This window comes from Micropterus salmoides, unplaced genomic scaffold (assembly GCF_014851395.1).
Source record: "Micropterus salmoides isolate LMB-PRFRI ecotype aquatic unplaced genomic scaffold, ASM1485139v1 Ms_hic_scaffold_14, whole genome shotgun sequence".
Classification (NCBI taxonomy): domain Eukaryota; kingdom Metazoa; phylum Chordata; class Actinopteri; order Centrarchiformes; family Centrarchidae; genus Micropterus; species Micropterus salmoides.
In genome coordinates, this window is record NW_024040485.1 from 23,382,641 (window position 1) to 23,454,729 (window position 72,089).

The window sequence follows — 72,089 nt, forward strand, 5'->3', positions numbered from 1 at the left end:
AGGAGTGGACCAGCATTTCACAGGCCACAATCAACAACCTGATCAACTCTATGCGAAGGAAATGTGTTGCACTGCGTGAGGCAAATGGTGGTCACACCAGATACTGACTGGTTTTCGGCCCCCCCCAGTACAGTGAAACTACACATTTTTGAGTGGCCTTTTATTGTGGCCAGCCTAAGGCACACTTGTGCAATACCCATGCTGTCTGATCAGCATCTTGATATGCCATACCTGTGAGGTGGATGGATTATCTCAGCAAAGGAGAAGTAATCACTGACACAGATTTTGACAGATTAGTGAACAATATTTGAGAGAAATATTGTGAATGGGGGCAAAAACAAAAATGTTGCGTTTATAATTTTGTTAAATGTATCTGGTCTGGTTGTTTTTTAAGCAAATTGGCAAAATATAACTTGATAAACTACACAAATGCCTCCAAACAAATACTGTCTCCAGCTTCATCATGATTTGGTGAAAACATTTCAGATCAAAATGACACTCTTGGTCACTGTTACGAACCTGAAGCGGAAGGATATGTATTATAGTAGGCCTATATAATAAAGCTAGCACAAAATTGAGAACTTTATTGAGAATGACATGAACATTTATTAAAAGATAACAAAATTATTTTACAAATACTGAATGTTAATCTGCTTTATGAATATATTTCTGTTGCCATAATATATATTATTCACAATAATATATATATAAGATTTTTATGATGCAAAAACACAGTGACTACCAAGCCTTGCAATGACCTCAGTACAATGCATATGTTTTATTTAATTCACTTGCTCTTGCATCAGCACAGTCCTGTAAACAGCAGTGTATCTCTGTCTGTGTCCTCTTTAGCTGCTGCCATGGCTGGCCCTGCCCAGTCTGATATCATAGGTGACCATGTGGAAGTTGTCCCAAGCGTACAGCTTCCTCTGGGCGTGGTTGTAGTCCACCATGCTGTTGTAACGGTACTTGTTCTTAAAGGGCACAGCAACAGCCTGCCCCACACTGGTGGCCGTGTCAAACACATAGTTAATGGTAGTGTTGGGTGCAGTGTAGCTGGCCACTGTGTACAGACGTCCACACACCATGAAAGCATTGGCCACTGTATTCTTCCTGACATTGGTCTCCCAGCTCTTCCTCACCGCCAGGCTCTCGGGATCCAGCTGGGAAATCACGATTGCACCCTTTGCCTTGTTTGTGCTGTAGATAGCCCACAGGCCCTGTTCGTCTGCCGCCAGGTCGATGTCAGTGTAGCCACCCCAGGAGTAAGGATGCTGGCCATGGAAGGCAGCTTGAGGCAGGTCCAGGCGTGCTGCCAGGCTCTCAGAAGCCAGGTCGTAGCGGATCAGGGTACGGCTGCGTCTGCGCTGGTAGTAGAGGGAGCCGCGGTACAAGGTTGCCCCTGTGCTCTCCACAGGCTCTGGCAGGACCAAGACCTTCATAGGGAATCCTCGAGAGAATTGTTCCATGTCTTCATATGCAAAGAGCTGACGGACATCATTACCCACTGTGTCGATACGCCACACAGTCTTGTTGGTGTAATTAGGACCCTGAGGCTCGGGATCCTGCAGCCACACTCCATACTTCCCTGTGATACTGTCAGCCTTCCTGTACAACACAGGGTCTCCCACTGACTGCAGCTCTCCACAACCTGGAGAAAAAAAGTGAACTTCATAGTATTTGTTATATATTTTCAATGCGTTTGAAGGCATTGAATTGCATCAACACCCCACCACTAGGCCGATTTGAACAGTCACATCAACTTCAGTAAAAAACAAACTTTACCTCTCAAGTTGTGATTTCCTTCTGGAATGAGGTGGGATGCTGGAACCTCTGTTACCTCAGCCTTCATCTCCTGGTATGCACCATTCCCAAAATCAGATGCAGGGTCTGGCAGAAATGTGCGCATCAAAAGCAAAATATTACACAAAAGTAGAAAGTGGGAAGGTACTATAAGTAGAAAGTGAAAATAACAGATACAGATAAGCTATAGTCAGTCCCAATGCACAGACAACATCTAAGTGTCTCATTTATTTGCCTCCGATCACAGCAGGTTCCCCCTATAACCCTGCCATTGCTCTCCTGAAAATAATCACAGGCAAATAAACAGACATGCAAAAGTGACAAAGCCATAAAAGAAGAGTCCGTGTTGTAAATTCCAATCCCCTTACTCAATCTGGAACAGCTTACTGCAGCCTGACCTGTTGCCCCGGGTGTCATAGCCACAAATAAATTTATCAAAACAGTAAAAATACAGAAGAGCAGCTATCACTAGCAAAATCTGCAGAAAAATATCAGCTTCACCAAGAGAATTTATAGAATGCTACAACATATTTTTAGTGGTTAAGAATTGTTAAGGGTCAAAATGTGCTCTTTTGGGCTGACACATCTTGCAATCAAAGCAGTTAAGGTTTTGATTTGTGCGTTTTCCCTTCACACACTGATGTATGTACCACTGGCAGGTCTGTTTTCACGCTGAGTCCCCCCTGAGGTGTGTGTCTGCTGGCAGGGTTTCTGCCTGAGGCTCTCTGCCTCCTGAGTCAGCTCGGCCAGCCTCCTCTGCAGATCCTGGACCTGCCTGTTCAGACGCCCCTTGTGCTGCTGCAGCTGGTTTCTTTCCCTTGTAACCTGGGAGTAAGCCTCCTGGAGACCCTCTTCACCGTTGGTCGCGACCACAGTCCCGGCGCCTCCATTCACTCCTGCAATGAGCTGGCTTACCAAAGCCTCCAGCAGAGTGACCCGGGACAGGACACCATCCATCTCTGGTTTCATGCTGCTTCCAGAACAGCTGGACTCCTCTGGACTGGCCACCGTAAAGGTGTAGTGGCAGCGTCCAGTGTGGTTGAGTGGTGGGGTGAGGTTTGCTCAGAGCGACAAACAATGTGAAAATCACACAGTATTGATGAAAAAATACACAATTTGATGTTTGTTTGTTCCTGTTAATAATCCTTTCATTGTGTCTCAGTAGTTGGTATGTCTGCAGGTTGTTTTGACTGGACAACATCTCTTTATGTGTCTACTGGCTGTCATCTGCAGTGCTGTTTACCTCCTCCATAATTGAGAGTTTTACTGTTGAACCACCGTGTGATTAACCGTAAACTCAGTTTATGACCTGGGTATGGGGTGAAATATTGGCTTGAGGGTGTAGGAATCTGGAATCTCAGGCCAACGTTTGCCAACAAGTCTCAACAGCAAGGTAACATGGTCCTTCAGAGGACCTGAACGCACACTCGTACTCTTCTTCCGTCTCCACAGCTGGGCAGGATTGCCCAGACCGCCAGCCTATCCTAATCGCCCACGGGACGCTGCCACTGCACCTTTACGGTGGCGGTCTGGATAGGAATACAGACATGGTGTAGGTACTCTGCCTTTCTTCCTACCAGACCTACATAAACCACACATGCCGACTCGGGGAATATTTACAATATAATGCACTATGTTTGCGCGCCCCCCATTTTATTTGAGTGAGCTCTCAGTGTGAAAATATATCCACTATATAATGCCTTCAAGAATTCAACAATAGAACGAAAAAACTTGCTTCCGTGGCATGTACAATACTTCAGTCTCAATGCAATCAAATGAATGTGCGTCACATATTATCCATAAGTGTCCGAAAGTGCTGACTATAGAGTAAACTATTGAGTCTCTTTATAGGGAGTAGGAAATGATTCAAAGACAGTGATTTCAGACACAGCCGAGAGTCTACAGACATGCTGCAGGCACAGTTACTAACATTAGTACTTTGAGGTAAATGCTAACACTAGCATGTCAACATGCTTACAGTGACAATGCTAACGTGCTGATGCTAAGCAGGTATAATGTTTGTGTTTAGTGCTAGTTAGCAAATGTTAGCATGCTAACATACTGAGTAAAGATGCTGAACCTGGTAAATTACAGCTGAGGGGATTCTTTTTGGAGCTATATATTCAGAAACCAAAATATTTGACATAAGAAAAAAGTTTTTACAATTTATCCTGAGGTGAAAATGAAGATGGACCAAATGTCATGGCAATCCATCCAGCTTTTCACTCACAAACACAAATGTCATGGCAATCCATCCAGCTTTTCACTCACAAACACAAATGTCAAACTCAAGTTCTCTATCAAGAGTGATTACCAAAGTCATTAGGATCATCTGAACACAATGGATATCTGTACCAAATGGCAACCTACTTCATCCAGTAAATTTCAGTCTGGATCTAAGTGGTGAACTGATTGACTGACCGACCGACATTGCTAACCACCTAGAGCCATGCTGCCAAAACAACTTAAAACATGGCTTAACAAGCTAAACATAAAAAACCATGGATTTTTATTTGACTGGACATAGTGGAATCTAACCCTTTTTATTATCAGAATAAATCCCTCTGGCCTTTCTCTCCTCTCTTTACAAGAGGCATGTGGCCCACCTATGTTCCAAATGTCTCCATGTGATACGTCTGGGACTCTGTCTGGTTTTGTGCTGAACAGTGAGGGAAAAAAACAAAATCATCACTGGAGTCCAATACAAGTGTACCCATTGTAAGTGTTATTCTGGTCTCTGAGGGGGTAAAAGCCATTAGTCGCTGCTAGCACTTCTTCTCCATTGTCCTTTTCCATTGTCTTTTTTCTTAATTAGTATGCTGTGACTGCCCTCCTCGACAAAATATTTTATAACTTTGCCAGCAACAATGAACCAGTTTACCCTGAAAAGCAGCTTGCAGCGCACATCTGTTTGGTTCCATAAGAGCAGTCTGCTGCCTAGTTAACATGTCCATTTTACAGCCCATGGAAAGTCACCAGTATTGCAATGTTTTTACCACGGAGGTGTGTTTTTCTTATGTAACGTAACGACTTATGTAAGACAACCTGTAAAAAGAGAGCAGAGGATCACAACATGCACACAACCTCTTCCATTCTCTAGCATTCTCTCCATATGCTCAAGTTGCTCTACTGGGAGCCAGGACCCAGCATGCATGTCTTGAACTAGGAATATAACATGTTGTAATGATGATGGTTCTTACGGTAATTTTCTTAGGTTTCTGAGAGACTGGGCTTCCATGTTTAGTTGATACATTCATACACAGCACAACGTCATATATGATCCGTTGCTTAACTTTTATTTTTGTCCTAACCTTTAACCAAGCCATTGGATGTTTACACTGAATAAAATATTCAATTCAAATATGCAATTTTTTCAATCAATCCATCAAAAGAAACTATTCTACACCCCTTGTAGTCTACATCATTTTATCACGTTTACCCAAACTCGGGTAAGACATAAATTATATCTTTGAAAATTTCAGCATCTTCACCACAATTTATAATAAAGTTCTGTAGCTTGGAAAGAATGTTCGGCAATGTAAACACTCCCACGGTGCTTCAAGCTCCCAATCCGTCAGCTGCACGGCTAATTGAGCTAACTGAGCTAACTAGCTAATGGTAGCTACAGTTAGTGGTTACTTTAGCAACAAGTAAAGCTTCTTTTTGTTTATTACTCTATTATTAACTGTTTATTACTCTGTTATTATTATTACTCTAAGTTATTTCTTTATAAAATATAATACAGTTTGACCAAAATCAGTCAAAAAAATTGTGTTTTTGTAAAGTGGCCTGGCTCCCAGAAACATTCCACTCCAGCATTTAGAATTTTTTCCAACCTATTTCTTATTTGTGGTCTGACAAAAAATTAATTCTTCAATTTAAACAAAACTGTCATGTATCAAGGGACCTGTGTTAGGGTGAAGAGGATTGGGAAAACGATAGATGCCTACTTAATATACTGGGCTAGCTTCTTCTTAGCTAAAGCCTCACAGTTGGTGGTGTGTGACGTAGTGCCCAAAAGTGTTACGTACTTTTTGAGGTAGATCGCTCGACCCGTTCACTCAAGTTACGTAATGCAAGAACAGGCATTCAGGGTACAGAATGGCAAAGAAAGAGGAACCTGGCTGTTATTTTGAGGGAAAATATTTGCATAATGTTGCTTTAAATCTCCAACAACCAGAAATTAAGTTGGGGACACAATATTAATATATCATAACTTTTTAAGTTGGTGAACATTTTAGCAAACTTATTCAAACAACCAGTAGTTACAGAGCAACATAGCCTTTATTTGTAGTGGTGGTTCTGGCCACTTGATGAATGTAAGTCCAATTTTCACTCCGTTTTAGCTCTGTTTTTATTCTCAACAAGTGTCAATTGTTTAACTTTAATTGTTTAAAGATTTTTAAAGGCCCAAAAGGTATCCAGTGTTTCATGAGAAAAAAGCAAAAATTAAGTAACAAAAAACAAACATACAGTAACAGAAATATAAATTTTCTTTCTCATCTCTCAAGTCTTGCTTGCGACCCTTCAGATTTATCTTTGCACTGTTCCTGGCCCACAGGTTGGGAACCACCGTCTTAGGGCAAAATAGATACCTAATAGTTCTCACAGACATCATCTACAGTGTAGCATGTATGCAGTTCTCAGAAAAAAAACATAGTTTCAGCTTTGAGGTAATAAAAGTATGAATAAATAAATAACAAATAATGAATTATACAGGCAAATGGAGAAAGGAGTGAAAAATTGCAGACATTATTATTTTGGCAGTTATTTCAAAACCCTTTCAAAGTACAATCCCAGAATTCTTGGCAGTGTAGGATTTCCACTGTTTAATTCTGAAGGGACAGTTTGCTGCTGCATTTTTTTGAATATGAATTATATAATATTATGCAACAGGAAACAGAGAGAGGGCTGTTAGGGACATTGGCCTCACAGAAGAAAAACAAAACAGATGAGAGAAACAGTGTGATTGCTGAATCAGGCCAGACATGTGGAAACTGAATGCTCACCATCAGAGTTGTTTTGACAGCAGCTATTAATTAATTATCAGGCATAAAGGGTGTTATAGAGCAGGAAATTGGGCTTGGTAGCGATTTAGCTGATGTGTTAGTTCTCTCAAACTGAGCCTTTAAGACAATGACAACATAGTTTTCCAGTGGCCAATGAATAGCACGCGATGTGTATTTACAGGTGTGAAGTGTTGCATAACTTGCATTACATGAGTACCATGTCTGGCTTTTTGATGTACAATGCAATGCAGACATGAAGCATTTCCTTACAGCAGGAGTGTTGAGCACATTTTAACACACTTGAACACATCCTCCCACCTCAATGTGTAGGTGACATTTCAACAACATGCCGCAATGCAAGTTTATGAGACAGAGGGAGATAGAAAGTCATGACACTTTGCTTGTGCTGTGATGTAAGCTGCCAAACCTCAAATGTGTCATTGCATTAGATTCATAATGAGCAATTGATGGCGTAGAGAATGACTGTTTATGATTACAGGGGCCGAAAGGGAGTCAGTGTGATGTGTGTCTGAAAAAAGCATTAAAGCAATATTATGTAAGATTTGGTGTAGTTTGGTGCCACTAACGAGTGTAATCCACCACTGTCATAAATATGGACAGCTCTACATGTGTATTTGTTATGATTACATTACTTATGAACAAAAACTAACAAGTCGACAACTTTGCTAACAGCCAAACATCAAGCAAGTGTGACAACATGAGACATAACAATATGACTTACTATAGTCCAACTGTGTACACAGAAAAAATGCCAGCTCAGCTTCTGTCTTGCAGCCTTTTATTTCACAAAGCAATCCCCAACGTCCACCAGCATCTTGCTTGGTCACTCTCTTTTTCTCTTCTTAGCTTCTTTCGTCATCGTCCTCTTCGGTCTCTTCACTCCTGCATTAGCTAACGTTGACCCCTCGCCCGGCTCAGGCACGACACGTGCACCGTATAATGTTGCTTGAAACTTGGGAGGCAAGCTAGCCAACAAAGCTAAACAGCAACCTACGCATGACCACTTACAGTAATGTTACTGATGTCCTAGTGTGTTCTTTAGAAAGTTTGCTAACATCAACTCGAAATTTATAGCTAGCAGCCAAACCTCTGTTCGATATTTATGATTCTCTGATCTCTTACTCATCACTCTCTCTTTTTGTCTTCATCACTTCCTCTGACAACATCTTCTTCAGTCTCTTCGCAGCCTCTGCCATGTTATCCATACTGAGAAAGAACTTACAAAGAACTTACATTGTACCTTATATACATTTTGCTTCTTCTTATTTAGCTTGCTGAAGAGTTTTGTTAGTGTGATGTGGTGCAAAATCATTACATGCCTGTAGGCCCGGAGTGGCAATGACAGAGATGCCATTCATCCTATTATACGTCAGTGTACCATCAAAATAATTCTGAAGCTGTTATTTCAAGAAAGAATTACTACATAATGTTGCTGCCTGCTGTGGCTGTGAGGGTATAATCACAGTGAATCATATACCTACACACACGAAACCTCACAGTCTCACAGCAGCACCATAGATGTTGTTTGGTCTTTAACAGCTCAGTACAGGTGTTACACCAGAGGTTCTTATGACTGATAGAGACATAGCACCAGAGTGTCATTTGTGAAAACACAGACACTCGCCCATACAAACAGATGAGATGCAACTGACATAGCACAGTAGTGACACAACCTATTTAACACTTAGTGTCTACTATAGGTATTTCCAAGGAGTCCTCTGCCTCACAGGAAGTGATGTGGTTCTTAAAGGACTCATTAAATGGTATCATTACTTCCTTAATCTGATTTATTTCCAGGATGTTGATGTGGGGTCAAGTCTTGAGCATAAAGAAATTAATTAGCTGTGGAGTGGAAATCAGCTTGATTTAATAGGATGTGCAGAAGGACAGGATTTTAAAGGAACAGTTTGAGATTTTGGGAGATACACTTTCTTGGCAAGATTTAGATGATAAAATTGATACTACTCTCGTCTTTGAATCTTCAACTGTGAGACAGCATAGCTTTGCATAAAGACTGTAAATGGAGAAACAGCTGGCTCTGTCCAAAGTTAACAAAATCTGAATACCAGCACCTCTTAAGCTCACTACTTTAGATGTTATAACTTTACAAAAACCAGCACATTACCCCTTTAAAATTGTAACCTGTCATTTTTACCCTTTAGTTTTTACATGGATTGAACAAACAAGATATAACATGTTCATTTTGATTTTTGTTTTTGGTTGGAGCTTCCAGTTACGTCTGTAGCGCAGCATGAGAGCACTAGTGAAGATTCACTGTCTTCCAGGATGTAGCAGTTTTAAGTGTGCATTATATTGCGGATTATATAAATATGTAAATAGCTAAACTTGCTGGTTTAGTAGTGATAAACAAATGACAAATAAATCAACATCAACCACAGAATCTTCATCCACACAGAAAAATCAAGTAAGAAAAAGTCACGGCACTTATTACAGTGTTTGACAGGTAATTTGCATTGTAACAAAACAAAGACTCTATAGCTGCTCTGAGAGTCTGTACTGAGGTAGGCTAACACATGCTATCTTGCTCACAATGACAAAACCCACATGCTGATGTTTAGCAGGTATAAATAGGCCATGTTCAGATCTTACTTTAGCATGTTAGCATGCTAACATGAGCTAATTAGCACTAAACACAAATGTAGCTGAGGCTGATGGGATCATGTCATGTCAATGTTTTTGGTCATAAACCAACATTTTTACTTGATGGTAGTGTGAAATGAAAAGTCAGCAGATCACCGAAGTTATTGCGATTCTTGAGGGATACCAATTTTTATGACAATCCATTAAATAGTTGTTGAGATATTTCATTCTGGACCAAAGGGGTGGACCAACAGGCTGACATCGCCATTTAGATCGCTATGCTGCCATCATGACTAGCAGAAATATGTTTTAATATTCAAAACATGACAAACATAATTTATGTTCAGCTGAGAAAAATATTTTATATATCTATGCTCTCTGAGTTTTACCCTTAAAATTGTCCACATCTAATATTTGTGTCTCTGTCTGCTTCTGCTTATGTCATCTAAATACATAGCATAAAAATAATTGAATCCCTGCTCTTTATAATTCCAGTAATATCTTTTAGAGCATCACCCTCCAGGCATGTTGTTTTTATAAGTATGGGTTTACAGGATTCCAGTGGTTCTAATACGCACATTCAACAGTTTGAGTAAATTGCTCTCTTGCTCCGTCTGTGTGTGTTGTGCAATATATGACCCGGCTGTTTAAAGGTGTGTGTTACGTAATGGGGCCACTGTTTCCCCACTGTTGGTGACAGTTTAACAAGAGGGCCTTTCCACTGTGGTGTAAGTCAGGCGTTTGGGTCCTCTCTGTCCAACTCATAACATCTAAGGCTGTATCAAATTCAACTGCTGCACCTGCAGGACTGTCTGTGACTTTGTCTTGGGCTCTGCAGAAAAGAAAAAACTTGCAATATTGAATTCAATTAATGTTTTTATTAATATAGCACCAATTCATAACAGAAGTTATCTCATTTCAACATTCCCACCACAAGCAAGAACTTGGTGACAAAGGGAACCTTTTAGCAGTTGGAAACCTTGAGACAGGTGGGCAGCCATCTGCCTTGACCAGTTGGGTGTGGACCGGACACAGTAAGGTCATTTAGTGGGCTCAAACATGGTGAGTGGACAGCGCCATCCTGTCCAAACCCAGTGCTGCGATGAAGCTTGGGTAATGGATGATTCAGGGCGATGATGGATGGCGCATGGAGACCAACATGTTAATTACTCTCCACCCTTTGACCTGAAGCCAATAACTTGTTTTCCATCAGCACTCCACCATCTGTCTCTTAGTGAAAACACACATACTGTACATTGACCAACAAATGCACACACACACACACACACACACACACACTCTCAAACATCATGGTATAGACTTAAACTCTACTACATGCCATTGGGAAGCAATTGAAACATTAGAAAATATTAAAAACAGACTGTAATGCTAGTAGTGGTGTACTGGTGGAAAGTAACTATGCACACGTACACATGTTCCCCCGTACTGTACTTAAAAACATTTTTGAAGTACTTGTCTTATAAAGTATCTCCTCATAGAATATGATGCATTGTTACAGATTAAACTATCCAACAGTCAAAAGTAGTTTTATAGTAATTAGTTGTACCTCGACCAGATGACCCACATATTCATTAAAATGCTGCTTATACAGTAATGCACTGAATAACACTGAAACGGACCATTTTGCTGCATAACAAGTACCTTTATTTTTGATACTTTAAGTACTTTTCTCTGAAAATACTTCTGTATTTTTACAGTTAGTAAGATTTTCAATGCAATACTTATGGATGTAATGGAGTATTTTCCCATTCTTGTATTGATACATTTACTTAAGTAAAACATTTGAATACTTCTTCCACCACCACCACTATGTTGTGGTGTTTTACATAATAGATATATTATCTGGACCAAATTATTAGATAATATAATACCAATATGATACAAAATTGTATTGCTTTATTTACTGTATTACGTGTAGTGCATTATTTCTATATTTTCTGTATATAACATAGGATGCAATGCCATTCTACTATTCTGTTATATTATCTGTACTTCTGTCAGCTACCAAACTAGAGTGAGCCTTCTCTGTATCAAATGTAAATAACTGCTTGAATGCAGATACTTTCAGGTAGATGTGCAGGTGGCAGGGGCATCCCTGGAATATTTACCCCCCTGAAAATGTCTCAGCAACACTTTAGACACAATAAATAATAATAATTACTGGAATGACCTGGGGATCCTGTCCAGCTCGGAGGCCCGTGAATCTTCCAGGGCCTCGTTTTAAATGGCGTCCCTGCTATAGGTCTAAAAACAGGCCCACCTATATTTTTAAGCCTTAAATACCGACCTGGAGACCAACTCTCGTGTCACCGCATACCTCAGGAAACAGGATCTTTGGCAAGAGATGAAAGGGATGGTTCAAAGACTGAGAAAGAGAGAGGTGTTGGATTGATGTTAATGTTACTAGATACTACTGCTCACACATCCTTTCGCAGCCAGGTAAGGTCACAGGGGTTGAGCCAGAGATAAACCACAGTGGTCCAGTCAGACAGTTTTTATATCAATATAACTCTTCATAATATCCTAACAACAGATTCAATTACTTCCACTCCTGTTTTCTAAAAACAGCAGAAATACAAAGACCACCAGACACTTCTGAGCAGAATTTACATAGGTCGAGCTACTTGATTTTTCCCTAATGATTGTGACTTTTTTTAAACTTAAAAGTATGTTATGTTTTGTAATGATTCAGCTCTGGTGTCATACCCGAAATGCATGTTCGTCCTTAAATAAGGGCACATATCATCTGGGCCCAAACACAGAGCCGCAGAGGTTATGTCGTTACTGCCACCTAGTGATATCCCAGTTTACTGCAACATGATGTGCCAACTAGACCTATCTTCAGAGGCCTGGCCAGAATGAAAAGGGCAAATACTGATTCAATCGATAAGATTCTACTGTAACAGGCAGATGGAGAGGGCCGCACTGAGCCGTGCCTGTTATGTCCTCGATGCATCAGACCTCCTTTAAAACCTCTTAGCAGAGATGCTTGGAGAGTAAATTAGACCTCTCCTAATTGCTCATTTGATGATATGCGACGTTCATGTCCAGTGGAGGAGAGACACTTGTTATCTTGCACATAAGTTGTCCTGCGAGAAGTTAAGGCGGAATGGCAGTGTCCTTTCCGCATGACCGCCTCCACCAGCGTCTGCCTGCAGCGACAATCTGGGACCAACCATCACCCTTTTTTTTTGTCCAGTTAAAGCAAACCCTTTATGTTTTTAAACGTGGACCGATAATGTCAATGTCATTGGCATAAAGTAGTCTATGCTGCTCATCACCGCAGTGTTTTAACATGCACAAAGCAAAGGCGACATACAATGACTGCCATGGCCTGTACCATGTAGTGTAGCTATGTAATTTACGACAGCTGGTTTCTGCTCCTACTGCAGGGATCTGAAGGAGCGCAACCACCTCTTCTCTTGCAGCGATGCGCAGCCGTGCCGCATGACTCACAACGGCAGAAATGGCACGGATGTAAACAGGGGGCGGGCTCAGGTAGGCCTAACCTGTACCTGTCCAGCCAATGGGACGCCGCGTTTCTCTGCCTTCCTCTCCAATCCCGCGGTTTTCATTGGTCCTCCGTCGCGTCGATATGGTGTAGGAACGAGGCGCAGCTTCGCAATTACACCGTGGAACGAGGAGAGGGCGAAAAAATGATTAATCTGTCATCGAATTTGTGTTCGGGATGAGACCACTCTGACATTCAGCCGACCGTAACGAAACCCACAGGCGAACACAATTAATGCACAGGAATTTGAGATAAAGCCGATGCACCGCCATAGCAGGTGGTGCTTGTATAATCGTCCAGGGTCTTGTCGCTTGTCTTTGCTGCCTGATCTGCGCGTCGTTTCAGCACTGGACAGCGACCGGGACCATCGGACACCGAAAACACCGAGGGAATCCTGAGGCGGGGTAGGCTCACAACAGTACAGTAGTAAAATGTGTTATTAATTTATCACTGTGATGTGTTTTCTGCGGACACTCTTTTCTATTGCACATATCAACGCGTATCTGCATGCAGCGAGCGATGCCTTGTTTTGCCTTTATTCAGCATGATTCGTGTGTGCTTTATGGTTTGTTCAATGTTACTATATGGAGCCTATGGAGCGCCACTCACCAAATGCCCTTGAAACCATAGGCTTCGTGTTGCTCGCTGTGTAGCCTGTGTGTGTGTCTGTGTTTGTATGTGTGTGCAAGAGAGAGAGAGAGAGAGAGAGAGAGAGAGAGAGAGAGAGAGAGAGAGAGAGAGAGAGATGTTATGGTGGTTGTGGTAAGCAACTGCGCAATTGTCTGTCCCTGTCTGTTAATATCTCTCTTTTCTGCACCTCTCTACCCCCCCATCACCGCCTCCCACCCTCTCCTCTGCTTCCACAGTCGGTCCGACCCTCGCTTGGCTCGGGGCAATGCGCGGCTAGATGACTTCACTACATCAACAAGCACCGCGGTATCCTGGACTAATATAGTAGCGCCACATCCTCTCTCTCTCTCTCTCTCTCTCTCTCTCTCTCTCTCTCTCCATTCTGCTGATCCCGAGTCCCTCCGTCTAAAGGCACCATGGGAAACCGTGGCATGGAGGAACTGATCCCGCTGGTCAACAGGCTGCAGGATGCCTTCAGCTCCATCGGTCAGGCCTGCAACCTGGACCTGCCGCAGATCGCAGTGGTTGGCGGTCAGAGCGCAGGAAAGAGCTCCGTGCTGGAGAACTTTGTAGGCAGGTAAAATTGACCACCAGAAATAGGATAATCCCTTCTCCCGTTAACCTTGAGGATGACATAAGAGGCCTATGGGGCCAATCTCTCTGTGCTGAGTTCAAACCATCTCTCCCCAGCTTTAAGTCACTGCTTGTGATGAGATGAGGCCTTCAGTTATGATCTGTGCAGTATATATTTTTTAAACACACAACAGCTGTCTTGTGGCTACTAACAGAGGAGAATGGCAGTATTTGGGTTACAGCAGTAGCTTGGGGATTTCAGTCCATCAGTACCAACTGCAGACAGGCTCCTTCACAGAAATATCCACCACCTTTTCAGTTTCCAAGCACCCTTCCCATGGCATTAATATGCTGTTGACCCTATGTGAAAAGGACAGCCTCATGTTCAGAGATACATTGCTGCATGTACCCATTTTCATTTTTAAATCATCATTCTATACATTCTGTACATGGAACAGTGTCAGCTCCCACTCCTGAAAACACATATGAATATTCATCATCTCGCCCTGGATTTTGGTCACTCAACAAATAAATTATGAGCCGCTGCGCTTGAAGTGATCTTTTTTTCAGGATAAGGATCAAGCAGGAATGTGATTCTGTTGTTAACAACAATTGCAGCATTTATTTACATTTAGTTGACGCTTTTGTCCAAAGCAATTTACAATTGCTATATATGTCAGAGGTCGTATGACTCTGGAGCAACTAGGGGTTAAGCGTCTTGCTCAGGGACACATTGGTGCCTCACAATGGATTTGAACCCGTATCTCTCACACCAAAGGCATGTGTCTTATCCACTGTACCATCACCACCAATTAATCAGAAACAGAAGTGTAGTCTGCATCCCCAACGACTGCCCCCTAGTTACAATGGGATGTCTACTGCAAAAATCAAATTTTCTGCTCAATAATATGGTACCATTCTGTTGAATACCCCTGCATTTAAAGAGAGGACCCTTTAATTGAGGACTAGTTATAGTGCTCGTTAATCGCTTAATCTCAGGATTTTATGAAAAATGTACTTTATATTGATTAATTTATTGTAGCATTTATTTTGCCACCCAGTGTTTGCGCCAGTTGATATATTATATTATTAAAGGTCACTCCACTGATATTACAGGCCTACATAAAGGTCAGCTTATTTGTCATGGAGAGCACTGCTCGGCATGTGACACCTATAGCTGCATTATGTCTTCTGTGGCACTGGATGGAGTTTCTAACATCTGTGTAACACACAGGAACCGGATTAAAGAAAAGAATGCTTAATTGACCAGACTTCTTGGGATTGCATGAGGTAGAGGAAAAGGGAGCCAGGTGACAGAGACCAAGGGGAATGAGGGAAGCATTGGTCGTATGTGAGATAAGCAGAGTCAAAGGCTGGAGGTGAGCGTGGCAGTGTGGCTGCTGCTGGTAAGCAGGCAGGCAGGCAGAGACTGATTCTGATCACAAAGGGAACAATGTTAAAAAACACAAGACAGCAGAAACACATGAACGCACAATACAAGGAGCCGGGGATGTGAACTACCACCATCTGGGAATGAGTGGAAGAAGGACCAGGGTATATATGCTTCAGCTTTGATTAGTGGATAGATTGCAGGTGTGTGGCTTGAAGCCGGTGCGTAGAATGAACGATGAGTCAGGAGCCAGTAGAGAGAGAGAGCAGTACCATGCCCACCACACAGAGAGATGGAGAGTGGAAAACAGAAAGCATGGGGAAAAAGGGAAACACAGGGATACAAAAGAAAAACACTGACGTTAAAGCTAGGCAATTTACAAGAATTCAGAAGCTTTTTTCGTTGTTAAATTCTCTTTATGTCCCGACAACAATCAATAAATCAAATGCTCTGACACAAAAATCAACAAAATTCAGTGTCTGTGGCATTCGTTGGATTGAAATATAATAAGGCCAATCATTTCATTACCTGGCCTACCTGCCTACCTGTGCACACTCTGCCCATGCACTGCACTCTGCTAGTTTCTCCAACATTACCCAGCTTTATGAATCTGATGACATCAGGGTAACTTACTTTTTAGTTAGGCTTTAGACTCCCAATATTTGACAGAAAATATGTGTTATAAACTGAGGGGTATTGAGTTTTAAAGATGAAAGCAAGGATGGTTTATTGAAATATGCTATTGAGTTTCATTATGGGAAATGTAGGATCCAGTGTATATAGTTTGACCCATGGTAGAGACTAAAAGTCGTAACGTCTCGGCCTCTGCTGCTTCAATATTGACCACTCTTTTTCAATCTATCCCCCAGCTTTGTGGAAGTACCTCTTTAACCTGCCGTTTTACAAAACACACAGTCACATGCCATCAGCTAAATTGTCTTCAGTGTGACCAAATTGTTAATTTCTTGTGCAGTTCTTACATACATGTGTACAGTTCCAGATGAATGCATTGATTCTGTCCTATTCCAACCCTCAATGAGAGTCGTGATGCTGAGTAATGGTCCGTCTGTCCAGAACTGGCTTTGCACAGCGCTGAATGGACAAGTAGTGCGCTAGGCTTTTTTAACTCATCCCACTTGAGGGAGATCCGGGGGTCAATATGTGTTAATAAGGTTTCTTGAAACAGACCTTTAGCTTAGGAGGTAGTTGTGATGGTTGTCAGGTGTGTGCAATGCTCTCGGGTGCGCACACACACACACACACACACACACACACAAAATTAGTTGGTGTGGAATCCAGGAAATGATGAAGTCATCGTTTTTTAAATGAGGAAGCTCCTTGTCAGCAGTGCAGCTCTTGATTTTGACCTGTTGTTTATCAGGTCAGATTGTCCTGCATTGTTGCAGCAGCAGAAGCTGAAAGCTACAGGAGTTCTGTTTTAAAATAGCCCCTATTCCATGCAGACTGTGTTGAACTGGCTTATATCTTACAAGATGAGTGACCTATAGCCATGCCTATACTCTTTGATAAATGTTTACATTGGCTATGGTTTGAAATAATGACTTTTGATTGGCTGTCTTTCCTCAGGGACTTTCTGCCACGTGGATCTGGCATTGTCACCCGCAGGCCCCTAGTTCTACAGCTCATCAGTGCCACTGCAGGTGGGCACACACATTTACACACCCACACATGCATGCAGACACACACACAAACACACACACAGACGCACACACACACACACACACACACACACACACGCACACACACACACACACACACACACACACACACACACACACACACACACACACACACACAGACAGACAAATAAAGCCTCCCCCTCTGCTTTATAAATGCTACTGCTTTTTTCCCCCTGGCTTTTTTCCCTCTCGCACTGGAATTATTTTCCTCCCGTACACATTCAGCATAGTCAGCACTAATCTCATATTATTCATTTTCATCCCCTCAGAATGGGCTGAATTCCTCCATTGCAAAGGGAAGAAGTTCACAGACTTTGATGAGGTTCGCCAAGAAATCGAGGCCGAGACGGACCGTGTCACGGGGGCCAACAAAGGCATATCTCCTGTCCCCATCAACCTGCGGGTTTACTCCCCACACGGTGCGAAGACATAACTCAGTTTCCTTATCACTCAAGTACTAGAACATAATAATATTTTTAAATGAAAAGAGATTGTGACAAGCTGTAAGTCATTATACTCTCGCTCTTTTTATCTATAGCTGGCAGAAGATGATTTTAAAAACATTGGAAACAAAGAATATGGTTTTGCTAGTGAAATAATGAATTTCACTGTTGTTGAGGGGTTACAAGGAGGCAGGTGTCTAAACAGGTGCTTTTAAGGCTCTGTGTTAAATGACTGAAAACAGCATATTCCAATTTGCTATACTGATGCTGTACTGATGTCCTAGATAATTTGTACTGTAAAAATGAATGCTGTCCTTTAAAAATCAGAGACTTGAAGTGAAGTGAATAACCTAGCTGATAGTTAATAGCTAGACTGATATCATGTACAATAAACATCTTTTCTCTCTGTGAAACATATGGTATACATACAGTATGGACAGTTGAAAGGCTAGTTCCCTAGTGATTCTTACTGGTGATGTTGTGAACGATTCAATTCTTTTCAACGGCTCTTTGGTACGAACAAAGGGAACTGAGTCATACTTAGTGAGAAATGTTGTTTTGATTGGTGTGCCCAAAATTCACAGCCTGCCCTAAATCCATGAAGAGAGTACCAGTAACGTTACCTCTCTAGTCACAAACTGTCTGCAAATGACCACACGATAGTGGGTCCATTTCCCGGCTTATGCTGGGCGGAGTTAAAAAGTTTGGGCGGAGTTAAAAAGTTTTCTAATATAAAGTACTGCATGAATTTCATTCAAGGCCACAGAAATGTCACACAAGTATGGCCACTTCTTCATCTATTGCATTCCTCTGACTCTGCAGTGCTGAATCTCACGCTCATTGACCTGCCGGGAATCACTAAGGTGCCGGTTGGAGACCAGCCTGTTGACATCGAGCAACAGATCAGGGACATGATCATGCAATTCATCACCAGAGAGAGCTGCTTGATCCTGGCCGTCACTCCGGCAAACACTGACCTGGCCAATTCCGACGCTCTTAAACTGGCAAAGGATGTTGATCCACAGGGTAAGGAAAGGGGCATGGAAAGGATAATGGGAGTAAAGGGGGATGTAGGAGAGATGTAGCAGAATTTCCCTACAGGGAGGGGTCGAGAGACAGGGAAAATGGAGGATAAGGAGGGCATGAAAAAATAAATGAGTAAAGAGATGAAGGAAAAAGAAAATCTGAAAGAGAGAGAATTAAATAAACACAGGAGATGTGAGGCTAAAGAAAAAAGAGACACTGGCAGTGTAATAATGAGGAAGGGTAAGAAAGGAGAAAGGAATTAACTTAATTTAATGCCCAAAGAGTCTGACCTTCAGACAGGACAGAAGGACACAGGAGAGGATCAATTAGCCAGAAAGAGGAGGATGAAGTTACTTTGTGGCAGGGATGAATGATATCAGACAAGGAGAGTGAGGTGGACGAATACAGGAGGGAACAGGGAGACAAACAGATGCAAACAGTTAAAGATGCTTGGAAAGGATGAAGTGGCAGAAATAGAATACGAGTGAAGTAGAAGAAAGAAGTAGGGAAGGATTAAAGTATAAACAGAAGGAATAGCTGTTTGCATAGCTGGATTAGGAACTGGGCAAAATGGACATCCCAGACAAACCCAACATATTGAATTACATTGATAAAAGAAAGGATAAACCCCTCTAAATACTTCAATTTAAGAAGCTGGTGTCAGTAAATGTTGCTTTTTTAGTGACCCAGTGATAGACTGACTATCAAAATAGTGCATTCAAACTTCCAAAAAGCATGCATAAAATTCAGTTACATTATTTCTCACTCTTTTTGACCCCCTTTCCAGGTCTGAGGACTATTGGAGTAATCACCAAACTGGATTTAATGGACGAGGGCACAGATGCCCGAGATGTACTGGAGAACAAGTTGCTTCCACTGCGAAGAGGTGTGAAATTCTCTCCCTGTGTTCTTTATCACAGTATCCAATTTCTCTGTCTTTGTTCTACCTTCCCCCTCTTCCACTGCTAGTTTTTCTGTTTATCTGGCTTGTGCTACTGCTGCCTTTGTCTCCTGGGATTACCATTCATTATTTCTCTCAATTTGTGTCCTTGTTTATTCCCTCCCAGGTTACATTGGAGTGGTGAATCGCAGTCAGAAGGACATTGATGGCAAGAAAGATATCAAGGCGGCTTTGGAGGCTGAGAGGAAGTTCTTCTTGTCCCACGCATCATACAGGCACATGGCTGATAAAATGGGCACCCCACGCCTGCAGAAAGTGCTCAACGAGGTGATCATAGATTTACTCGCAGGGCACTTTACATAATTAATAAGAGAGGGCGTTCAACCTCCCCCACCCCAACCCCCCGCTTCCACTGAACAACAAACCAGTGTGGGTGATACACAGGTGGAAAATGCACTTGCTCTTTCTAGTTCAGCTCCAAATAATTTATAATTTCACTCAGGCAGGCATTCCACACAGAGACACAGTCTCTGCATTGTTATTGTGTAAATGTCTTAACAGTGAGATCTTGATTGGTAAATGGCTCTGTACAGCCAAAATACCAATACCATAATCTAGTAATTGATGCTCTGAAGTGACTGCTGTTTGTTTCATTTTGGTGGCTTTGTGTCTCTATAGCAATTGACCAACCACATCCGGGATACCCTGCCAGCTTTTCGCAGCAAGCTGCAGTCCCAGCTGTTGGCTCTGGACAAGGAGGCTGAGGAATACCGGGGATACCGACCTGATGACCCATCCCGCAAAACCAAGCAGCTGTTGCAGTCAGTACCCCATTTTCTCACAACAAGAGCCTTTACACCCGATTTATTATCTACAAAGTATCATGCAAAATGTCTTACCTCTGATAAAATAATAACTTCTTCCATAGCGCCCAAAGCTTATCAGCTTATATTTTAGAGGTCAGAAGTCATTAACGGTCTTTTATTTATTATATATTTTACACTGTTGTTTCAGGATGGTGCAGCAGTTCTCTGTGGACTTTGAGAAAAGGATCGAAGGTTCAGGAGATCAGGTGGACACAGTGGAGCTGTCTGGTGGAGCAAAGATCAACCGCATCTTCCATGAGCGTTTCCCCTTTGAACTGGTCAAGGTGATATGTTATACATAAAAGAAGACGGCGCTACAAAAAAACAAGTGAAATGATCGGCTGAAATGATTTGCCCTGTTTAAAATACAAAATATAAAATACTTTTTTCCTAACATCGGGAGTAATTCTCTTGATATTAGTGCAGTTGTCTCATGTCCGTAGCCATGATTGGTCATGAGAAACTCTGAAAATTATGACCAGATATGGAAAGAAAAATCTCAAAAAAAATATGAACAAACTTTTTATGTTAACATGTTCACATTTTATTTATGCAACTTTAACTATACATTGATTATAGTTTCTGTAGGTTTTCCAGAATAAATATTTGTTTGGTAAGAGCCAGGGTAGGCAATTTATTTCACAAGCATTTTAGTTGAAATTCTCCTGCCTGTCTACCTACGTACCTACGTGGCTACCTGTGTGCAGTGTGCCCGTGGACATGTTTCTCCAATGTTGCCTACACAAGCTTTAAATCTCTACTGTAATTCCACTATGTGTGTATTTTTTTAAATTGTAGAATTCAAACGCCCCCTAGGCTTCTAAAATTCCCAAATTCCACAGAGTTATCCTTTATTTTGTCTTTTCTTTTTTTTTTTTAAAGATAGTGACTCTCATCTCTAGAAAATCCCTGAAAGAAAACTGCACAGGGAACAATTGAAATAATGACTTATTTCTTATTATTTTAAGACCATTAAAGGCTGAATATAAGACTAAATTACACTTTTTGTAGTCTAATAATACAAGGTACAAGGTTGATTTATTTGTCACAATACAACAGGTTGTGGAGTGAAATTGAGTTTGTAACTCCGTTCTGCTACGTAGTAGACGGTATACATTAATATAAAAGCAATTATAAAAATGAACAAACTTTTTTTAAATCTCTGTCATGCTTTCTCTCAACAGCTTTTACAACTGTTCTCTGTATCCACTGTGTAAACTCCTCCTCTCTGTTCCCCCCAGATGGAGTGTGACGAGAAAGAGATGCGTCGCGAGATCAGTTATGCCATAAAGAACATCCACGGAATCAGGTAGGTATTTGTCGGCCAAACTAAAATATGAGATTGCAAAAATAATGCTTTTTTTCTACACCCCCTGCACATTTGTAAAAGGCACAAAATTCCACCAAATATTTGAGTATATATTTAATATAAATATTTGATTCTAACCAAGGATGCTTCTCTCGTCTTTCTATCTGTTAACATTATAAATTTATAAATAAATGTAGCCTGAAGATAGTCAAATATGTTAATGTTAATGTGGAAAACATCATAACAACTAAAAAAATACAGATCTTTGAATTTGGTTTTCCAACAGCCAAAAAATACTCAGATGGTTTGGATAGGAATTTATGAACAAAGAAGAGCTTGTCGTCTTTCTTTCTTTCATTTTTATGCTCAGTCCAGCCTCTCAGTTTGTTTCTATATTGGTTCAGCAGCGGTTAGACACCACAACCAGAAGAATTGCCACTCAAGCGAGAGAGAATCTGACATTTAAATCACATTTTAGCCTAAGTTCCCTCCAAAACCCCTTTATTATTGACTGCATACAGTATACAGTCTGGGGTAGCTACAGGTAGAACCACAATACAGATCAAAATCATTGATATATGTCAAATTGAAATCAATATTACTACTTATATTAAACTAGTTCTCAGCACAATTGTACCATTCTTCTCTTCCTCTTGGTGGGTTTTAGGACCGGACTTTTCACCCCAGACATGGCGTTTGAGGCCATTGTGAAGAAGCAGGTCATAAAGCTGAAGGAGCCCTGTGTCAAGTGTGTGGACATGGTCATCCAGGAGCTAATTAACACCGTGCGCCAGTGCTCCAACAAGGTAACTGATGTTTGAAGGAAAGAAGAGAGGAGATAAGCAGGGAGATAAGATGATGGATGAATGAAAGAAAGTTCAATTGAGAAATTATTAAAAGAGAGAAAAATGAAAGCTGAGCTCACTGTTGAAAAATTCCGTTTTTAACAAAAGGTTGTTGTTTATTAGTCATTATTTCACATTGCTTATTATTTGGAATTAGTTATAAGCATTGCGATGTGTTTTCAGCTGGAGTGCTTCCCCAGGCTACGTGAGGAAACTGAGAGAATTGTAACTTCTCACATCCGAGACAGAGAGAGTCGGGCCAAAGACCAGGTAACGCTCATTAGTTCGCAATTATGGACATTCACACTTGTTTATGAGGCTCTGTGACATGTTTACACACATATGCATGCAAAGCCAACCATTTTCTATATATAGAGAGATCTCTGTCCATATCTGTCATTGAATTACAAACAAGGTGCCAATCATAGACTAATTGTCAAGCTCAATGTGGTCAGCTCCTGGAGGTCCCATCTTGGTAGTGCTTGACTGGCTAATCCAAAAATGGGCACAGAAGTGGAGCTGAGACATGCTGAATGAAGCCTGGTTGCTGAAACCACCTAGTGGCTAGCCACCTGAGAGCACCCACCTCTCACTCAAAGTGGCCATGTCCCCAATTAAGTGTAACTTTAAATCTTTATATAAGGTGAGCAATGCGTTCATGTGGTGTCGAAACAATCAGAATCTTTTTTTCCTCCTTAAATCTTTATTGAAAAAAGATAAATAAAGTGTACATGGGACATAAAAAAGTATACAGAACTATATACAGAACTTTAATTCGTGCAAAATCACGTATTGCATATACATATTTTGCAACCATGTAACTTGTAATATGGTTATAACGGTTAGTTTGCTGTGCATGTAGAGTGACCTAGATCTCTGCGTGTTGTTTATACGCTCTGATAATACTAAAAACAAATCTTTGTAGTAGTGTCCACATTTCGACTGGGACCATCCAAGGAGTGTGTGAATGCAACGGGAGTCAGTGGTTGCAATTCGCAACCCTCACCACTAGATGCCACTAAAACTTACACACTGAACCTTTAACATAAGCATATATATATATATATATATATATGTAACCTTTAACATAAGCATATATATATGCACAGGTCTATAAGGATTGACTTGCTTTCGGAGCCAGATGCAAGTGGCCAATGATACTGCAGTTTTTGGCACTTCCGTATTGGCTTAATTTTACAGCCCTGAAGGGTTGCCGCTTGATATCAGTTATCCAAACTGATTACTATTAAGATTTCTGTATACTTTATAAAATATAATACGTAAAAACTTAAATACATTTTTGACATTTTGGGAAATAAGCTTATTTGAAGAAAACGAATGCCCCTCTCACATCTGAACAATAAATAGAAAGCTATCACCAGCAGCTGGTTTGCTTAGCACAAAAACTGAAAATTAGGGGAAACAGCTAGCCTGGTTCTGTCCGAAGATAACAAAATCCAAATACCAGCACCTCTAAAGCTCACTCATCAACACTTGCTAGCTGATATCCACTGCTCCCAGTCTCTATGCTAATCAGCTAACTGGCTGCTGGCCACAGCTACATATTTACTGTATGGACAGGAATTAATCTTATAATTATAATTCAATCATATAACTCTCGGCATGAAAACAAGGTGTATAATGTATAACTAAATGTATAACAAAATGTATAACTGCTGTATTCCTTTAAGAATGAGTTACACTCACTTCATGTTAAATGGTTTGTGTTGTTACAGGTTCTGCTGTTGATAGACATCCAGCTCTCTTACATCAACACTAACCACGAAGACTTCATTGGCTTTGCTAAGTAAAAACACGTCTATTAGTTCCGCTCCACCATGACAAATTATTTATGATTATACATGTCAGGCTGGTGAAAACAAATGTTTAGAAAATCTCCCCTGTCATGTCCTTCTCTCCTCTACATTCACTCTTCTCTCCCCCATCATTTTGTCTCTGCTGCCATCTCTGTTTTGTTGTTTCTCCACCGCAGTGCACAGCAGAGGAGCAGTCAGACTAATAAGAGCCAGAGTTCAGCAGGAAATCAGGTGAGCATTTGTCACGTCTTGTATGTCACACGCAAACAGCACGAGCACAAGGTCAAGCACCCCCACACAGCAGCAGGATGGCTACTGCAGGGAATAAAAAAAGAGAGATGCTGAAATCAAAAATCACATTTTACGTTACATTTTAGCCTTTTTTCATTTGAATATTATTATATTATTTGTCATGCATGCTTTATTATGTTTAGTGGAGCACTAGTTATAGTTGTGTACAGTGGTTTGTTTGCTTCTTTGGTTTTATGATTTTATCTCAGTAAAAGAATCACATTGGGTTATATTACTTTATGCCACCATCATCACTGGTGTTGTTGTTGAGACATTTCCCTTTGTTTGAACCCCTCCTGTGTCATCAAGGTGCCACTTTGCATTTCATCCCCATCCCTTAGTGAGAATCTCAGCTGCCCTGTTATGGGTGTCTGTTGGTGAGTATCGCTCATTGTGGGTTATGGTGTGCAATGTCATTTGTGCCTGCAGTAACACTTCTGCCCATTGTGTGGTGCTCTCCAGCTCTCCAGCTGCATTAGAACCTGTCATTTTCCCGTTTTCCACTCTGACAGGTGGCTAATTGGATGTGTAAGCTACTGTTGGGCAGAGGCATTTTCTTTAACACAAATTGCACTAGAAAGTTGCCATTTTTTCAGTGCCACAAGGTTTTCTAAATCCCCCACATTCCTTCCTGTTGCAGGCCTCTTCTCCTCCCGCATCAGGCCTGATTGTAAGAGTTTACTATCTAACCATTTACTTTCTAACACCCCCTCTACCCACCAACGTCCGCAGACTACAAGGGGTTGCCAACTAGATAGAAAATAGAAATTAAAATTTTATTTGGTTTGGCAGTTCAAATATCATCTCTAAGACTAAAAGTGTTAGAAAAATGATTTCTATTTGTATCCCGCCATGTATCCAGCCCTCTAATTTGTGCATATGACTATAAATAAGGCTTTGTAATGATTTGGGTAACCTCCTTAGTGAGTCTTAGGCGGTGCAAGAGTGACCGTAATCTAACCTAATAATCACTTGGCACTGTGCCCACAGGCCTGTTTATGTAGGGCTTGTGGGGTTAATGCACCTAACACAGTTGACACACACATGCTTTGTTGTGTGCTCGAAGCACTTAACACAATGGTCACTTAACACGCTAACACGGGCCCCTGCTTGTGGCATTGTGAACACAGTTCTTTGACAGAGACTGCACTGACCCACAGTCACACGCTAGGCTCTGAGTGAGTCACGAAGACACAATGACACACCTAACCTGACCTTCACACACATTTCATTGCAATTCATGCATTGATAACTTTCACAGATTAATTTGTGCTAGCTTTAGCAATGTTCTACGGATTGATTTAGAGGGGAGTAAATTATTATGGATGAAGAGCTCCTGTCATCCTCTTGTTTTCTTATTTTTTTTGTGTGTAAGGTTTTAATTTACTCACTTTTTTTTTTTTACAACATTACAGCTATTTCTGACTTTCTGACCTTACCCTCCCCTTAGGTCATTCGCAAAGGCTGGTTGACCATTAACAACATCAGTATCATGAAGGGAGGAGCCAAGGAGTACTGGTTTGTGCTGACTGCTGAGAGCCTCTCCTGGTTCAAGGATGATGAGGTGAGTTTAAAGCAGCTATTATCAATATGTTTTATTATAACAGTGGATCAAATGACTCTGACTGAAAGGGGTCCCTCCTAATGACACACCTACAGAGAATTGTCACCAGATTCTGCTCTCCCTCAGCTTTATGGACCGTTGTAGTGTCTTTCAGCTCATTGTTTTGTTTTTTTTCCGGCCAGAAAACTATATTATTTTAGTTCAGTTTAGTTCACTTTTATAGGATCGTTTTGGGCCAAAAAGCTTTGAAAACCCACTATATATACCTGCTCAGCACCAAATAGCACAGAGACAAAGTTACTTTAGAAGGAATATTTAGCACCTAAAGAGATATATATTTCATATTTTCCATATTTCAGCTGTAAGTGTCCTAGGTGGGACGGAGTGTGAAAATGGTTGAGAAAATGTGAGAACTGTGGAATTTCTCTTAATGTCTTTAGCTGAAACCAGCAACTAACTTAATATATACAATTGGTGGATAAATGACTCGTGAATGCTCTTTTTTTAAATCAGAAGTTTATTGTTTTTATTTCCATTATCATTGATAATACAACATAATAACGGAACACTGGTTTTCAGAAGAAAAGCTCACATTTTTCACCCACCACTGCGCATTGACAGGATGCAGCATTTGGTCCGTCCTTCTGGCTTATTTGGCGGGCTGATGTCTATCTGCCTGTCTGTGCCTGCTGTACAGGTTGGAGGATATTCTGCACAGCAAGTGTAGATAGGCAGACACACTGCAACTCCTTCAGCCAGTTAATTGTTGCTGCTGCATTGTTGTTTGTTTACTAGACCTTGCTTAGTTTCTTGCCAGGGTACAGTTCCAAGAGAAATACAGAGTAGAATTTGTATTTGTGCAAAAAGACAAACTGATAAACAACAGGGTTCTGCCCAGCCTAGATTGTAAACTAGATTTTTATATGTGGTTCCACTTTAATGTAGGTCAGCTTAACTTTGTGGCCAATTCCCTATTTGAGAGAGTATAGCCTTTGTTGGCGAGTGGATCACCACCCTGATGGAGCAGTTTACTGTATGAATTACGTATGTGAGGAGTTTAGCCATGGTTCTGTCATTCACTCGTTCTTTCCATTCATCTTTCCCTTTGTCTCTGAGTTTCCCCTCTTTTCTCCCTTTTTCTTCTCTCCCCACCTCTTTCCACTGGGAGTTCAGGCATTCGCTTCTTCTTTGCAAATTTGGAACAGTCCCAATCCCAACCAAATGTTCACTCACAGACACCCAAAATATCTGAAAGCATACTCAGCCCTCAGACTGCACATGGGCCACACAGCATTGGGTCTACAGATTGTCATTTGATACGTTAGTGTGGTATTATAGGAAATTATAGGCTCTGTGGCTTTGCCTTGTATATTTCTGTTTTACACTTTGTGAACTTTCTATAGTCACATATACATGCACGCGCACGGATGCACATACACATAGTCACACACCCTCCTCCCTCTGTTGGTGTGGTTGGCAGTTACTTTGGAACTGCTCACATTCTTGGCAGGAAAATCCTCAAGTTTTTAATCCAAACATGAGGCTCCAATGTTTCAGCGGAGAGAAATCCCTCTATTAAATATCAATAACTCCCCCTTTCTGTTTCTGACCTTCAATTTCCTAACCAGCTATCACTTCATGAAACTGAGTCACTATTTTGACCCCACACAAGGTGTAATATTCCATATGCAGCGGTGAAAACGTTGTCCACTCTTTGACTTTTTTACACTTTCACCACAAACCATGCAAGAGCTTACCTAAATAGCCTACAACTAATTTAACTGACTTCTCAAATGTCAAGCATCCTGTGTGTACATATATCCTTTGTGCAATGACACTTTTGCTCACGTACTTCTTACACCATCTGCAAAGCACTTTTCCTACCAGCTTTTTGCAGTTATTTGACACCACCAGAAATCTAGTATACATTGGTGTCCTTTGCCTTAAGTCTTCCAAGTCGATTTTGGCCACCCACTGAAATAACTTCACTGGAGGTGTCTGACTGTATTTTCAAACTCCACTTGATTGATTGGCTCTCGTTCCTTTGGCCTGTGTTAGATGCTCTGCAGCCACATTCCCTCCTCCCCTCCTTCCAGTGGACCACATCTTCATCAGAGCACTAGGCTAGCAGCCTGCACACTTACACATTCATGCTATAAATTATGTTAGCTCCCTATTTTGTGTGTTTTGGCTTTAAATCTTCAATCATTCTGACTCAAATCTTGATTTTGTTTACACCTTGATTTTTCTACCAAGTTGTCAAATGTGCAGTTAGTGTTGAAAATTGGTGATTGGTTTGTTTATTCCAAAAAGAAGTGAAAAGGAAGTGGTGAGTGTTAGAATGCACTTAGGACAAAATACAGATGCATACAGATCACATACAGATTATAAATAGATTAAAAATAGCCAGAAGGAAGGAACAGATGCAAAAAAAACACACATCTTGGAGACCTGAAATGCCAACAGAGAGACAGAGAGAGTGACACAGAAAGACAGACTGAGAGAAGAGGGTCCATGCCCAGTCTAACCAATGTGCAGACTACTGTACACCAGTATGACAATGAACAGGTAGTCTGAACACTGGGTGGACGGAGCCGGAATTAAGAGCCAGGCCTTGTGTGCTGTTTTCTGCCATTCCAGATGCTCGCCGCTCTGCCGTCTGTGCCCTCCCTTCGCCCCTCTCCATTTTGGCAGCAAGGATCCCGTCTATCGAAAACCCCTCAAAACTGCGATTTGCCTCATCCACGATTGCAGCTTTCTGGTGCACGTCTCTTGCCGTGTTTATTTGTTTTGGTAGACGTTTGAGTTCTAGGTCCCCTCGCGGTCCGTTTTGGTCATGCCGGCCATGAAGAGTATCCAGCCTTGACGTGGCATATTCGCTCAGACGACTGGGACAGACTGGCTGCACGTTCAGGGAGGGGATATTACAAAAAAGAGGGAAAGAGAGAGACGGAGGGGGGGAGTGAGTGAGAAGGGGAGAGGAAGAGAGAGGAAGAGGGAGGGACGCGTGCGACCATATATGGTCTGTAGTGACCCCTTGGGGAATACAACACAGAAGAGTCTGCAGAGTTTTTTTGTCTTCTCTGTTTTCCTCTCTACTCATCCTCTTTAATTCTTACCTGCAACCATCTACCACCACGTTCCGGACCTTCAGACCAGAAGTGGGCTTTCTTCTGCAAATCTTTTGCAAATCCACGTTTGTGTTTCTTCTTCTTGGTCTCTCCTCCTCCTTCACCCTCCATCTCTTAAACTTCTCCCTCCTTCCCTGGTTCTCTGTGTGCTGCTAAGCACTACCAGATGTTGAGTTTTAACGCCAGGCTGTCATTTAATCTCTCTCCCTCGGCTCTCTCTCCCTCCTTCTTCAAAAAAATCCGGCAGGAAGTGGGCCCCTCTGGAATGGAAAGAAAAAATATTGAAAAAATATAGAGGGGGAGGGATAAAAGAAAAAAAAGACAGAGAGAGTTAGGAAAGATGGGGGCTAGGATGGAGTGTAAAAATGAAGAGCAGAGTTTCTTTAGCCTAAGCATCCGTCACAGGCCCTCTTTGAATCTGTCACAGCTGTTCTTGAGCTTCTACCTCAGAAGATGAACATTGTGTTTGGGCTCTCTGGACCTCCAGTGCGTACATATATCTGCCTGTCCTTACTTCAGCTGGAGAGTTTACTCAGCCTTTAGCTACCAGCTCTCACTGGCAAGACGCACCGTGAAGAACGACTGTGTCTTGACCCACACTGTAATGACTTCCACATGTGCTCCCCTTCTCCCTTTTCTTTTTCTGCTTCCACCCCCCACCCACCTCCCACTCTCATTTCTCCCCCATTCCTCCTCCCTCCCGTCGCCCCCTTTCTCTTTGCTTACCCCCTCTCTACTTCTTTAAAAACCTGATTTCACCTTTCTCTTGCGAGCATAATCTTGTACAATTTGTTTGTGTCAAGTCCCTTGCACAACATTTCATTACATAACAACAGGGCAAATTGCATCAGTCATGGAAGTGCTCACGATCCATACCTTCTGTTTTCCCCATTCACAGGAGAAAGAGAAGAAGTACATGCTCCCTCTGGACAACCTGAAGGTCCGCGATGTGGAGAAGAGTTTCATGTCCAGCAAGCACATATTCTGTATTTTCAACACGGAGTCAAGGTCAGCTGTGAGATCTTAAATTTTTAATCTGCACTTGTTTTTATTTGCAGCACATGGGGCTGCAGATAAAACCAGACTTCTGAAAGCAATCCCATGCAGTGGATGGAGTCAGAGAGTTCATGGCCTGTGTGCTGGTGCAGCGGCTGAAATATGTTTTGTATTATGTGTTTTGTACAGTATATATGCATGATTGCAGGCAAGGACAAACTGGAACTATTGTTTCTAATAGAGCTACAGCTCAGTTTATGATGTCACGATTGTCATTTATATTTTGTTTTAAGGAATCCTGCACTATGTAACAAAATACATTTCTAGTGTAAAATAACATTTTAATGTACCAGACATTGTACAGAGAATTATCACAGGGATTTATTAGAAAAGAGACTTTTCTTGGTGTCTTGATGTTGTAATAGAAATTTGATGATAATAATGTAGGGAAACAAATAGCTGATTGCCCTGACAGGACTGTAACCAATCAATAACATTGTGAATCTGCGTAAAATCTTTAGAATCAGTCCTGAACTGACTGTAATTGTTGAAGGGCGCCCTGAAAAAGTTTATGGTCATTATGGCAGACTTCTTGGCTAGAAACCTAAAAAAAAAAGGTTAAACAAAAAAATATCCCACATGGATTAAAGCACACACTGTCAATACTAATATATTTTGCTGAACACTTTTTGTAACTATGAGGAACGTTGTCCAAATGTCTCTACGTAATTCATCATGCACTGATTAGTTACATCATTTCAATGTTTATTTTATTAAAAAGAATCCTCCACTTTTGTTTATTTTGACACACAGTGGTGTAAAATATTAGGTGACTTCCATGAATGCATTGTCTCCTGTGTTTAGGAATGTGTACAAGGACAATCGCACTCTGGAGTTGGCCTGTGACTCTCAGGATGATGTGGACAGCTGGAAATCTTCTCTCCTACGTGCCGGGGTCTATCCTGAGAAGACCGTTACGGTAAGCACACTCTTTCATTCTCCATTCAGCTGGTACTTTTACTTAATAGGTTTCCCTATGCTGACTGATCCTAACTTGTTATTATTTACCAATTAATTTGGCAAATGACAAACATTTTCTAACATTCATATGCCATTATTTCAGAAAAATGTTTATGAAAATAATGTAAATCGATTCATACAATGCACCAAAATATATTTGTAAATGTAGGCCCCTCTTTTCTCATGCCACGCTTTATTCTTTTCTCCTTTGTCTCTCTGTAGGTTGAGAGTGAGACCACCACCACCACAGACAACTTCTCCATGGACCCTCAGCTGGAGCGTAAAGTAGAAACCATCCGTAACTTGGTGGACTCCTACATGGCTATTGTCAACAAGTGCATTCGTGACCTCATGCCCAAGACCATAATGCATCTCATGATTAACAACGTAAGAAAAGATTACTCAGATGTTCATTTATATATGCCGTTAGGATAGCTTTCCTTTGTTGTTACTGTATTGAACTAAAGATACTACTACAATTTATGATAACAGTGACACGATAACCCTTGTGTGAAATAAATGGCCATTAGAAGGTCTTCATCTTCACAATGATTCATTATCATGCACTACCTCCTCCTGCCAATAGGTGAAGGACTTCATCAATGCAGAGCTGTTGGCCCAGCTGTACTCTGCTGGTGACCAGAACTCCCTGATGGACGAGTCCCAGGAGCAGGCCCAGAGGAGGGATGAGGTGCTGAGAACCCACCAGGCCCTGAAGGAGGCCCTGGGCATCATCGGTGATATCTCCACGTCCACCATTACTGTCCCCATGCCTCCGCCTGTTGACACCTCCTGGATGGGAGGATCCAGTGGTGGTCGGAGGTAAAGTTACTAGAATTGAACTGATCATTTACATGCATACTGTAACCATTTTAAATAAAAAACTTTACTTCCTAAACCTTATTCAATACCATATACTTTACTTTCTACAGGTCTCCTCCACCCAGCCCCACTGCCCCTAGAAGGATGTCTTCAGGCCAACGCCCAGCTCCCCGAGGGGCCCCGCCACCACCGAACCGTCCAGGACCCTTGGGGCCTTTCAATAACAGTGCTGATAGCCCTCAGGCTCCCAGCCGCCCTAACAGGGCCCCTCCTAGCATCCCTAGGTAAATGTAGCCTTCACATAACAGACCTGTTGGGAAGATGCTGTGTATTTGGATTATTTATCAGAAATAAATTATATGTTTTTACATATAATTGAAAATGTAACAATAGTATTAAAAAACTAAAGAACATGTGGTAGTATTTGCCAACATTAAGTTGCCAATATTTATCATTCTCAAGCTAGCCAGCTCAGTCTGCTCAAATCTCAGTTGCTGTGAACAGCTGCTCCATATCTTCCACTAAATCAAGAGTTCATTCTTTTCAAATGTAATCTATTTTCTATAGCAAGCCAGTTCACAACAGTTGAGCAGGCAGACCCTGATGACATATGTATCATCAGCACTGATTCCCCTCTTAAGCTGTGTAACAATATAGCAGGCTGTGTGGGGGGGACAGTTTCTACCATTTTGTACTTTGAGGACATTCATTTTCCTTTATGTATGCTAGACTAATTTCCTCTCTTTTCTTGTCTTCTTTTGTCTTATTCTCTTCTCATTTTTCCAAGCCGGCGGCCCCCGCCATCTCCTACAAGACAAGCCCCACCATAACCATGTAAACGGGTTCCTCATACACTTATCTCCCTCCCCCATCCACTTCATCCTTCCTCTCTTAGCCATGGCTCTGCTGTCCTGGTCTCTCCTTAGTGCAGCCACTGACGTCTTTGACCCCTTGACCCTCGATTTCCTGCCAGGTGAAGATGTCCATATATCTATGTACAGTATGGTACTTGTCTTGTGCAGTATGTGTATGTGTGCTTGTTGCTCGCCTTTGGTCCAGGTTTGCTTAGCAGATCCACTACCTAATATCAGTCCCTGGAACCTCTTAAAACCCCCCCCACAAACCCCTCACCAAATCAGCCACTACCCCCACTTGCTGCTTCTACATAAAATACGCTCAGCAGTCGTACTGCCCTACTCATTCCAAAATGCAGCATGGCACATAAGCTGCTTTTATTGCATGGGAGTGCGTGTATGTAGCGTGTGTGCGTGCGTGGGTTTTGTGTGTATGTATACAGGGGAGGGACTAATTTGCCTATATGTAGGCTGAGTTTGATTTAGTATTGTATTAATTTATTGTATAATGCCCCCCTGTGCAGAGTTTAAGATTAAGTGTTAATTATCAGCTTAATGTTCTCTTAGGAACACAAGTTGTATCTTAGTATGTGTGTGTACGAGCGTGCGTGTTTGCGTGCGAGTAATTCTGTTTATGTTTGTAAGAGAGCGTGTGAGGAAACGTGTGCATGTATTGTCCGTCTGCACGTTTGTTGGCGTTTCAGTTGTATTTGTTTTCTTGGTCAAAGCTGTTAACGATGAATCATAAAACCCTTGGGGGTAAATTTCATGTTGGACTTTTGTGAGTTGTTCCTGTGTTGTAGTAGCAGTCATACACACATAGCAAGGCTGAGGAGCACCTTCAGTATTCTCTATATGGAAACAGCCTCAATAATGCATTTAACCCTGTCATAGGTGTCTACCTGTGCTGTATCAATGGTCAAGTTGTGACCCTTGCAGCCTTAAGCTCAGATTCAGATGCTGACTGATGAGATGGAACTCAAAGAATTCAACAAATAACATGGCAAAACACAAGTTCCTTCTTGAATGAACAAAGAACATGCATTTACATGTTTCCATTTAGCCTTTTTCTCAGGTTTGAAACATGCAACTCCATGCACATCACAAACTAGCACTCTTTCTCTTTTTTCAACCCTTCTAGCCTCTTTCATGTCCTCTTCTCTCACTCAAGCCAGTCAGTGAGTCGGCATCTGTGTCAGAGCTTAAGGTGGTATTGTCAATGTTCAAGTGCTTCTCTGTCAGTTTGTTATTGTGTATGTGGGCCTAAACTGTGTTCTGGTGTATAAAATGATAAGGAGATACTGTTCATGTGGACTATAAAGACCTCATCAAGGATCCTAGCGCTTTAATCGTTCTCTGTGTCTCTATTCACTAAATGCTCTCTTCTCTCTAATTTAGACTGCCTTACTGGCATGGATTACAATTCTGTATTGCCAAAGCTAAATGTTGAAAGAGAATTGGGAAGTTGAAAAAAAATTAAATCTGCTGAAGACCAATAATGAAATGATTCCAGTTGTAGTGAGATAGCATTGTTTAGCAGAGGGCATAATGTTAAAATGGGGAATTGCATCAGTTGTTATTTTCCGTGTCTCTGTATCGCTCCTCAATAAACTTCTTCCTCACAATGTCTCACTTTGTCAACAGAGTTTTGGGAATGGATGGTATATATATATATATATATATTTATGCACACCTCTTTCTGAAGTGCAGCAAAATAATATGTTGTTTACTACTGTGCTCGGTCTTGTTTGCTTATTTATTGATATATACCAAAACTTGATGTATTCTTGGTGGGTAAATTGTCTCCCATGCCCACAAAACAAATAACTATAGTCATTTTATAGCAAATGTGATAGCCTATTGTGCGATTATTACAGCAAAAATGTAGAATACCATGCAGAACAGAAAATAAACTAAAGTGGTATCAATATATTAATATTACCACATTCAATAGAATTACTTCTTCAAGATCACCAACTTTATATTGAATCCAAAGCCTTTGTATATTACTAATGGTATTTTCATTTATTAGCCAAAAGAAGGCACTAATACATCATTTTAATCACTGTGAGGCAGTGTAGGAGGCCTATATACAGGCGTTCAACATCCAAACATGTTGGTTTCTGTAACAAAACTGTAAGCAGTGGTTCAAGGAACACAAATTCATTTTATCTTTAAAAAATTGCAATGCTTATTTATATATTATATTTATTTATCTTTCTTGATAAGCCTATAGCTTTAGTCATTTTATATGTTTTTTGACAGCATGTCTGAATTATAACATTGGCTATTGTTCAGTATGTCATAGTGTACATTGGAAAGTATCAGTCAAGTAATAGTAGTCTTCTGGAATAGAGATGATCTATATCTGCATCTAGATAGACACAGAAACTTTCCCAAAACATTCTGTGACTTCAAGCTACATGAAGTGGTACTATATTATAAAAATCATGTCCCTTGTGTATTATAGAACTTAAATCTTAAATCTATTGCCTATAGTATTCCATACATCAATACAAAAAGGCATCAGGTTCCTAAACTCCCTCATCCCGAATATCTATGATTATGATCTATCATAAATATATGTTGTTCCTTATGGTGAAAATGTATTTACTTAAAACCTAAACATGATTAACGTCTTCCAATGTCCAAAACCTAAATGACTGAATGATGTTTGCCTCCACTGCTCCACTGCAAAAACTGCTCACTATTTAATAAAAAAGTAAATAAAATGACACTAGAACAGCCATAAACAATGTGATGTCTGAAACTAACACAGTAGGCTATTTAATGTACTGGGGATCAAACCCTTGACTGCTGGTACAAATTAAGTAAATACTTTTTCTGCTATTCAAATCAATAGATATCTAAACTGATGTTTGTCATGATGGCTTTTTTTAGTAATACTTTGCATGTTGCATACTATGGAAGTCAAAGAAACCTCTTTTTAAAACATTAAACCAATGGTATTATTGAGGAATCAAAGTACCATTTCACAACAGGTGACATGGGGGCGGCTGTGGCTCAGGAGATAGAGCGGGTTGGCCGTTAATCGGAAGGTCGACGGTTCAATCTCCCCTGGTTGCGTGTCGAAGTGTCCTGAACCCTGATTTGCCCCTGGCGGCTATTCCGCCAGTGTATGAATGTGTGTGAATGCTAGTTTCCGTTTGAGCACTTAGGCACTGTGCACTCAGTGTATGACTGGTGAATGCAGATGAGTGCTTTGAGTGGTCGAAAAGACTAGAAAGGCGCTATACAAGTACGGAGCATTTACATGTTAAATGTTGTATCTGTGCCCAAAATATATATATATTCTATTAGGACTGCTCACATGAAATGTGGTGAAAGTTGTCCTGCTCTGGTGTGATCATGCATGAGAGTGTGACCTTTGGTGGTTTCAAATCATGTTTTTGACGCCTGGCAAATGAGTTGAGCAGAGGGCTCCCTCTAGTGACCCCAGCATAAACATACATTTACTGTCTCAAAGAAAACGTTTGAGGCTGTAGTCTACATCTTGTCCTGCAGGATTCCTGTTCTGTGGAAAGTGAAAGTGAATCCCCACAGCCGAAATAACACACATGGCGTTCTACAGAAGGCAATGCATTCACATGAGAAAAAAAAAATCACGAGATGTGAGATGTGTTTTCATGGTGACAAAAACATGTTGTTCTCTTTTTATGAATTAACATTACATTTACACATTACATGCTTAGAATTAATGTTTAGAATTAATTTTTAATCTCAAAAGATTATCTCCTTTAGCCGGATTTCATAGATACAAACATGTCCTGCCCGTTTAGCTTAATCCACTGTTATTTTGGCTTGGGTTTGAGGAAATGCTCCTGTCTTTAAGTAGGACTAATAGATGGTATTGTTATTAGTTAAGTGACCCTGTTGAAATCATACACTTAGCATCAGCAACTGTGGCCTAACGTTTGTTTTTACTTATTGAGATTTTTAGGTATCTCTAATAATAAAATCATAGCTGTCATTTACACTGGAGACACTGGGTACATTTGAAATGGCTGATTTTGTCCCAATCACTTTTTGAAAGCATTTGTTAAAAATGTTGAAAATGCTTTAAGAAAGGTTTAATTGCACAATAAGAAAACATTCAAGCTTAAGCTAAAAAAAAACAAAAAACAAGCAGCTGATTACAGTCTTGTATTCTGTTATATTTTTATATTTATGAATTGTCACCTCAGCGCCTCGTCACGCTCCTGGCCTTTTTACCAGCTAGTAAAAACGCGGCGCTCCCATTGGAATGAATTGAAAAAAGCTTTGGTGGACACGGACCCTTAGCTCAAAAACTTCTGGGGGAGGACGTCAGACCCCCCACTCATAGTATGTTTCAGCATTTCATATTTCTTCAAAATAGTGTTAAAATCTTCGCATTTTGTTTTTGACAAGTCGTCAAGTCTTGTGACACACTTGTATCGTCACATCGTTAATGTGAGCATTTATGTTTTCAACACAAAGTGACACCCTTGATAAAAACAACAGATTTTTCCCTCTCAAGTGAATGCATTAGCTTCCTGTTGCAATCTGTTGAGAAAAAGGTTGATACTTTTTTTGTAACAAACGGATGCAACAAATACTAATTTGCGCAATGTATGTTGCTTTACAAATTGTTGCATTCAGATATCAAATATAGGCATTTCCATAGACTGTATTAAAGAAGGGTAGCCAATCAATCTCCTTTTACAGAGCATACAGTAGCCTATGTAATTTTTTGTTACACAGTCCTTCAAAACCCTCCAAGACGGTGGGGGATAAATATCATAGGTTTATATATATATTTATATTTATACGTCGATGCTCATTGGGTAACACATCTGACACATCCATCAAACACCAAACGAGAGAAACCCTACCTCCACCCACCCGAGCGGCCAGAGGCTACGAAATGAGCGCTCCCAACCAACACATGCTCAGTTTGAACTGCGCAACAGCCTCTGTGCCTTTTCATTGGACAGTTGAACACCCACAGTCAGCAGCAGGTTGCGTGTGGGTGACAGCGGCTAGCAACACACTTCACCCGTACAACGGGGAACGTTAGCTTAGTTAACAGGAAACTGCGGGTGATTTTATGTTCTACATAGCTCAAGAGACCGCTGGCTAAAAGGATAAAACGCTATTTCTGACTACGGCGAGGATGTCTGTCCCGGCAGGAGAGGGATGAAGATGACACCACTGTTAGGGCGAGTTGTGTCAGTGTGGCTATGTGTAACGATAACGTTAGTTGTAGTCTGTCGGTAAGTTGAGTAAATTTGCCTTAGTATTATTATTAATATATCATTTACAGACATTGGCTGTGAAAACTAACAAACTGTCTGACAAACGTTACCCAAGGTTTATATCAGTTACAGCACATATTGGTTACAGCACACTGCATTAGCTAGCTAGCGTCAGCATTACGCTGTGATGTGGCACCTGGCTGACTTCACACTGCTGGATTTAACACAGCTAGCGGATAAACAAGTTGTGCCTAAGTTAGTAGCTAACTAACCCTCCACCTCGTGACATTGTTCTGCTAACGTGGCTAGTGGTTTGCCAGACTTGTATAAATATATACAGCCGCCAGAAGTTTGTGTCATGTCATGTAACCTTAATGACAAAACGTTTCTCTTGACTAAAACAAGCATAACATTAAGTTCTCTGGCGCACACATTCTGCTTAGTCTGGATCAATGGCTGATCCCCACGAACCATATTGTCACAGAGCTAACGTTAGCCGACGTTACATTTAGGTTCATCAGCTCTCGACAGCATAATAGGCCCTCATGTCAGCCCTCTGTAAAAGCTTGGTGTTGTTGGCTTTGTGTGAATATGACCGAACACAGTCAAGCTAGCAGGGAGCGAGATTGTGTAGGATGATTATGGGCTGTAGCCATGATGTTAGTTAAAGGGTAACTGACTACTGTGGAGAAGGGGAGGGATATATGATGTAATATTAAGATCTGTGTTGGAGAAGTTGACCTGGCCTACTTTCACCAGCATTGCTTACACTCTCATTTTAGAGTGAAACTGAGAGCAGTGGTATTTTTGGCCTTTTAAAGTCTGTTATTATTACTGTTAGGACATTCCAGTAAAACGTAAACGTGTACTGTTCTAGTTTACGTTGTGGTATTTTGCCAGTGAATAGGCAAGGCAAGTTTATTTGTATAGCACATTTCAACAACAAGTCAAAGTACTTTACATAAAACATAAAAGCAACAGGGAAATATAAAAAAGTTTAAAAGCAACATAGGGAAATTGAAAAAAATAGCTGGTACCTCAATATTAATGTGTTTCAAGAGGCTACATCGTGACACCGTATGTCACAGTATCAACTATTTGTTCCACCTCTAATTAAAATCATTTAGTGCATGACATCATACTCACCATAGGGGTGATGCCACATCGTCATGCACTAATCTTATCAGATTATTATTCAGGTTCAAAATTGTGATGATATGTCAAGTGACAGAAGTTCAAGGATTCACGGGTCAGCAGAGGTGTATCTCAAGGACAATCTTGATGAGAGTGGACAGATTTACATGATCTTTGCACCTTTAAGGAAACGTTTTTATCTATTTAATTTGTTATGTAGTGGGCAGGTCACCCCAACCTGCTTTGTAAAAACTAGGTATTTCATAGGGTCTGGTATCCCTTTAATTCTACATCATGTTTTTGTCTGTTCTTGATTTTTATTTGACGAGTTACTCTTGAATATTGAAAATACATCACTATCACATATTAAGACTCACCCACGCAGGGAATATCTATTTCATCATGAGGGACGCACCCACCATTTTCTTTGTAATGTCTGGTTTAACTCTTAGTCTGTAACCAGTTAATTATTTAGCAAGGCGTGTCTTAACACCACTCTTGCTCTTTCGGGAGTTACATTATGACTACTGGCTTTCAATTAGAAAACAAATGCGTTGTTCTTCACTAAAGTGTTTACGACTAGTCTAGACAGTTAGTCCAGTGGCTTACTTACTAAATCCAGATAATGGCTTGGATTGTTGACAAGTTGCAGTCGCTGTTGGAGTGTGGCCTTTGAGACTGGGCGAGGAGGACCTTTCCCCACACAGGAACGTGCCATTATTATTGCAGTTATTTAAAGCCTTGTTTCTGCTAATTATCCTGCCAGGAGTGAGGACAGTCACTGTGACCCTGACCATTTGTCACCCAGCAGAACTCAGGTGTTTTTAAACAAAATAATAGGATTTTAACATCTATACAACAATACTTTACTCTAATAACAATAAAAATTATGAAAGCAAAAAAGTGCATGCCATTCATTCTTTATTTTAACTTTCTTAAATAGGTTGGTATAGGTGACAGATACTGAAGGTTTTAGACAACATACAAAAATACAACATATTTAAATATAAATAAATAACATTTAAAAATAAGGCAAGTTTTATTTTTCTTCTGGTTGAGCAGTATGCCTGAGGTGTATCTTAACTTTGACAGCATTCTCTGACTCTGCAGAAAGATAAGATAAATTGCCTACATTGGGGTACAGGCCACTGGGACTTATACAATGCGTCACACTAGAACATTAGCCTGCAGCGTCCTCTGTGTATGACTCACTGCAGTCTAGGAGTTTAAGAATAGCCTTATACTTGTGCTTCTTTTCCATATACCAGGACTTTTTTCACCAATACATTAACAAGTGACCCATATTCAGACAAATTGACTCAATGGTATTATGACATTGGGTGTCTTTCCCTTTGTCTTGTAGGTACCCTAGTTGCAATGTTGGTTGCACGGAGACGCACCAGGAGACCCAGAGGCCCGTGTCCTCACAGGACGACGGTTCGGAGGAGAAGTCAGGGGTAAAGGGCCATCATCGCAAGGTAGCATCAACTGTTTACTACCATAGTACAACCTACCTCATTGCGCATAGGTTTAAGAAGAACAAGAAACTTTATTGTCACATACACATATATGTTGCAAAATTCACAGGTTGCTGTATGAAATCACTCATGTGACCATACACTTATTTATTTAGCCAATATAACCACATGGAGAACCTGCCATGCTAGACATGTATGGAATTAACAGCATTTGCACAACAGCATCTGTATGGGCCTGTAAATAGAGTGTGTGTGTGTTCTTTCTCTAGGTTGAGGAAAGCTGGGTCTTACCTGCTCAGTCCCTGTCTGAAAATGAGCAGTTAATAGAGGATGATCTGCAAAAAGAGGAGCAAACAGCACAGGAGGTGGACAAAAAACAATATTCAGAGGTACAGTATAGTTGAGCCATTTATATAAATTAGATTAGCCACATTCTCAAAAACAAACATCATACTAGGAAGGGATTATGTGCTGTGGCGTTTCAGTGCATGCAGGTAAGCATTTCAAAGACGTTTAAACGAAGATTTCTAACGTTTTTAACGTTTGGTTTCCCCTAACAGTTTCAGGCTTGGATAAGCTGTGACATGCATCATACCATCCAGTTCCTTTTATTGATCATTACTGGAACATTTAAAGCTTTAAGTGTTTGGTTGGTCAATCCAACTCTGGCTAATGGGCCAAATGTTTTAATATTTCCCTCGACAGCTCAAAGATCTCTCTGTTTATCCATCAGGCCTTTGAAGTGGAGGAGGCCACTGTAGAGGTGGAGTTGGAGGCAGACAAAAGAATTTCACAACCTGAGCCAGAGTCTGAGCAGAGCGCAGAAAAGCAACATCCTGAGACCTCCACCACTCAAAACCAGGTCTCAGCCTCCCTGCTACCTTCCTCTGACCCTGTCACTGGTTTTGCTGCTGAGCTTAAAGACAACCACAACAACCTTTACCTTCAAGAAAACATCCCAAATAGGCAAGATGATATTAATTGTTCTGTTAATTTAAGCTGTTATCTGTAAACATGCTTGCTTTGTTGTATCTCATTATTGTGTTGTTACAGAAATCGTGATCTACATTCTCTTTTTCTTTGATGTCTCCCTGCAAATGAAAGGGTTGCAAAAGTGTAACATGGATTGTTGTTTCATTTCAGTGTTTCAGATGAGGCATCTGACGTAGCTGCCCCTGAGGTCACTGATTCTGACCTGCCTCCAGCTGACTGTGAAGAAGAAGAGATCAACCCATACGACAGTGATAGGTGGGTATGGTTAATCTTCTGTCCTACTCAGTGAGATAAAATATGAAAAAACAACACTTCTCTTTGTTGTGTCTGACTATCTTAAACAAGGCAACAATGCTTTCCCCCCCCTTGACCAGCAGTCCTCCAGTTGTTCTGGAGAACACTTCCAATGCTCACACTGCAGGTACTAAAATCCACACTGAGCCCCCTCTGGGTTCTCCTACTGGTCACAGCACACAGCATCTGGAGGCCAACACATCACACATGCTGAAAGAGCAAGTAAGGAACTCTGATACCATGTGAACTATTTTCCTCTCTCTACCAAAGGAGGTGTCCCAGCTCTCATTTTCTCATTATCTTTGACAGGACCTGAGCTCCCCTGTTACCACAGACACAGATTCCAGTGTGAGCAGCAAAGACCCAGAGGACATCCCCACTTTTGACGAGTGGAAGCGGAAGATGATGGAGGTGGAGAAAGAAAAGAGTAAGATTATGTTTAAGTTTATCCTGCTTATAAAGTTGTGTTAAGCTTGATGATCCAGATCACAACATATTCTGGTATATGTCTGAAACCATATACCAGAATATGAATATGAGTATAAAACTCTTTGTTATATTATTTCCCTCAACAGCTCAGTCTACTCATACTTCTAACAATGGAGCTCCTCATACAGTAAAGAAGGTCCAAAAGAACTTTAATAACTATGCCTCAGTGGAGTGTGGAGCTAAGATCCTTGGTGCTAACCCAGAAGCAAAGGTAGTGTATCTATAATACAAAATCCTACCACATACATGTTGACATCATGATATACAGGTGCATGTTGATCGGTGAATTTGTTCAATACAGAGCACTGCAGCCATATTGATGGAGAACATGGACTTGTACATGCTGAACCCCTGTAGTAATAAAATCTGGTATGTAGTATTCACGCATCTCCTGCATTGTGTCCACAGATGCAACCTAAAAAATGTCTTTTCATCGCCACCTGAAACCACTTTTTTTGAAGCTTAATTTCTCGTTCTCGCCTAGGTTTATCATTGAGCTCTGTGAGCCCATCCAGGTGAAGCAGTTGGACATTGCTAACTTCGAGCTCTTCTCTTCTACTCCAAAAGACTTTCTTGTCTCCATCAGTGATAGGTCTGCACTGCAGCTGCCATACACATTACACATAAATACAATAGTGATATATTTATGGATTATCTTAAGTGAAACTATGTTTTAAAAAAAAAAAAACTATCTACCAGTATATTACTAATGTTAATATTCTTTCCATTATTTTGAAACATATTAGGGTAATTTTGTTGGAACAACTTGAGTGAACTTGAGTGAACTTGAGTGTGTGTCATTATAGAAGACATCAGAAATATGAAATCAGATTTTAATGATCAAAACCTTAATTTTCAATGATGCCAAGCTGGGATCCTCAATAAAGGCTGACATTTTGTCAGAAATCTTGTGGGTCATAGGACTTTGTTGTGTAAATCAACTCTTGTAGATATCCCACAAACAAGTGGCTGAAGCTGGGGACTTTTCACGCGCGGGATGAACGCACAGTCCAGAGCTTCCCATTAGACGAGCATCTTTATGCTAAATATGTGAAGGTGAGCACACACTGCCACATTCCGTGCTAAAGTAGTGCAGAGGAATCGCTGTCATCTCGTAGTGCAAGAGAGCATTTAACACGTAGTTGTTTCTGTACACTAATCTCTTTGAATGGAAGTTTCAGCTCGTTCACTTTTATTCTTCCTTTTCCTTACAGTCACGAAATCTATGGTCTGTAGAATGATAAGACTGTATTGTAGGAGATCTTAACCTTTGCATGTAACGGTGTCATCATTGCTCATATTATTCATCCTGGATAAGAGCACCAGCAGATTGCTCAAACGTGAAACATGACTAGGCCAATCTAGAAGTCTTGTTTTGATTGCATGTGTACATCTCCTTAATTGTTTTCTCTTTTTTCCCTTTTCTCTTGCTTCAGATGTTCACCAAGTACATAAAGGTTGGCCTGCTTTTCTTGTAGTGGTCTGTGGTGGAATGAGCTGAAAAGTATACAATGTATTTTGTGTCTTTCTTTTATCTAAGTGGGGTGATCAACTCTAGACAAAATCAGATCTAACTTGCTGTGCTAGCTGCTAACCCATTGTAAAATGAGCACATTCATGTCACCCATAATGAACATTTGATAACCCACGAAATGAAACCTGCCAGGTGTCACTTAAAAAAAATCAAGCATTGTATATGAAACAATCGAACTTACCCTATACTGAGATGTTCCTTTCAGATTCACTCACATTTACCAATCAGTCGCTCTGTGTTTCATTTTAAGCCACTGTATTGATTTTACAAGAAAACAAAATCAAAAATTGCTGTTTGTAAATAACACAACCACTGCTGAGAGAGTTGATTTGCGTAGTCTATAATACAGCACACATTTTCTTCATAATATCGTAATATTTTTGCATTTTTGTAGGTAGAGCTGGTCTCTCACTTCGGCTCTGAACATTTCTGTCCCCTCAGTCTCATAAGGTATGTAATATTCTGGCAATGTCAAGTTTTTCTTACATAGCACATGTCATCTATCTTGCATACTGCATGAGCTCTAGATGGTGTCAAATGATACTATGTAATATTTGGCAGCTGGTCATGGTCAGCTTGCCCTAACCCCTCACCATGCTATCAAGCCTTTGATGGGAGCAAAGAGAACTAATGCACATGGTAGCAGCTGTTCTTTCCACTTCTGCTAAATGTAAAGACAAAGTTGGCTGAAGCTTGTGGCAGAAATGTTTAAAACCAACACTTGTCGCAACATGCTACCACTGTTAACAATAATTTAGGAAGTAGCAAGCTATATGCCGCCTGTTTTTCCTGGAGCAATTTCAGATCTTCTCTACTATGTGTGTTGTAGGCCTTTAGTGCAGCTCTCTGAACCCTGCAGGCTGTCAAAGACTTGAGAATAGATCTCTTTTGAATAAGGTTGATTAGATTTCACTGTTACCTGAGCCTGATTATAGAACAATGTTAATGTACTTTTCCAGGGTGTTTGGCACAAGCATGGTAGAAGAGTACGAGGAGATAGCTGATCCCCCAGGAAGACCAGATGATCAGGATGATGACTTGGGTAAGAGCTGAGAACATGATAAATTAAATACAGTTGGAATTTTTCTCCACCTGTGATACAAGTATTGAAAAAGCAATACAACATGGAAGACACACTCAGAACAACCTATTTGGTACTGTTTATCAGTTGTGAGGATAATATAATATACTACTAGTTTTGAGATTGATGTGTGTTATTAACTGCTCCCTACAGATTATCCTCCTGGATATACACCTGGTGAAGTCAAGTTATCCAAGAATCTGATTGGATCAGCAACGGGTAAGTATGGCAAACATGGATTTCTACTGCATGAAGATGACTACAGTGATCCCAAACCTAGATTACTGTATTAACATGTGACTCTGGTGTTTACATTTTCTCTTCAGATGTAATTTTGAAAATGGTGAATAATATTGCCGTCAATGTTCTTGGCGGAAGCCCAGAGATGCAAGGTATGAACAACACAGCATCCAGTTTATCTCACAACTTTTTGTATGTTTGTTTAGTAAGTATCTTATTTGTCCAACATTTTAGTTGTTGACAATATGATGACTTTTCTAAATTCTAATAATTTGTCTGTTTGTTATTTTTCTCATTTATGTTTTGTAGGCAACCTTTCATCACAGGGAGTAAACATGACTGAGCCATCACCCCAGCTGGAAAGCACCACTCAAACTACCACCACAGACCTTACTCCAGTGTGAGTACCTCTCATGAGTCTTATATAATTGTAAATTGACCTTTAAAAAACCTTGACTCTATCATGTTTTTCAGATCTGAACATTAGCTTTATGGACTGACTTTATTTCATATTATTGACCAATTATAACTTTATTTATTCTTTTTGGAAGGGAGGAAATTGGGTAAATATGACCTATGTGAAGTCAATTTCTTGTAATGTGTTTTATTAAGTATAATCAGACTAGGGCTGTCCCCTACTAAGGATTTACATAGTCGAATCAGAATCGTCAATTCCTGCCTATAGTCGAATTATGTGTGTTTTTGTGCACGGCGGGGCGGGGTTTACACAGGGTGGCTCCGCTTTAATCTTGACAAGCTGCAGAGCTGCAGTCTCTATTAATTCAACTTACACTGTAAATTTCCAGCTAAGACCCTTTTCTCTCTGGCTCGCTCGCTCGCCATTCACCGGTCTTGTGCAGAGTTTTGCGTACAGGCCATGCTGCTGACAACTGCATGCACGTTGCGGTTCCTCGTGGGTCTATTTCAAGTAGCCGGCTATTTAAAAACTATGTAATATTCTTTGTGTGGTTCATCAATGGTGATAAAGTATCCAAAAATTCCGCGAGGTGCGGACAACTTGGCACAACACCAGTGAAGCTGGGGCTCCATCTCCTCAGTATGTGTTCCTCTTCTGCCACTTCACACGCTACGCCTACACATACGCACTGACAACCCAGGGTTAGGATTACAATTTTGGATTTATTCACGCACTTTAAACTTTTATTGAACATTTATTGCCTTAAATACAGTAAAGCTTTCTGTTTTTAATATGTACTATGTTGTCCTTCTCCCTCTCTAGTCTTATGTCTGAAGATGAAGAGATTGTAGTAGACCCTGATGTCACTCCAACTATAGCCCCCTCCTCAGACACCCCTGTGCCAGAGACACCTACCGCTGATACAAGCAATCAAGTGCTCCCCCAAGTCGAGGAAAAAATTGTCATTCCTTTAGAGAAAGATGAGGAAGAACATATCAGCTCTACAATTATCCTTTTGGATAAGGAGGAGGAGCTGGATGAAGGAAAAGAGAAAAGGGATCAGCATGAGCAAGAAGACATTCAAAACTACTGTTCACTGCTTCCATCATATTTTTCCTCTTGCTCTTGCGCAACTTCGCTCGAGGAGTATCTCCATCGGCGGTGTTCGTCCTTGCTGTCCAAAAAAAGGAAATGCCAGTCTACAGGCAGAAAGCAAATGATTCCTCCCATCCAGACACCCACCTGGCACCTACCCCTGTCCCCCTCTTCCTGCCCTGAACCTCAGCAGCACCACAGCGAGGTACATCAGCCCCATGAAAAGGAACAAGCTACTGAACAGGAGCCAGAGAGCGGAGCCAGCCCGTCAGAAACCCCACAGCCTCCCGGGAGCGCAGTAGAATCTCATGAAGAGTCCATGTCCGAACCTCCTTTGCTGGAGCCCAGTCAAACCTTGAACCTCCCCAAACCCACTGCCTCTGCCAAACCTACCCCTATTGTGGAGACACTACAGCTGTCTTCTGAGGAACCAGCGAGGGAGCTGAGGCCAGAAAAGAGCCAGGATATGGTGGCTGAGGAGAAGCACATTGAGCCGTCAGCTTCTCCCAATAGCTCCATCTATGTACAACCCAGTGTCAGTGCCACGGTGGACGATGCCTCAGTGGCGCCAACAGAAGAGAAGCCTAAAGTTGATGTTTCTCAACTAGAAATAAATACCCCAGAAAAGACAGATCAAGCCCAAGTTCTTCATCCCACCACCTCCTCTCATTTAGAACATCACCCTGACCCACCAGCTGTACCTGAAAGTGGTACTACTTCCACTGAAGTAGCCAACCCTGCTGCAGACACCGTTACAGAACTTGAGCCCTCTGGTGGTCACACGTTCACAGAAAGTAAAATAGAGGATTTTGGAGAAGACCTCTCTATATCGGCAGGTGGCAATGTTCAGTTGCCTCCGGCTTTTTCTTCCTCGCCGTCACTCTCAGACATCTATGCAGAGCCCCCCAATGGTACAGAGCAGAACGGGAACCCGGTGCATGGCTCCAGCCAGAAGGAGTCTGTGTTCATGAGACTCAATAACCGCATCAAGGCCCTAGAGATGAACATGTCACTCAGCGGACGCTACCTGGAGCAGCTTAGCCAGAGGTGAGAAACAGGGGCACACACCTGTGCTCCAGGGAAAAAAACTGAATAAGATTGTTGTCCTTTGTGAGTCGAAGTAAAAGGTCATCAAAATGACTACTTGAATTAGAGTACAAAGGTATTTACTGAAAAAAATACTTGAGTAGCGAGTAACTAGAAAGTTTTAAAATAAAGAAAGAAAACACTGGGTCTTTTTCCCAAAGTATTTTATTTCATGTGGATGTGGACTGGAATTATTTCAGCCACTGATGGTTGTCCTCAGGTGTAAGTAAAAAAGCGTATACACACTTGTATTTATTTGTGCTGAATGATAAGTCATCTTCACCTGAGTAGATAACCTGCACTAAATTTTCATCTTTAAATGTTAGCTGCTAGTGCTGTTTGAAAGCCATACTGCCATAGAGTCATGTGGGACCAGCTGACCACCAGCCTCCTAACAGATCATCAGTGCATAAAATGATAAATAAATAAGTAGTGAAGTAGGGCAGTGAATGTATCCAAATGTAATGGAGTAAAAGTAATTTAAAAACTATTCTTTAAAAATCTACTCAAGTAAGAGAAAAGGTATGATGTATTAAAACTGCTTTGGCAAGTACAATTTACTCCAAAAAGTTACTTGAGTACATGTAACGGAGTAAATGTAACTTGTTACTACTCACCTTTGGTGATATTACAGTGGGGGGAAAAATGATTTGATCCCCTGCTGATTTTCTACGTTTGCCCACTGACAAAGAAATTATCAGTCTATAATTTTAGTGGTAGGTTTGTTTGAACAGTGAGAGACAGAATAACAACAAAAAAATCCAGATAAATGCCTGTCAAAAATTTTATAAATTGATTTGCATTTTAGTGAGTGAAATAAGTATTTGACCCCCTCTCAATCGGAAAGATCTCTGCCTCCCAGGTATCTTATACAGGTAACGAGCTGAGATTAGGGGCACACTCTTACAGGGAGTGCTCCTAATCACTTTTGTTACCTCCTATAAAAGACACCTGTCCACAGAAGCAAGCAATCAATCAGATTCCAAAGTCTCCACCATGGCCAAAACCAAATAGCTGTCTAAGGATGTCAGGGACAAGATTGTAGACCTACACAATGCTGGAATGGGCTACAAGACCATCGCCAAGCAGCTTGGTGTTAAGGTGACAACAGTTGATGCAAATATTCGCAAATGGAAGAAACACAAAAGAACTGTCAATCTCCCTCGGTCTGGGGCTCCATGCAAGATCTCACCTCGTGGAGTTGCAATGATCATGAGACGATGAGGAATCAGTCCAGAACTACATGGGAGGATCTTGTCAATGATCTCTAGGCAGCTGGGAACATGGGCACCAAGAAAACAATCGGTAACACACTACGCCGTGAAGGACTGACATCCTGCAGCGCCCGCATGGTCCCCCTGCTCAAGAAAGCACATGTACAGGCCTGTCTGAAGTTTGCCAGTGAACATCTGAATGATTCAGAGGAGAACTGGATGAAAGTGTTGTGGTCAGATGGGACCAAAATCGAGCTATTTGGCATCAACTCAATTCGCCGTGTTTGGAGAAGGCAACGTTCCTGCTGCCTATGACCCCAAGAATACCATCCCCACCATCAAACATGGAGGTGGAAACATTATGCTTTGGGGGTGTTTTTATGCTAAGGGGACAGGACAACTTCACTGCATCAAAGGGACGATGGACGTCAAATCTTGGGGGAGATCCCTCTTCGCTAGCTAGGGTATTGAAAATGGGTTGTGGATGGGTATTCCAGGAGGACAGTGACCCAAAACACACGGCCAAGGCAACAAAGGAATGGCTCAAGAAGAAGCACATTAAGGTCTTGGAGTGGCCTAGCCAGTCTCCAGACCTTAATCCCATAAAAAAATCTGTGGAGGGAGCTGAAGGTTTGAGTTGCCAGATGTCGTCCTCAAAACCTTAATGACTTAAGAGAAGATCTGCAAAGAGGAGCGGGACAACATCCCTCCTGAGATGTGTGCAAACCTGGTGGCCAACTGCAAGAAACATCTGACTTCTGATTGCCAACAATGGTTTCTCCACCAAGTACTGATTCATGTTTTGCAGAGGGGTCAAATACTTATTTCACTCATTAAAATGCAAATCAATTTATAAAATTTTTGACATGCGTTTCAGATTTTTTTTTTTTTTGTTATTCTGTCTCTCACTGTTCATATAAACCTTCCACTAAAATAATAGACTGATAATACTGATAATTTCTTTGTCAGTGGGCAAATGTACAAAATCAGCAGGGGATCAAGTAATTTTTCCCCCCACTGTATATAATATAAGACTACTTTCATGTTTTGATTGAAGGTATCGAAAGCAGATGGAGGAGATGCAGAAGGCTTTCAACAAAACCATCATTAAACTTCAGAACACCTCGAGAATAGCAGAGGAGCAGGTGAGCAATGAATGTTAGTCCATACAAATGTTAGTCCACACAGTTGCCATGTAGAGAGATGCTTTTTGTTTGACTTTATGATTGTCATTTTGTCATAAATAAAATGCAATTGAAAATTGTGACTGGTTTGAGCTGCTGCTTCAAGTGTAGTTGTCTAATCTGCACTAATTTATGTTTTTATAATTGTCAAATCGGTCAAATGATTTATGTGTAATGTGATAAGGGTCCCTGATAGTGACAAACATGTAGAAAATGAGCAACAGACTCTGCAGTTTCCCTAAACTCAACAGGGTGTTTTAGTCTTTACCAGCTGTTTGTTTTGGTTTCATGGCCCGCAGCTGTTTAGGTTCACTCGCACTGCTCTTGACGTGATTATTGGACTTGCATTCATTTGGGGGCCAGAAATGTGACTCTAAATGCATGCTAATGTTGCACCATATCTGCAGGATTTCTAAATAGGCAACTGTTTGCTAACACATGTGTGTAGTTGCTTGAATTGTTGTCCTTTTTTACCCACAGGACCAACGTCAGACTGAGTCCATTCAGTTGCTGCAGGGCCAGCTAGAGAATGTGACTCAGGTGGTTCTCAACCTGTCTGTCAGAGTCTGCCAGCTGCAGAATGAGGTAGATACAAAGCTGAGTTTTTTTTCCAGCCTGATATCAAACTGAGTATATTTAGTATTTTCCCAGGACCAAGCCAAGTCATTAGGATGTACTGCTCCAGTTTGAGAAACCTCTTTTAGGCTACTCAGTGTGTTGATTCCAATTCTGAATATTTACCTATGTAATTGTTTCAGTTAGACTCATTTTATTCATTGTATTTTTCTGCCTCTTATTTGGCCACATCAGACATTACTGCTGTTTTACTAATGATATAATCATTGGCGTCCCAGGTGTCAGACAGGCAGAATTACCTGCTGCTGTCTCTGGTGTTGTGTCTGTGTCTTGTCCTGCTGCTGTGTGCCAACCAGCGCCGCATCACCACTGTTCCTCCAAATGCAGAACCAGAGCCACCCATAGCTAAGAGCTACACCTACTGCTGTTCTGAAAGGTACCAAGACAATTATATAGTTTTTACTTTCTGCTAAAACAAATACTACCATGGAGAAATACTATCTTCTTAACAAGATTCAGTAGAGTAAAATTGAAATGCTAAGATGGATCTGTGATGGCAAAGAAAAAGCTCTAGATGAGAGGGTAGATGTGAAGAAGCACTGAGTGGCTTCTCCAAATGGGCAATTACAGCTAATGGGCAGTGGTTACAATGCCTTGAATAGCTTTTACTCATTAAGCCAGTTTATTGATACAATCATTCATCAAGAACATCGCAGCTGGAATCTTAAGTGATGACACAGCCGTGATTCAAGTCTTAATAAAGGTGCTACATGCAGGCTGTCCCCCCAACCATTACTGTTTCCCTAACAGGCAGTTCTCGTTTGGTGACGAAACGGGCTTGAAGAGAAGTGCATCATATCCACTCATACACTCCGAGTCATTCCAGTTAGACACCACTGAAGGTATGGTTCTAGTACACAAGTGCTGTCGGGGTAATGATACTAATCTGTTTAAAGGCTTTTCACATTCAGTATATGTTGAATAATAGCTAATCAGTCCAGAATCGAACCGTTCCTTATCTTGGTAGAAATTAAACTCATTGTTTTGATTACAGGCCCAGAAATGCTGCACTCAGAGGAGACACAGAGTCTTTGTCCAGCCAACAGAAAGGTGTGTAAAGACCAATTTATTAGAGTGCAGAACATTAGTGTAATATATCTGTTTAAAATACTGGTTGTAATTGATTAAAAGTTGTTGAAATTTTTCCCCCCACAGAGGAGACGCCGTAAGATGAAACCTATGGAGAAAGTGGAGACACTGAAACCTTCTTTTCATGCTCCCCCTGAGCTGTGTAATGGAGCTGTTGTATGTAATGGTGTACCTGTTACCACAAACCCTACACCCCTTGCGAAAAGGTTACTTCAACCTATGTTTAGAGACTCGCCGTCAGAGGGCAGCTCAGAGGGATCTTCACACTCTGATGACCCTACCTTCTGTGGCATCACCACTGCTTGTAGTCGAATCTGTGAAGGCGTCCCTCCACCCAAGACACGGGCAGAGAAACGGGCATTAAGACGCAGGCGTCCTAAGCCCAATTGTGCAGTGGTGGACTTGCTTCAGGCGCCACGGAGGGACAAGAGCGAATTATTGCCCATCTCTACCACACAAGCCCCCATCATGAACAGGAAAACGGAGCAAAGTTCCGGGACATTTGGATAAATGTTGCCCTCTCAGGTCCTGTTTGACATTTGACATTTCCACTCCTTCTCACTAACTGCTGAACTCTTTCCAAAAGACAGTAGATGTGAATTTCTGTAGCCACAGGCAGCTTGAAGCTTTCACATGAGACAATCCCTTCGCATAATCCCTTGTTCTGTTTTCACTTCATGCAGTGTATTCAGTTCTTGTCAGATGTTTATATTTGTTATACTTCAAATTAAAGAAATGTCTTCCCAGCTTTCCATTAAAGTTTTTCTCTTTTTGGAACTAATGACTGTTTTCTATTGACCCTACAAATTAAAAAAAAATGATTCATTAGTTATTTTACACTAACCCTGCAAACAGCATCTCTTTTTGTGAATAACTTCATTTTTAAAACCTCAATCTCTTTTCTTTTTTTCTTTTTTCTATCTGTACCTTGTTTTTATTTCATAAAAATTCAATTCTGATCTTGCCTCAAAATTTCAAGGACAAGCACAGGACTTGGGTCACCTTCAAAATAAAAGTACAGAAACGAAATTGTAGTGTATAAAGTGCAGAACACACATCAACATATCCTAGGATTTTTATTTTGAAAGTGAAGAAATAGAGCTACAAAACTCATACAAAAGCAACCATTATACTACGGTCTCATTATTTATTGATCCAGTGAACGTGAAAGGCTGCACACAACATGGACATGTGCACTGTGACTGGTGCTGTAAAAAGTTAAATTGCAGGGTCCACTAAACCTCAAAATGATACTTCAATTATTGCTAAGAAAACAGATTAATATATCATCAACTGCATTCAAATTCATGTAGTTGTTGGAATAAACAGTTTGTGTGTTACAAAAATATGATAATCAAGACACATTTACCAAGTGTGTTTACACTATGCAGAGCAAAACACTAGTGCAAATTCACAGTAGTGTACATTAAAAACAGTAAAGTAAAACAATAAAATCTTTTGTACACGAAAGGCCGGGTGGTTGTGTTAAATACTAAGCCAAGTTTTAAGATTTTGATGGTTGCTGAATGGCCACAATAATTGTTTTATGCAATATGTAACAATATACAATTTAATGCATCATGTTACATAAAAGTGACGAGACATTGCAACTTGATCTATCCATCATCCAAATTATTCATCAAAAGTTTACAGTGAACTACTTTGTATGTTATACGCTCACAAATTGGTCATTAAAAACTGAGAACTGGTCGAGGTCTAAATATGGTGTATAGAAGTGATTGCCGTCATTTTCACTATGTAGCAGTAAATGAAAGATGTGAGCCAACAGTTGCGAAAACAGGAAAAGTTAGTATCAAGCATCGCTCACTATGAACTAGAGATTGAACATAAATAGTCATCAGAAATGCCATTTCTGCGTCTACCTTCTGTCTTTGACGGACCTCAGCTTTAAAATACCAAGTTCTCCCCTCAAGTTGCTGTAGTGTTCAATAATAACAATATACAGTCATTCTACACATGAAATTTGACTTTTCTACACTTTCCTACTCAGGAATTATAATTCTAAGTGATGCTGCAAATGCTATCAAGGGAAAATATTAATTAAGTGCCAGGATGGATTTGTGCTCAGACTTTAGAGCTGCATGCATCCACTTCACTGAAGTACCTTGAGTAGTCCAATGAGCCCCTCCTCCCAGACTCAGGAGTGTTGTTCTGTAACTGACCCTGAGCACTTGAGGAGAATAATGTTCCCCTCCCAGTCACAAGAGAGAATTTCCTCTGTGAGATAACACAGTGGAATTGAAAGGTAACAAGAACAGAGGTATGGTTGTTGTTGACTAGATTCGTCAGATAGTATCTGCATAATTTTATGTTTGTGTGTTATTGAGTACCAGATGCAGTGGGTTTAATTTATGGAAATATGAGCACTACCGTTGATTCCAGTTAAGAGTTTAGTATTACATACAAATCTGAGACACTACTGGGTCAACGATGAAAAAAAAAGACCAGCAATGTGGCTGACATTTTGCAAATCTCTTCAACCTTTAAAAGGGGTAAAAATATCTTACAGTTGAAGCTGGACACGCTAAAATAAAACACACAGACACACACACAGAACCTAGGTCTGCAGGTGAAAGAAAACTGAACTACAGTAACCTCTCTTATGTAAGTAATTTGTTGTTTTGTCCAGCAGGGGGCAGTGTAATCTTTGGTTAAACCACCATTGTATGATTTTATCTACCATCACTATGATTTTCCATGTGATGAGTCATTACTCAGGATGGAAGTAAATTAGTCCAAGGTCTAATACTGCTCTCCACCATGCCAACTCATTTGCTTTTGTCTCCGTTCTTGCCTCAATGGAGCCACTAAACAGCTGTCCTTATTATCCTGCTTGTATTCTGTTATTAAAATGTACTTAGACTCCAAAACAAGGAATATTCTGTCCAAATGTGCTCTCTGTTTTGTAGCGTACATTGGAAAGTGGGACTGGAAATGTGTTTGAAGACAGCATCTTTTGATTTGCATCCTCAACCAAAAGTATTTATCGTATTGCTCCAGCTGTGTTTTTCGAAAAACTGGATTAATTCCATTACTTTTATACACACACACTGTCTCTCACTCCCTGTGGTCAGGCCCGGTCAGAGCAGTGGTGGATGTGAGAAATTAGGTTAAAACCTCTTTATTCATCTGACCCGGTTGGGTAGCAGGAGCCTTTCAGAGATAAGCGTGCCTGATGCTCTTTTTTACCCTTCATTTTGTTAACAGAATTCCTAGGTTTCTCTTTGCCCTGCCTCGTTCCGAAGATTATCTGTAAATGCAGGGCTGCAATCCTCTTTTCCCAGGCACTCTGTTTTTATCTGAGGTCTGTATGGACTGAATATTCTCAGTATGCTGTTCTATCTACATGTTTTTATTTTGGTATACAGATGTCTGCACTATACTCATGCCTGATTCCAATCAAAAATGGAAGAAGTTATGTCCTGAGTCTTGGCAGAAAGGCCCAAATTCTTATTTAAGGGGAACTCCACCAATTTAACACATTAAGATCAGTTTACTTGATGAGAAGTACAACTTTATCTGTAGCAACTGTACAGACGGTAGCTGTAAGGTAGCTAGCCGGTCCTGTGTGTTTTGTTTAGCCTCTGATTGATCTCAGAACTCACCAGCCCCCAAGGTCAGTCGAACACCACCCACCAGTGCACCATCCTTTCGGTCTCTTTAAATATGTGTACTGTACTATTCCACCAAACCACTACAACACTGAGTAGTAAGTCCCGTGGACCAGTGTACTGACTCTCTCTTCAATGACTCCCTGTTAATCAGAGGTTACTGTGGAGTCTACAATATCCATCCTCAAGTAGTCTACAGTTTCTTATTCCTCCCTGTCTCTCACCTCCAGTGCTACCTCAACAGTCCGGCTTGACTCGACAGTGGCATAGGGAGAAAGAGGGAGAGATCGTTACAGGTTATTAATGTGATAATAAATACAGATCCAGAAAGTTTGGAATTCCTTGACTAATATGTGCAAAAGATGTAAAATTTAAACAATACCATACTGGTATTGACCAAATACTACATTCAATTAATGCATGGAGCTGTTCCATTTTATTCCAGTTCATACAGATTTCAAGTATCCAAATCTCCATACACCTTTCTGTTTTATATTAATGTTCAGAGAGGAGTAATAAACCTGTGAATGTGATAGGTGCTTGTTTGGGGAGTTTGCGCTGGCACCTACCACATGAACGTGCATGCATACCAGACAGCAGTTGTTTACAATTACTGTAGGTGAAAAAAGGTCTGGGGTAGGCTAGATGCAGGGCAACTCATTAATAACAATCCATACCCTATCATAATAGTTACCAGATACCTGAAAATAAACACAGGACAACTTTGTTTGCTAATGAACGAGCAGGTATACATTTAACACAATAGAGTAACAGATGTAACCTATTATACAGACTTTTCGTGCATCTTTATCAAGGGAACCCATAACCTAATAATTGTAATAAGATGGACCAGGTCATTCACTGCTTAGTCAACACTAACATTGCTACGCTATGTGGCACTGACTGACTGAGCACCAGCACCTGACTGTCACACTTTCTGATAGCATAACGATATGTTATTTTGTCCTATTATCATTGTCAATTGAATGAATCATTATTCATCATCGTCATCATGACATGGCATACTCACTATCTCCCTGTGCTTCCCTGTTTTAAAGCTTCAACTACATCCTCCTCCTGCTCACTCTGTTCCTCTCTTCCCTGTCACACGCCTGCTCCTCACATGGCCCGCCACCTCTCGGCGAAGACGTTTGGCTCAGAGCCAGAACCATTTCATCTGACACAAGAAGCGGAGAGGACAGCGGGGTGGGGTCGGCCCAGAGAGAGATAAGATTTGGTCAGCCTAGAAAATAAATAAATAGGCTGCAGCCCTGGCTTTATAGGCCTTTATATATTGCCATTTATGAGGTGCGTCGGACCACCGGGAAAGATGCCCTGTATGCCAGATTACCAGTCCAGCGCTGCTAGTCTCTGTGTGTTTATGATGTAACACTAGATTCATTAAGAATATTTCTGAAGTCGGAACATTTTTAACTGGCACCATCACATCTTGACCCGAGTTTGACAGATCCATTGACAGGGTTCATAAATGGAGGACATATTTAACATATTTCTACTGTATGTTAAGTGGGGGACAGATTGGTATTTTCTCATGATTGGGGGAAACAACATTTTACCTGACCTGTCCAGGGTGTATGTGTCAGCTGGGATTGGCTGCAGCCCCCCCCGCGACCCTGTACGCAGGATAAGCTGTTGACGATGAATGAATGGATGGATGACATCAGCACGTTAGCATTTTCATCATGAACCACTAGCATTGCTGTTCACTCTTAGCATTGTTTTTAAGTAACCAATTGAAACGTTTACCCACCTTTTCTGTCTAACATTAATCTGAACAATCTGACATTCACAGTGTTTTTCTCTGTAAGAATAATGATGTTTCAGATGCCATGAGACTGAACTGGTCACTAAGAAGACATGATTCACACGTGTGTGTGTGTGTGTTTCGTTCTCTTGTGTGTAGGTAGGTAAAGCTTTATAAGTGCCAGTTCTCATTGGGCCTGAATGCTCATCTGTCCTTTAAAAGGGCAAACACTTTAACCCTCACTTTCTTTTTCCATCTATCTAGTTTCTTCATTATTTCACTCTCTCCACATATCCCTAAATCTAGTAATGGATCTACTTACACCTTTAGATATATAATTTTCCTGAATGCTCTTAACCTTCCTTTAGTTCTCCTCTTTTCCTCTCACCACGCATACTTCTATGTGTGTCTCGGTGTGGGAGGGGGTCTGTTAGCAAGGAGTGGAGGATCCTGTCAGTGTGAGCGTATGTGATTGGATGGGAATAATCCTCTAGTGCTTTGCTTTCTTAGATTTTAGTGAGAGGGGAGTAGGGGGGTTCTTTGATGTTCTGCGGATACCATTTGAGACCGCGGCATTAAATGCGGATTTACAATTTCTGTCATAGATTCTCCCTTCCCCTCCCTCCACTGTCTTCATGACTGTTATTGCTCATTTCCTTCTTTTTCTTTAAACTACACCACTCATTATATTTCTGCGACCCAATTTCCTGTACTTCCTTCCAGTGCTGGACATCACAGTAAACACACTTGTAGCTGTGATTTAGGAGCAGTTAAATCTTCTTCATGGTTGAGCTACAATGGCATTCTGACAGGGCCGTTTAGCAAAGTGCTTAGCAAGAGGCCGATAAGACGTTGGCAGCCACTTGGAATCAATTCGGCCATGCCTTACCCTTACTAAGCTCACAGTCGCAGAAGTCCCATTCCCATGTGCTTGTGATTAAGCCCGGTGAGTAGGGCTGAAGCAGACATTCAAAAAGCGGCAGCAGACATGCCACATTTGATAAGCCTTTGGTTGGAGATGTATGTATATGAATAACAATCTCCTTCAGGGAAGCTTCTGCTTAATGTTTCATGGACTTATTTCTTCTGTGCCTCTATGTCATCTGAGATTTGCTGCTGTCTGATGCGACACACAAAAACATGAGGTGTTCTCCGTGATCATGGCTCCTCTGACACAGAAGCCTGAGGTCTGTGAAGGGGTAGTGGATGGATATACTTTCACAAACATGCACATATATCCTGCATTCATGTGGCGCGAGTGCAGACGTGGACATACAATATTGAGTCCACATTCACAGAGTCACACTGTGTTCTCATGCGAAGCCCACATGGGTGAGACACACACACACAAAGATGAGATGTGACATGTTGACTAAATACAGGATGGGATGCACACCATTCAGCCTAGAGTGAAGAATGATCATGCATGACGTGCACTTTCACAGAAGCATGTATTCTAACCTTTCCCCTGTTGATGAATGAGTCACACCCAGATGCCAAAGGTGACCTTACTTGGTGTGTGCCTCTAACTCCAGCACAACATTTCCAGACTTTTGAATGTCTCACATTCTTGTTTTATTGGTAGCCTCATTTTAAATGTTTTCATGGAGTTGCTTTTAAACAAATTTGTTCACTTTTTGAAAAATATATGAGATAGAGATTCATTCAAAGTGGAGTACACACACTTGTATTCTCATTCTCAACTACACCATTTAACACACACCGTGTTAAATAATTATATATAAAATACAACTTACAATTTGAATATTAATGTTAATGGATTATGTCATTCATGGGTAATGGTAAAGTAATCATGAAATATAGATGCACTGATTTTAATGGCAAATGATCTGTATAGCGCCTTTCTAGTCTTTCGATCACTCAAAGCAGAAACTAACTTTCACACTCATTTACACACCGATGGAACAGTCATCAGGAGCAATTTGCAGTTCAGCCGGGGATCAAACTGCCAATCTTCCAATTAACAGACATTCCGCTCTTCCTCCTGAGCCACAGCCACTCGTTGTAACAATCAGACTATGTCAACATTACTCCTAATTTAAAAAATAGAACATCTAATGCATTTAATGCAGCTTCACTCACGATTTAGTTGCTCTCCTTTACATCTTTTCCTTCTCTGTTCATTAAAGTCACCATTTTATAATTACAAAGTTAACTGAGAAAATTTACATAAATGCATGTTTATGACAACACGTGTATATATAGCTAATAAATCATGGGCTATATATGATGATCTGTATTAACTTCTTTAAGGAGAAATTACAGAGAGGGTTACAGCCTGCGATGGGCATGCTTACAGAAATTTGATGGATTGACTTGTCTGCTGTCTCACTACAGTTAGCAGTTAGTGTCGTCGTGGTTTTTGTTCTTCCGGTTCAGCCTTCTATAACTAAATAACCACTATTAGGTTGCATTAATACAGACAAACACAACTTTGCTTCTGAAGTAAGCACATTATTATTATTTGGATTCAATATAATACGGCTCTGGAATGCAAAGGGTCTGGATTCAGAATGTAGAACAACAACAGAGAAATGCAAAGTTGTCTTAATCACATCTTGTGTGTTCTTAGCTGTCTTGCTAACATTAGCCATGGGTAGGCCAACATTCAGGGGTCACCTTGTTTTGTTTGTCTGAACAGCACAGCTGAAGTCGGGACTTCTGGAGAGCTGCGTGTAGTCACAGAGGTTAAGCTAGCTGCTACCGAATGGTCAGTAAATTCCTACAAATTGTAGCACTACCTACCTGTTAAAACCACAAAGTCTTATTTTCTATTTCTGCATGTGCTTAAATTCAAAACATGCGATAAAAAAGATATCAATGTGGAGGATTTGGAGTTGTTTAATGGTGCCATTGACGTAAGAAATGTAAAGTAATCAGTGATGTTACTTTTGCTGCTGACTAGTTAGTAATGTAATGTAATTAACTTTTCAATGCGTAATGTGTAATGGGTAATTGATTACAGTTTTACTAGCTTGCCCAACAGTGGTGACAAGGGACAGAAAGTTGTCTTCTTAACATTCTTGCCACATAACTCTAGACCAGGCTTATTGGTTTTCCCAAATAAAATACACCGAATAGAACTACTTATTAATGACATTGTAGACTGTTTTTGAAAAAGCTTGGTCTCAAAAATGTTGGCTTAGTGTGGACGGCCAAAAGGAAAAGATAAGATGCATTTTCAATTTTAGCATTTTTTATGTATGTATGATGCACTAATAAAATGGAGAGGGCTCAAAAGTAGATGAAACTGAATCAATCAATGATAATTTTTCACATTGCATTGTTGCTAGGAAAACCTAATTCACCAGAAATCCAGACAGTGACTGGATGATCTCATGTGCATCTGTAATGTCATTCTACAAATGTGAAAAACAATATTAGATGTGATTCATATGGGAAAAATATCCACAAAAGTATGTTAAAAGTAGAGCCTGACTGATCATCGTGCCAATATTATTGGCCGATAATAGCTAATTGCAGAAAATCGGTATATAATTAATCTGCAATTGACTGATCTGTCAATCATGTTATTGTGTGAGTGTTGTCGTAGTATAATTTGTCCACCAGAACAAACACCAAACTCACATGCTTGGAAATCCACAAATCCACCCCAAAATACAGCAATCAACTGACATAATCAGTTATAGGTTCAAGGTGTTAGATAAGAAGGTCTTAAGAAATTCCTCTTACAGGTAAGTTTTCCATATAACGGTGTAGACAGGCAGTTTGAAGGCCACTGCAGTGACCCTGGCACTGCACCAACCTCGAGGGTGAGTGGCCTCATCTCACTCCGATTGTCGCTATGGTTACACACAATGGGGGGCCTACAGATGAAGATGTAATGATGATGATGATGATGATGATGTTGTTGGTTGTCATAGTTTTTCCCCGGGGCTTCTGCTTTCGCATCAGGCCCACCATCCTCCGCTCATGACCCCCATCACCTACCCTGAGGAGACACTTGCCAGGTGAAAAAAGCACGCAACAGGAATTTGAAGGACCAGGTCGACTGTATGTGCGCTCCCCCGAGCAAGGTTGTGTTTGTCTGATATGTCCGTCCTTTTCGCTCATTTTGTAAATACAAGGAAGGTTATTTTCTTCCAACTCAACCAGGAACAGGGATGCACTAGCTGATACATAACTAGCAGAATGGAGTTGTTTTAATGAGATTTTACTGCCTAGTCCTATTAAGTTAACTTCGGCTGTTTTCAGAGAGTGAGGAAACAGGTATCCTTGTTTTAGTAACCTTAGGAGACATTTTTACACTGTTTACAAGGGAACATATTTTGTAAACAGAACACATTAACACATTTAGTTAATGTAAAAGAAATACCAAGACTCTATTAACTTTAAAGGCCCTTCGGTTGGAAAAAAATATGTCACACGCTTCAATGCACCAATCAGGATTTAGTTTTTGAGTGTGAAAATCATAATAAATAATAAAGGACTTTTAATTCTAGCTTATTCATATGTTTAGATTTTTAGCCAACTTTTCAGGACTCTAAATTTAATTTATTTTGAAGACATCTCAGCTGTGCTGAGTCTGCCATTGATTATTAACACCAGCAGCCGGGGAGAAACAATAGCATTCATTTGAAGTTTTGTTTCTGGTGACCTGGCAAATGTAAGTCACAGATTCACTCTCCTTTTAGCTTTGTTTTGGTTTCTCCACCAACCCCTGGGATTAAATGTCTGGCTCTTGTTCACTGGTAATATGCTAACTTTGTCTGGCCTTTGGGGCTGAGTAGATAGTGTGCAGGGGGGTTATCAGAACATTTTCACTGAAAACAGCTGCTTTCTGCATCTGGAAACAAGGTTGGTAAAAGCTGTGAAAGTGAACCAAACACTAAAATTGAAAGATGCTATAAAAAAGGTGAGGCAAACTAGTGAGTCCTAGATAATTATTTGTTCATCACAACATCTTTCACATTATACAGCAATTTGACCCAGTGTTAACATAAAAATATGCGTAAACGCAGCTTGGTGCTCCTACATCAAAGTGGACAAAAGTTGTGGCTGTCCTTAAAGGTTTACTATAGTTACATCCGCAGAATATGTTATTGTAATGCTAATTCATAGCCCAGGACGTCACCTTGGAATACTGATACTACTATCCATGCTGGCAGTCACCCATATCAGTGGAACAACTCCAGACTGTCATGGCCCTGTGATGACTGATGATGACTATGGTCTGTGATGGCTCATCACAATTTTGGCTCCCTGATCTTTGAGTGAGAGATGTTAATGTTCACATACCAGAAGTGAATATTTCAAACCACAAAAACATCCCAAGTGAATCATTTTTCTCTTTAAGAGTTACAAAGAAGAGATAACTGCAGTAAAGAGCAGCAACCTGACTAAAATAACTTGAAGAATGAAACAGAGCCCCATAATGCTCTCTGCGGCCATCTTGATTAAACCTCTGTTCCTCCAGGATGTTGTTCTCAGGTTCATATCCACTAGTCTTGTATTGGATCATGTTGATGCCATGTCGGCCCTCAGCTCATACATAGTGTAATGAAGGGTGATTATTTGGTATGAGGCTACAACAAAAAGGTGGTAGAGGAGAATACGTCCCTGAGGTTTTTCTGATAGGCAAACACATGCGTAGTTATGGTAACAGAAAGTTTGATTTGACTTCCCTGATATAAGAAAAGACAGACCAAGATCTTCTGTCACGGTTGCTTTCCTGCTCCTTTTATTATTTAGATTTAATTTATTTTAATGTTGTCCATTTTGTAACAGTTTGTCATTAAAACACAAGTGCTGAGCAGACAGGCTGCCAACTAGTGCCACCATAAGGTTTATGTTTTAGGTTTTTAGTGAAATGTCTCGCTATTGGAGTAATTGCCAGATTTGGTACAGATATCCATGGTGCCCAGATGTTAAATCACAATGACTTCGGTGATCCCTTCATTTCTCCTATAGCCTGGTGCCAGTACATCTGTTTACAAAACTGCAAAACTAATGGCTTTGTGTTTATTGCTATTTAGGCAATGTTAGCATGCTAATACGCTAAACCAAGAAGGTGAACATTATCTATTAAATGTTCACATAATTTAGCATTGTGATTGTGAACATGCATTTAGCTCAAAAGCACTGTGCCAAATGCCTCATTCAAGACATATCAGAGTTATAGTAATAACGAGTTTCTGACATGTAAATAGCGTTCACACATAAGGTGGAATTATGACTGGAAATTTAATGGATTTGGTGTTATATTGTCAATGCAAGGTATTTTTATCCTTACATGTAATCATACAACCATCTTGATGACGTGAACGCTCACAAGTTGTTAACACAAGAATGTTTCCCATCTCTACAATCCATTCTAAATGACGTGGACGCTGCATAAATGAAGTCTCACACGTCCTCTGGCATAGATGTAGACTCTTAAATCTTGTTCTACAGCCAATGAAAGACTCTCAGCTCGCACATGTCCAAATCCATGGCATTAAATAAATGTTCACGTGGTCATGTACATTTGTGGGGTGTGTATGTTCACTCCCACAGAGAGCTTCTGTCTGTTGGGCCAAATACTCTGCTATTCTTTGTTCAACAACCAGATCAGTTGTCTTGAAGATCTAGTTCTGCTAAAGTTTACATGTGAACTATGCTTGAAGACAACTCAGTAGGCTGTCTTATAAACTTCCTCCTGCCAAATCATTAATTCAGTATTTTGCCTTTGGGTCCAAGTTCATTAAAGAGGTGGTATTATGCTTTTTGGCCTTTTCCCTCTCCTTTATTGAGTTATATCTTTTTGTGCATGTCATAGGTTTGCAAAGTGAAAAAGGCCAAAGTCCACCCCAAAGGAAGTTCCCATCTCCAACAGAAAACTCTGCTCTGAACTGCCTGAAAACAGCTCATTTGTAGTCCAGCCTTTGCTTCCACTTTCTTGTGATGTCACAAGAAAATACGTGTCATAATGCTCGCCGAGCGACTGTTCTGACATGCCCTCAAAAACACAGGTGGAAAAACAGAGCTGCAGCACACCTCTCCTCTCCCTTCCAAACTCTAGCACCCTCCAGGCAGTCAATGGACATGAAGTTGTTACTGTGATGTAGAGACAGAGCTCAGTTAAAACTTTATGGATGAAAGATACTTTTGTTACAGATTAATAACTCACCACTCTGAAACTCTTGCTCCAGTCCAAATTGCCAAGCTGGTCTGCAACATGTAGCCTACAGCTGAATCGAAGCTGTTTACCGTCTTTTGGCTGACCTGCCCTTCTCTGCTTCTGATTGGCTAGTAGTCCTTAACTAGGAACTGCGCATGTGTAACTCCCAACAAAGATCATTTAGAGACAAGATGTAACTCCATAGCTAAAACGAAGCCTTCAACACAGGGTGAGAAGAGGAGCTGCAGCAATGTGCAGTATGACAAAACAAATGGTGTTTTTGTGAAAATTAAACCATGTAAACCTGTTCTGGTACAATGTCTAAATAGGATTTTGAACCTGAAAATGAGCACAATACCACCTCTTTAAAACACTGTGGTAATGTTATTGTGTGGGGGGCCTATGACTTATTTTGGATTCCAACTCTTTGACTTTGACTAATCACTGCGTGCTGACTGAGTGATCAGTGATGTTGTATGTGCCCTTAAATGATGCTGGGTCCCTGGGTGGGATTTTAGAAAGACAATAGGCCATGTCATACATCAAGAAAAGCTTGTTTTACTGACTCATAAGGTCATTCACAGAGCTTTGTGTGGGAGGATAAGGCATGCAAAAGAAAAAAGAAGACTCACAACAATAGCGCTGATGCATCATGGGTAGTTGAGACTGCATGGCCATCAGCAGAAGTGGGTTGTTCCACATTGAAGTAGCAACAGTACTCGCACACTCCTTAGGCTTGCTTTCTGGTGTAACCCATAAGCAATTTAATTCCTCCAGAGTTACTTTGTGCTACAGTCCTATCCACTTGAGAGCCTTGACATCATTAATCCATTAAACTTTAAATTCCAGAGGATTTTTAGCCCTCCTGCTCCCAGATTAGCAGTTCATTGCCTTTCTGTGTCAGTTCACTGGGTTGAAATTAATTCTCGACTAATTTAGTAATTGCACGCCAAAGCTTTTTATCTGTGTGGAGGATGAGCTGCATCGCACTGCCGCTATACTGAAGGCAGGTTAGATGTTTGGAAAAACAGTGCTTATGTTCACTCTGCAACACAGGCTTATTATTACACTTTTAGCATCAGTACTACAGTAGCCTGCTCATAACACCTCATGCACAGGCAAAAAGCTGCCTGACCCAGTCAAAGCCAGCCTAAAGTAGACATTTCTGTTCAATCTTTGAAATCCAGATTGTAGAATATTGCGCGCTTTGACCTGTCACTGCGAGAAAGCCAGCATTATGATGTAGACACTGAGACATGATTATTTGCGCGAGCTTTTAACCACTTTCTCTGAATGTCTGCTCTAAATGTGAGTACTGTATTATAGCCTACAGGATGGCTGATCTGGATAAGTGCTTGATTTACTGCTACATCCTGCTTTGCCCATTATGATTAAGCTTCTCTGACACACTGATGTGGAGGCTACTCATATGTTGTCGTGGGTGTGTGTTCGTGTGAACGTATGCGTAATGTCGGTGTGAACATGCTCTTAGTTCTGTGGGTGGTGTGGGCTGTAATAAGGGAGGGGAGTGATGTGGGCACGTGTGTGACGATAAATGACTCTCAATCCTTCTCTCTCCCTCTCCCTCAATCCCCTTCCCATCTAGATTGTGAGTCACTGTGTCTCCCTCGGCGCCACCGCCACTCTCCAGAGAGGATGTAGACCCACAAGTACAAACACACACACACACACACACACACCAATGACAGTTTTGTGCTGGCATGGAACGGCTGGACACTGTCCCTGCTGATCACAGACCAAGTCTGACATCTCAGCATGACTTGAGTTCACAGGGGTCGGGGGACATCATACGAGCACATCACCAAAAAACGGGGTGTCTCCTCAGCCGTGGATACACTAGCTTACAGCCTCTGAAAAACATGACAGCGCTTGAAATGCACATCGGCGCTGTTGTGACACTGACTAGAATTGCACTAAATTACCAGTTTGTAGTGAGACGTAATAACAGCGTTGATAGTCAATGTTCCCATGACGCCGGCTGCACTGCTTCACTCACATGAGGCTCTCTCTCACACACACGTGCTAGCCTGAGGTGTGAGAGTCCTGATAATGGTGTGTCTTGCAAGCCCAGTCATCGCGTGTCACTTCTGACAGCCATTGCTCGCCTCCTGTGCTCGCACACAGAGGCCCACTGTCACAAATATGTGATTGTTGTCACAAAGGTATGAACAACAGAAAGGAGAAGGCTGACAGGCAGGAAACGTGATGTCTTCTCACACAAGCCACAAAACTCAGAGGCATGTTCTATTCAGGTATTTAGGATTATCTTGAACATGTTATAGCCACATTGAGAGGTAATTTCTGTCCTTTCTCAGCCATCATTCTGCTGATATCTTCAGAGCACATATCTTTCACAGAAACACACAGAAATGTTATCATCTGTTGATAATACTCATGGTATGATCTCAGGTCTTGGGGCTGCTTTCTAAGCTGGCATTTGTGGAGCCAGTTCCTGGCGTTGTGCAGTCACATAGAACAGTGTTTTCTCTATCATCATCCCTAGTCATCCCTAATCCTGTGACTGCAGCTGTACACACAATAGCTAATCCCATCATGACTCAATTGTGTGTGGAAATAAAGACACACGTTGGCCATGAGGAGGAGAGTTATTTGTTAGAGCTCAAAGGGGACAGGGTCTGTTGTTGTGTGTTCACTGGGGACTGGTGAATAGTATTAAATGTTCACCTGCCAATACGTCTCTACTTGGATGGGGTCCAACATGGCACCTGCTGCCGCTAGAGGAGTAGGAAAGGTCAATTCTCTGTGAAAAGAAGGTGTCATTCTTTTCAGAGATTTGGAGTTGCTGAATAATATAAACTAATACACATGGTGTAAGGTTAACAACACTGACTTTCCTCAGGGTGAAAGAGCTTTTTACCCAGTCTATGCCTTCTGCAAAATGTCTTATTGAAGAGACAGAAAGTGAATTTGAATGTTTTTTCTGGCTGGTTATGTGTCAGGGGAAAAATGTCCAGACTGTAGCCAGTAATTGCAATACTATGGCAGACCATTTTACAGAGGGATTTCCTGTTTATAGAGGGAGCTCAGTACATCCACAGGCTGTCTATGTTGATGCTGTTTGTGGTGCACGGAGCCACTGACCATGCTTGTATGTGTCAGTCTGCCGTGGCCTGTTTTTTCTCTTCCTGCTTCACTGAATTTTGTGCACTGGCTCAGATAATGAACAGTCCAACCCAAGGGGGACAATTAGCTTCTTAATGTGTCTGATCTGATGGACGTTTGCTCTTGCGAGTGGAAATCCTGTGGAGTAGTCAGTGCTGCCACGCTGAGGGCGTTGCAGCCTATGAGGCTGGCACCGTGACACAGAAAGGATCAAACTTAAAACACAAGCCTTCTGTCTGATACCGCTGTGTCTCTCGGCTGTACCAGGAACATGAACCCCACAATACTTTGGGGATTTGCTGTCTGAAGATGTGCACCCCCATAGATTCCCACTGCACTTAACACTTGAAGCTGACGATCGCCTCAAGGAGTCGAATCCAGTACCTTTGTCTGGAAACCCCCTTGACACACCAATCAGGCAAAGAGGCAGGGCAGACGCTTGGAATTTTAATCAAAAAGAGAATATTGAATTTGTAGAATTCAAAAATGTGCCTCTCAAACAAATGCTCCCAACCCTCTTTGATATGGAAAGCTACTACTCCTCCCTCCCCCCTTCATGAATTAAATTATTTTTCCTGTCTGTACAGTTGAGTAGCCCAGGGCACTATGACCCTCATTACATGAGTTGTACATATGAAAGAAAAGCCTCCACGTCTCTTTACTTGACCTTCATTTTTTAAATTTTTCTCCGGAGTCTCTACTGTACAATAACTCCCCAGCTGAGCAGTGACAGGGTGGTGCTCTATGCTGACAAGGTGTTAAATAGGTTGTGAGGAGGTCTGGAGGTTATATAAGATTAACAATTGGGTTACAATTAATTACTGTATAGTGCATGATGTGTACGTCAAGCTATATTATGATTAAACCCCTACAGCACAAAAAAAGAGCATGACTTGTTTTGTTGAAGTCAAAATCATAGCAGCCAAATGTCTTAGAAGTCTGGGATGTTCTAAAATCTAGCTTGCTGTTTGATCTTAACAGCTTTCTGTGTTTCTGAAGGCACCCTGTTTTTATGCTCCAACAAGTTTTAAACAGCAATGTTTTTTTTTGTTCATTGCCTTTAGCTTTAGTACAGTGGAGGTTCTAAATTTGTAATTTCTCTGCAGTATTTCAAACAATGCATACAGATTTGTAGTTATACACATTTAAAGAGAGGATGGGTGCCTTCACAGATTGTAGTCAGGACTGACATGCAGTAAGACAGCATATTCAGTTCTGAGGTTATAAGCCGAAGATCTATTTGTGTGATATCTGAATGGACCAGAATACATAATTGCATAAACTAGTACTTGTGTGCTCTGAACCATCCATCAGATTTTAAAACTGATGGCAAACAAGTTCACCTTTCCTCTCCGGTGATGCAACAGAGTTTAGCACAAAGCAGCAACCCTCTGACCTAGCTTGGCAAGTGAAATTCACATAATCAGTCCCTATGGGATCCAACAAAGGTTAAAATCAAGGACAACTGGACTTGGTTGAAGATACTGGAAGACGTTTCATCCCTCATCCAAAGGACTTCTTCAGTTCTGACTGACCGGCAGGGAAACTCGTTGGTTCCGTTGATACGTCATTCATTCATGTAAAACTCTCCATAGAGCTGAGGGGAACTGCAGAGTTGGTGATATTTCCCTGCAGGTTCTTTACCACAAAGGACAAGGAGTTAGTTGATCCACTGTTAGTATAAAGTATTGATTATAGCAGCTTTAGAGACATTACTGTCATCAACGATAGACAGTAAAAACAGGGTCATCTGTGGCTACTCTCGTCATCTGTATGCTAATTAAATTCCTAATTATCTATTACTGAGTCAGTTACTCACATCACTTGGGTTCATGTAGAACCACAGAACTGGATAGAGTAACGCTTTTCACATGTTGTGTATTAGTCCACATGATGTGATTTTCATATGTTAAATTGAAGCCATTTAAACATGCCTCCAAAATATTGATTTTAAACACATTTGAACCATTTTTCCTTCTTGACCTTATCTTACTAAATTACATGCAATGAGACAATATCCTCCATATTTTACTGTCCTATAGAATATCTGAATAGATTTAAAGGTTTTATCTGTCACTTTAAAGAGAGACAGAGGCTTTGAATGACCTGCTCCCTAGTTATTGCTAATGCTTTTGCTTTCTCAGGAGCATGTGAGCTTTATGCGAGTCTCAGGTGAGACTCTTTGCTTTTACTTAATAGAGACTAAAGATCAAAGGTGACCAGTACTTTTGCCGTCAGGGCCCCTATGGGCTCCTTTGCCTGAGGAGCTTAGACTGCCAGAGTAAGTATATTTTCAGTCACTTCTTATACTGTGTATTATTGGGATGCCTTTTTGTATTATTTAATTTCTTATTCTTTGTTACTTATTTATTCATTTTGTTACATTTTAACCTAAAATTGTCTGTTCAATAATGTGTGTTTTCATGAAATATTAGCATACATCATTCTTTGTATATAATGTGTGATGCCCAGTAGCGCGGTTATTTTTACACAAGATAAAAGTACAACATGACACACATTAAATTAATTAATTAAAGGAGATTGAAGGGGTTGCATGATTTGGTTGAGGTGAGCAGAAGGCTGTAATGTATTTTAGTTCTGCTCTAACAGCTACAGTATGTCTGATGCTCCAGGTTGTGACACTCTGGAGTTACTGTTGGCTAAAGCATATGGCGGGCTCTTCCTCTGCTTTTTGGACCCTTTAATTAGCCCAGCAGCCCAAATGAGGTTACTGCAGAGAAGAAAATTCTAATGACAAAGAGCAGAAAAGAGAGAGAAATAGTGTGTGTGTGTGTGTGTGTGTGCGTGTGTGTGTGTGTGTGTGTGTGTGTGTGTGTGTGTGTGTGTGTGTGTGTGTGAATGAGGTGATGTGAGGCAGCACTGGGGGTTGGGTATCCTGAAAGCACCAAATGTTATGTAATTCATTGTTTGGTTATGTAAGGGATCAATAGTGTAACTGTAAGAGAACTGTAAGTCACCCCCCCCCCCCCCCCCCCCCATACTCACATGCTAATCATCGTTCTCCTCTGAAGTTCATGGCTAATTGTTTCTCGGGAGAGGTGCCTGGCATCCTCTGCTTCTGCTGTGGAATCAGAGATGGTGTTGCATGCTGTGTTGTCAGACATGCACAGGAAAAACGGCTTTATTAGACAGGTCCCCTCCTCCCCTTCCTCCTGCTCTTTATTAACAATAAAGAGATGGGTCATAGTGAATTATCTGAAGTCTTATTAAACTTACGGTCCAACTGAAATGAAATTGCATGTTTTTTCTTCTTCTACAGCATTCAGACGAAGTGATGACAGATTTTGCAGTTCCAAGCATGCGGCCAACACAACTCCTCGCAGGTTTTACTAATATGATGCAGGCCAACTATATGGTTCAACATCAGCCCTGAGTGGGCAAAACGGCCGTTTAGCCATTCTCTGTCTAACAACACTCCAAAATACTACACTCACTAGTTTGCCAGTACTTCAATAATTCAATTTAAAATAAATTTTCAGAATTACTCTTAATGGTTTCATTATATGAGTTTCAAACTTAGGCACCGTTCAGACCAGTGGTGGACGGTCTGAACGGTGAAAGCATGTTCCTGAAACGAATATAATTTGTTGTATTTTAACGCACCACAAATCCAACTACTGCCCGTACAGCCAATGGGAAGGTGTGACATTGCAGGATCCCTAAAACCAGTCCAGAAAGTAGTGTTTCTGCGTCAGTGTTGTCCTTTCAACTGGCTACAGGTGTGCTGGAAGCTACAGTGATGTATATAGGTACACATCCTCTGATGCACTGAAATCGGGAAGGACGATTTCACGATTTGTTGTGAAAAAGCCATTCATTTATCAAGACAAGCATATAAAATTTAAAGTGACTTTGCTGCTCTAGAAAAAACATTTAATTACAGTTTTTGTTATATTTACAATATTAAATTCTAATTCTGTTCTAAATGTATTGTTTTCTAAATAATATCTTTTTTGAAAATAACTTTTAGTAATGATGAAGAACTGATAAGAGTAGTAGTATCAATAAAATCCTAATGATACTCATTTTTTTATTTTAAG

At 40.9% G+C, this 72,089-nt stretch overlaps 3 protein-coding genes across 5 annotated transcripts; 2 read left to right on the top strand and 1 right to left on the bottom strand.

The window, feature by feature from the left end:
* Window positions 1-510: 510 nt before the first annotated feature.
* LOC119902989 (myocilin-like) lies at window positions 511-4,520 on the bottom strand. The gene is made up of 4 exons (XM_038719385.1): window positions 4,517-4,520; window positions 2,454-2,864; window positions 1,786-1,890; window positions 511-1,651 (listed from the first exon to the last, which is right to left on the bottom strand). Exons 1-4 carry the CDS (start codon window positions 4,518-4,520, stop codon window positions 849-851), a joined length of 1,323 nt encoding a protein of 440 aa, XP_038575313.1. The 3' UTR covers window positions 511-848.
* An 8,332-nt stretch (window positions 4,521-12,852) lies between these two features.
* dnm3b (dynamin 3b) lies at window positions 12,853-34,773 on the top strand. The gene is made up of 21 exons (XM_038718557.1): window positions 12,853-13,370; window positions 13,833-14,173; window positions 17,147-17,220; window positions 17,529-17,678; window positions 18,525-18,728; window positions 19,516-19,614; window positions 19,796-19,956; window positions 20,308-20,450; window positions 20,644-20,779; window positions 21,737-21,804; window positions 22,472-22,610; window positions 22,833-22,919; window positions 24,386-24,456; window positions 24,643-24,697; window positions 26,208-26,321; window positions 30,351-30,460; window positions 31,313-31,427; window positions 31,691-31,855; window positions 32,055-32,290; window positions 32,401-32,574; window positions 33,078-34,773. The coding sequence occupies exons 2-21, from the start codon at window positions 14,013-14,015 to the stop codon at window positions 33,118-33,120; spliced, it is 2,505 nt and encodes an 834-aa protein (XP_038574485.1). The 5' UTR covers window positions 12,853-13,370; window positions 13,833-14,012; the 3' UTR covers window positions 33,121-34,773.
* A 3,347-nt stretch (window positions 34,774-38,120) lies between these two features.
* On the top strand, window positions 38,121-53,123 carry LOC119902402 (SUN domain-containing ossification factor-like). 3 transcript variants are annotated; one of them, XM_038718558.1, is made up of 24 exons: window positions 38,121-38,399; window positions 40,879-40,993; window positions 41,263-41,382; window positions 41,727-41,959; window positions 42,137-42,241; window positions 42,361-42,502; window positions 42,590-42,707; window positions 42,856-42,980; window positions 43,071-43,138; window positions 43,254-43,361; window positions 43,720-43,825; window positions 44,206-44,226; window positions 44,698-44,753; window positions 45,263-45,345; window positions 45,538-45,603; window positions 45,711-45,776; window positions 45,934-46,024; window positions 46,865-48,184; window positions 50,495-50,582; window positions 51,102-51,206; window positions 51,476-51,633; window positions 52,008-52,099; window positions 52,252-52,307; window positions 52,413-53,123. In XM_038718558.1, exons 1-24 carry the CDS (start codon window positions 38,323-38,325, stop codon window positions 52,854-52,856), a joined length of 3,963 nt encoding a protein of 1,320 aa, XP_038574486.1. In that variant the 5' UTR covers window positions 38,121-38,322; the 3' UTR covers window positions 52,857-53,123. The 3 variants fall into 3 exon arrangements, with proteins under 3 accessions (XP_038574486.1, XP_038574487.1, XP_038574488.1); XM_038718559.1 differs by having other exon boundaries at window positions 42,364-42,502; XM_038718560.1 differs by lacking the exon at window positions 44,206-44,226.
* Window positions 53,124-72,089: the final 18,966 nt, after the last annotated feature.

Excerpts from the sequence above, each read along its gene's own strand:
- LOC119902989 (XM_038719385.1), bottom strand. Across the intron at positions 1,891-2,453 it reads TGAAAACAGACCTGCCAGTG|ACCCTGCATCTGATTTTGGG; the intron begins GTACATACATCA and ends CATTTCTGCCAG. Across the intron at positions 1,652-1,785 it reads AGGAAATCACAACTTGAGAG|GTTGTGGAGAGCTGCAGTCA; the intron begins GTAAAGTTTGTT and ends TTTTTTCTCCAG.
- dnm3b (XM_038718557.1), top strand. The coding sequence starts at position 14,013 with ATGGGAAACCGTGGCATGGAGGAACTGATCCCGCTGGTCAACAGGCTG. Across the intron at positions 30,461-31,312 it reads ATTTTCAACACGGAGTCAAG|GAATGTGTACAAGGACAATC; the intron begins GTCAGCTGTGAG and ends TCCTGTGTTTAG. Across the intron at positions 31,856-32,054 it reads TGCATCTCATGATTAACAAC|GTGAAGGACTTCATCAATGC; the intron begins GTAAGAAAAGAT and ends TCCTGCCAATAG.
- LOC119902402 (XM_038718558.1), top strand. The coding sequence starts at position 38,323 with ATGAAGATGACACCACTGTTAGGGCGAGTTGTGTCAGTGTGGCTATGT. Across the intron at positions 43,826-44,205 it reads TTTATGCTAAATATGTGAAG|ATGTTCACCAAGTACATAAA; the intron begins GTGAGCACACAC and ends CTCTTGCTTCAG. Across the intron at positions 45,604-45,710 it reads TCTGATTGGATCAGCAACGG|ATGTAATTTTGAAAATGGTG; the intron begins GTAAGTATGGCA and ends TTTTCTCTTCAG.